This window comes from Mixophyes fleayi, chromosome 2 (assembly GCF_038048845.1).
Source record: "Mixophyes fleayi isolate aMixFle1 chromosome 2, aMixFle1.hap1, whole genome shotgun sequence".
In the NCBI taxonomy this organism is placed as follows: Eukaryota; Metazoa; Chordata; class Amphibia; order Anura; family Limnodynastidae; genus Mixophyes; species Mixophyes fleayi.
In genome coordinates this window covers 198,866,947-198,939,035 of record NC_134403.1, presented here as the reverse complement: position 1 = coordinate 198,939,035, position 72,089 = coordinate 198,866,947, and the positions used below count along the sequence as shown (strand labels likewise).

General features: G+C 39.9%; 2 protein-coding genes across 11 annotated transcripts in view; both read right to left on the bottom strand.

Annotated features, from left to right (window-relative positions):
• The window catches only part of BCAS3 (BCAS3 microtubule associated cell migration factor), a 1,120,339-nt gene extending 1,093,670 nt beyond the window's left edge, over positions 1-26,669 (bottom strand). For 3 of the 10 annotated variants that reach the window (XM_075195325.1, XM_075195326.1, XM_075195327.1), the window contains exon 1: positions 25,489-25,642. In XM_075195325.1, the coding sequence (XP_075051426.1) occupies positions 25,489-25,506 (18 nt within the window). In that variant the 5' untranslated portion in view covers positions 25,507-25,642. Of the gene's footprint in view, positions 1-18,659; positions 18,699-25,488; positions 25,652-26,298; positions 26,625-26,644 lie in introns of those variants that run through there. The other 7 variants (XM_075195323.1, XR_012688055.1, XM_075195324.1 and 4 more) reach the window with 7 other exon arrangements.
• A 14,721-nt stretch (positions 26,670-41,390) lies between these two features.
• Positions 41,391-61,715, bottom strand: PPM1D (protein phosphatase, Mg2+/Mn2+ dependent 1D). The gene is made up of 6 exons (XM_075195315.1): positions 61,110-61,715; positions 54,912-55,137; positions 54,260-54,384; positions 46,401-46,588; positions 45,791-46,030; positions 41,391-44,077 (listed from the first exon to the last, which is right to left on the bottom strand). The coding sequence occupies exons 1-6, from the start codon at positions 61,684-61,686 to the stop codon at positions 43,544-43,546; spliced, it is 1,890 nt and encodes a 629-aa protein (XP_075051416.1). The 5' UTR covers positions 61,687-61,715; the 3' UTR covers positions 41,391-43,543.
• Between the last annotated feature and the right edge of the window lie 10,374 nt (positions 61,716-72,089).

Here is a 72,089-nt window from a genome sequence, read left to right as displayed (position 1 = left end):
GCGTTATTCCCTTTTTTTTTTACTTACCTTTCTATTAGCTTTTCTTTTCTTCTCCTCTCTTCTGTCTTCTGTCTTCTTGCTTCCTCTCCGCGCTGCTCCTCACTGAATGACAGGCGTGACTTGATGACGTCACGCCTGTCATTCAGTATCAACAGTGCAGAGAGGAAGGAGGAGGAGGGACGCCAGCGCCGCGGTGAGGTGAGTAGTGTATCTCTTTTTTTTTTTTTACTACCCGGCTCCCCCCACCAACGAAGGGAGCCCCGAAACCCCCCTCCCCGCTGACGCCGTGGCGGGCCGGATAAATGGCCTCAGCGGGCCGCATGTGGCCCGCAGACCGTAGTTTGAGGACCCCTGCTTTACAGCTAGAAGCACCTAATTACCAAATGAGTGACGTGCAGACACCACGTGGTACTGGTACAGGCATCAGAAATTAACATGCACAAAGGAGTTCAGCTTGAGGAAGTATCGGAAACTTATACACACTACATGATCGTTAGGTGGATTGGTCAAAAATATTAAACAGTACGACCAACCAAATGAGCCGACAATCGACACTTTGGAATGACTTTCGACCATCGTGTCACTATACACATTAACCTGACTTCCGACCGAACAGTCGTATGTCGGCTGATATGCCCGATTATTGGCAGAAAACGCTCCAGTATGTACCTAGCCTAACTCTCCATAAAATAGATTCATAGGTTACTATCATAAAAGGTACAACAGACCCCAATTATAGTGAGGAATAAGAACAGCTAAAGGTGCAAATTTGTACCTGGACAAAGGATTTTGCAACACAAGCGCTGCAACATTGCAGGGAAACGTAGCAAATACAGCTTTACCTTAACATTGCAATTTAGAGTTGAGATAGGATGTGGCCCCTAACCCCAACCTAACTCATCTGGCCAACAGTGTTTTTTAACAGTAGGTAACAATAATTTGTTATCTATTGTTATCAATGAAGCATAATTTATGATAGTGGACTGGCCTCATTTAGACAAATAAAACCAATAGTTATTTTTCTATAATCAACTGACCAAATAGCACATAAGTAGATAGTTTGTATTCATCCCAACTAAATTTTCACATTCAATCTAAGGCAAAATGTGTTTGTGAGAAATACCCACTTAGTATATAAAGTATTACATCTTTCCTATCCGTTTCTCTCTCTCTCTCTGCTTCTATTAGCTGGCGATATATCACCTAATCCAGTTCCCCCCCTACATACTCCATATACACATATCAGAAAATTCCTGAAATCCAACAAACCTCAAACACATCATCTGTCTGCCATTTCTTTCAAAGTCCCTTAAATGTGTCCTATGAAAGGCACGCTCGTAACAATACTCATCGTCTTCCGCTCAAACCTGAAACTTCTGGAAATACCAGAACCATTGCTTACACAATCAGACACTGCACTACCTGCAGCTCTTCCACATGGTGGTCTCCATTTCATTAAAACCTCCAGACCTGGAAGCAGACAAGTAGGTGGGGTTGGAAATTCACAGTTCTACCAAATGTGCAGTTACTTACACCCACATCTTTTGAAGTACATGCTATTTGGATTTTTAACCCATTCTCTATGCATGTTGCTGTGATCCATCGCCCCCTTGGACCATACCAACAAGTTCTTGAACATTTTTCTGCATGGCTGCCTCATTTCTTATCTTCCAACGGTGGACGTGACCACAAAGCACACGCGGATGGAACAAGGTAAGTGAGAGGGATGGGGTATGTTAATGTAATGTGTGTGTGTGTGTGTGTGCGAGAGAGTGGGGGGGGGTGTTAATATAGTGTGTGTTTGGGGGGGGGGGGAGTATGTTAATATAATGTGTGTGGGGGGAATATTTTAATATAATGTGGGAGGGAAGGGTGGTCTTAATATATTGTGTGAGGTAGGACATTTAATGGTGGAGTGCAGGTGGGGGCGATTATTATTTAATGGGTGCCATTTTATTTGTGGGGTGATGGTGGGGCAATTTAATTTATTGGTGTGGCTTTTAATTTAATGGTGGGACCTATCAAATGAAAATGGGGTGGTTGGACCTTTAATTTAATGCTGGGTGGTTTAGGGCTATTAATTGAATATGGGGCTGAATTTATGGAGAAGGGCTATTTATTAAATGTGAATATGAATTATTTAATGCCAGGGATGGTTGTGGGAAATGGTTATATTTTTTAAACGTAAATGCTATTTAAATTTATTGCTAGGGCTGTTTGGAGGCAGAGAACTATGGTTATATATTAAATGGGAATACTATTAATTAAATGCTGGTGCTGGTTGGAGGCCTAATTATAAACCGTGGGTGCTACTGGGGCTGGATGGAGTTTTCTAAATTTCATGTACTCATTTTTTTTTTTCAAATAGGGCCCCCAACATTCCAGTATCAAGGCAAGCAGCAACTAAAGAAACCAGCAGCCACAGGTGGTGAAAGTTGCAAGAACAAGTAGTCTGCCAACTGTCCTAAAACTGATGGAGCAGTCCTGAATTTGGGTGACCGTCTCGCTTAGTCAGGATTTGGTCCGACTATAAGCACAGTTAGGAGGTATGTCTCGCTTCAAATTGTACTGCTTGTAAAGGCGGAGCTGCAACTAACATTAGTGCACACAGAATTGCCTGTTTATTGTATTTGTCTAAAATTATAACCATGTTACATCATGTCTAAAGTGCCTCACGCCCCCCTTAGCCTTAATCCAGCTCTGTGGAGTTGGCAGGTAAAAAATTACTGCTTTACAACGGTAATGGAATGGAAAGCAATGTTAGGTTAACAATGAACAATGTATTTTACCTTCATGGTTCATATCCCAAAATTTTAATTTGAAGGATTACTGCCCTTTAAAAGGACTCCCACATTCTGCTTTACATTCAGAAGCTTCTGAATAACGGTTAACACTTCTAGCTACCTAGCTGCTACCTAGCACCTAGTGAATGAACCACACAATTCAATTTACTCAGAACACTCTAAAAATTAACTATAGTAAATTCTCTAGAAATCACATGATCATCTATGTACAATTTTCTTGAAGCCAAACTTCTGCCCAAAATTCTAATGTACACCAGTCTGTCAAGCAGACATGGCCCTTTGACACTAAACCTGCCTAAAATATCCTGTTCAAGTTTTGTAACCTAGTGTGTGATTCACTCACATTATATTGCAGGTACACTTTACCCCTTCAAGTTAGTATTTATTTGACCCTTGAATACCAGACATATTTTCACATTATGTCTTTTTTGCCAGTAATAACTTTTTTATGAACTTTTTATTATTTTAAAGTTTATTTGTTAAACCACAAATGCAAATTGTATCTTTTCAAAATAGCCAAAGGCCAAAGGCCTTTCATTTATTGACGTATGGGTGTGTATATCTAGCAGAACCATGTACAGAGCATAGCCGGCTCTGTACTATTGCGCGCCCACGGAATTGAAAACGAGGCAAAACGTCATTGTTACATCTTCGGATCTTGCAAGTTTTGGATTCTATAAGTACTGCCCTCCACGGCGATCCAGCGCCATTTCACAGAGGGACACAGAAGGGGTTGCACAGTTCTAAGCAGTCTGTAGAGCAGTTGGCAAAGTCATAGGTAGAATAGAAAGAGGAGAGGTAGCAGTGTTCTTCAGAGACTCCAGTGACATTCAGGAGAGCTCCAATGCCAATTGTCATTGCTGAAATACAAATACTAGGGCTGGCAGGTACGGTGTTATCAAAATGGATTCACAGCAGTACACAGAAGAACAGGAGCACCAAGCAGCGACTGCAACCAGTCATGATGATAGTAATCCCTCTACGTCATCTGGTAAAGCCTATGTAAAAGTGCATAGTGTTTCTAAGTCAGGGAAACCAAAATGTAAAAAAACACCTTTTACCGTGGTCAAGAAAAAAAGACCTGTAAGCAAAGTTAAAGGCAGAAAATTGCCAACATGCCATTCTATACACGCAGTGGCAAGGAAAGAATGAGTGCTAGTTCTGCAACTGTCACTGAGGAATCTTCTTGTAAGGTCAGTCGTGACCAAGCAAGACCTTGTCATTTGGACCCCAAAAGTGGTGTCCAAATACTTTTATGTGTAAAAGCTGAGCTGGAAGAAAACAGTAAGGCATTAGAGGAAAATGTATCTTCAGATTCAGAAATGACACAAATCCCTGAGTAGAGTCCATCCACAAGTGCCATGTGTAATCATGACCATTCTGATAGTGTACCCATAAATAGGGCCCCTTTCAGCATTTCTGCAGATGTGTGCATGAACAGCCCAAGTGTAGCCGGTGATACACAAATTGAGGATGCCACTTTGGAATTGCAACAGGATGAGGGGTATATTTGTGTAGCCGGCGAGAGCGCTAATGAGGATGATGTTGTTTGTGTAAGTCCTGCACCTGTGGAAGCAGTTCTTGCACGTGATAAGGCGGCAGCCATTGTCATGCCTGGCGTAAGACCAAACAATCCACCTCTTATGTGTGGAATTATTTTTACCCAAATCCTGACAACAGTTGTCTAGCCATTTGTAGTGTTTGTAAAGCCACAATCAGTAGAGGTAGGGACCTCAATCATCTAGGAATCTCATCCATGTTACGCCATTTGAAGCGAGTTCATGGCAAGCTGTTGGGAAAATTGGAAACTTATACTAAAAAAATAACAAGCAGTCCATCATCTGCTAGGACCCTTCTCTCAAGTACATCCTGACGCCTGCAATCTACACCCACAACACCGTCCTCATCAATATTTTCAGTAGCGATGAGAGTTAATCCTGCATCCAAGTTGCTAAGGCCAGATGACTCCTCCACTATCCTGGATTCCTCAGAAGAATTTTTGAGTGTTAGTCCCACTGCTGCTGCTGGGGGTGAATCTTCATCCCAGAAGCAGACCAAGAAGAAACTACTAGTAGTTTACAACAACTGACTGTTAAACAATCCTTTGCAAGAGGAAGCAAGTATGAAAGCGGTCACCCAGTCGCAAAGCGGATCACAGACGCCATGACAACTGTGCTAATATTAGATCTGCGTCCAATATCCACTATAAATGCAGCTGGTTTTAGACAATTACTTGAGGTCTTTTGCCCCGTTACCAATTTCCATCACCATTTCACTAGAAAAGCTATTCTTCACCTCTACCAGAAGGTTCGTAAAAATGTAATTATTAGGCTACAAAATGCCATTCTACCTACTGTACACTTATCCACAGATATGTGGACAAGCGGTAGTGGGCAAACTAAAGATTATATGACAGCCCATTGGGTTGGTGATTCGCCTTCACCAGCAGGAACAGCAGCAGCATGTACCCAAGTATGTCAAATTTGTCAGAGACAGGCTACTCTGTGTATCAAACAAAACAATTTTCACCGCACCAAGCTCAACCCCTTGTATATCACAGAGATCTATTTGTCTCCTCAGATGGGGAGGTGCTCCTACACATTACCAATATATATCTTAAGAAAAGGGAAAAGGGAAAGGGGAAAGGGTAGGAAAATGTGTATATAGGGCACTCTTTTGGTACTCTATGTACTATATAAATCTGTTAAGAGTAATATCTTTATTAGAGTAAACACATAATTCGTAAGCGAAATAATTAAAAAACCTATAGTGATTGAGAATATTGACCAAATAAACTTGGTAGAACACTGTTAAAAAGTAGTAAAAAAGACTACTATGCTGTCTCACTATGTTTTGTCACTAATGTTGAGGAATGAGCTGCACCAATATCATATAAAGTGTTGATTCAGTATACAAAAAATTATTATGTTGGGTTATCCTTATTGTGTATCCAATCCTTCTATCATTTCATAGGTTTATTATAGGACACATCGTTTCCCTTTCATAACTGGATACAGAACTCCTCTCTTACTCACAGTCCCTTATTATTGCTCCTTGGGGTAGAACTAGGTACTGCACTGGTTATTATAGTGTGGATATTAATTAACTAATAGTGCAGAGGTACATATTCTAACCCCTCTACTGCTAGATAGTAATAATGTAATATTATGTTCCAGTCTATAAATTGAGCAATATAGAGGACTGGGATTAGGTATCACTGAATATCTAGATACCTGTCTAGCCTCCTATTCCGTTCATCTACCTCCAAATCTGCTAATAGGAGAGGTGCTCTATGATATATGAGCTCAGATTAGCGGGGTTACGCTAGGTACCATACTACTGTGCTAGAGAGCACACGCTATTTAGAAGAGTACATCAAACTAGCTGATCCCTGACTAGTTAGACCTTGAGCTCATATATCATAGAGCACCTCTCCTATTAGCAGATTTGGAGGTAGATGAACGGAATAGGAGGCTAGACAGGTATCTAGATATTCAGTGATACCTAATCCCAGTCCTCTATATTGCTCAATTTATAGACTGGAACATAATATTACATTATTACTATCTAGCAGTAGAGGGGTTAGAATATGTACCTCTGCACTATTAGTTAATTAATATCCACACTATAATAACCAGTGCAGTACCTAGTTCTACCCCAAGGAGCAATAATAAGGGACTGTGAGTAAGAGAGGAGTTCTGTATCCAGTTATGAAAGGGAAACGATGTGTCCTATAATAAACCTATGAAATGATAGAAGGATTGGATACACAATAAGGATAACCCAACATAATAATTTTTTGTATACTGAATCAACACTTTATATGATATTGGTGCAGCTCATTCCTCAACATTAGTGACAAAACATAGTGAGACAGCATAGTAGTCTTTTTTACTACTTTTTAACAGTGTTCTACCAAGTTTATTTGGTCAATATTCTCAATCACTATAGGTTTTTTAATTATTTCGCTTACGAATTATGTGTTTACTCTAATAAAGATATTACTCTTAACAGATTTATATAGTACATAGAGTACCAAAAGAGTGCCCTATATACACATTTTCCTACCCTTTCCCCTTTCCCTTTTCCCTTTTCTTAAGATATACTCTGTGTATCACCAGCTTCACTAAGCTAATAATCTGTAACAAAAACTAAGGGATGTCATTGCAACATGGCTTATCCCGCTTGGACTTTGCTCAGGATATGTAATTTCTGATAACACCACTAAAATTGTGAGAGCATTACAGCTGGGTGAATTCCCTCACATTCCCTGTTTTGCTCACACAATAAACTTGGTGGTGCAGAGCTTTTTTTAAAAAAATGACAGGGACGTGCAGGAGATGCTGTCTGTGGCCGGTAAAATATCTGGACAATTCCAGCATTCGGCAACAGCGTGTAGGAGCTGCAAGAGCAATTTAATTTGCCCTGCCACCAATTGAAGCAAGAGGTGGTGACAATGTGGAATTCCGCCCTGTATATGATTCTGTGGATGGAGGCACAGTGAAAAGCCATCCACGCTTACTCCACAATCCATGACACTGGGAAAGGAGGGGGATGTATTTTACACAAGTGCAGTGGAGAATACTTTCCGTGTTGTGCAAGGTGCTGAAAACATTTGAAGCAGTCATCTGTGAAGTGAGTTCAGACACTGCTAGCTTGAGTCAAATGATTCCCTTAATTAGACTTTTGGAAAAATAGCTTGAATGAGTAGATGAAACAAAGCAATTCTGCTAAGTATGTCGGACTTGTAGATCAAGTACTTTATTAGTTTCGCCAGGATCCAAGAGTTATCAAACTCTTGAAATTGGATCACTACATTTTGGTGACTGTGCTTGATCCCCAGTATAAGAGCTATTTCTGCTCTTTTGTTTCCAACTGACCCAGATCTGAAGAGATGCAAGGAGCTCCTGGTGAGCAAGATGACAGCTCAAGTGTTACGTTACAGGACTGCATCTCCTCCTTCAGTTTCTCACTCAACTTCTGCTAGGAAAAAAACTTTGCTTTCCCAAGAGACCCAGCACCAAATTTTAACATCTGGGGGTAAATGTATGAACCTCCGGATTCTTCATCTCCGGCGAGTTCAGCATCTTCAGCGCTTAAATTTAAAGCGGCGCTGCCTTGTAAAGGGAAACTTCCCTTTCATACATTTACCCCCTGGTCTGGTCTAAAAGAATTGACCAAAAAAGGTGACACCTCTGCCGTAACTTCACCTGATCCTACTCTCAGCATCCAAAGGATGGTGGAGGATTAGAAATAGAAATAGATACATCAGACAGTCCCTTTACAAACTGGGAGGAAAAAAAAAAGGATTTTTGAAAACCCATGTACCAACTCGCACTGCCTAAGCCGCCCACCCTCCAGTGTGCACTCGGAAAGAGTTTTCAGCACAGCTGGGAACCTTGTCAGCGATCGGCGTAGGAGGCTACTTCTTCAAAATGTGGAAAAGATGATGTTCATAAAAATTAACTTCAAGTTCCACAAAGAAGGCCTTTCCCTTCAATTACATCAAAATACAGCGACTTCTGTAATGGTGGATTCCAGAGGTGATGAATTAATAATGTGTTAGGATGATGTATACACTGATGAGGGTGAGGATGAGGCTGACGACAACAACATCTTTCCACAGTAGAGTTCATTAACAGCACTGTTACCTTAGGGTCATTATTAACTTGTTTTGAGGGGGCCCAAACAAACCAAGCACTTCAGCCACAAAAGTGCCACTGCTTGTGGTTGAAGTGCTTGGTTTGTTAAAGTGTGCATGTCCTTTTTAAGATCAAACATAAGGTTGGGTGGGAGGGCCCAAGGACGATTCCATCTAGCAAAACTTTTCTTTTCTGCCACTGCTGTGTGCCAATGTGTCCTAGATGTGCTAGGAACTGCCGTGTTTGAGTCATTGCTTTGTTGCTTAGCATCAAGCCAGGTCGCTGCAGTATTTCTTTGAAAGTGAATAATATTGTGACCTGTGAGGTGGTCAAAATTGACTGCAAATGACTTGAAATTGAGGTTAATAATAATGTAGGATCAAAAAAAAAATTATGTGAGTTTAGCATATTTTAGCAATTTTTCTACAAAATCCAGATCCAAAACCAAAACCACTTCACGGGGGTCAGGGAGCATCTCTAATACATACATACATACATACATACATACATACATACATACATGTTTTTTTATTTCACAAAAAAAACACTTTTCAATAATTCTTTAATTACAATAATTATTTCTTAGTTCCTTTCACATCGATTAAAACACAAATTATACCAAAATTAGTCTGCAACTTCCAACATTTATAGGGAGTCCATATGTGTCTTTTAATACAGGTTTTGCATATTTTAATGTGCTAAAATGCAGTTTATTCTTAAATATGTTTGCATTTTGTTTTCAGGTTTTAACTTAGTTATCATTTTTGTCTTTAACATGGGAGACACTTTTTTTAACATTTTTTTACTACACTAGCATGTGCAACAATATAAGTTAGAAAGGAATGTTCAGTGGTCATTGCAAGATGGACTCGTAGGATGTAGAATTGCATGCAACAAACAGCAAGTAGTCAAAACCATCATTTGATGATACCACTCCTTTTAAAAAGTACAGTCTACATTTGGACAAGTTCCCGCTATCATACTGGGAGCTTTAATTTATCAATGAACTCACAGTATCATCGGCTCTGGGCAACCCTGGGCTTTGGGTAATAAGGGGAGGGATGAGGGTCTGGATAAGGAACCCCATTTTCTGCCTAATATGAGAGAAGGGGGAGGTAAAATAGTGGGTATGTATCCAAAAGTGCTCTAGTTGTTATAAGGTCCTTTCACTTTTGTGCAATCAGGTTTTTTTTTTGTTTTTTTTTAACAAAGTGTGTAGAGCACTATGCAAGTGTAAAAGAGATTAAAAAAAAAAAGAAGACAAAAACTGTTTTACTGTCCAGTCAAGCACATACTTGCCTACCTTTGCCAAGTTTTATCTGGGAGAGAGGCGTGTCTAGAGGGCGGGAGGGGGCGGGGCATGGTAAATAATATCAATTTTGGCCCCGCCCCTGCAACAAACGACATATTTGACGTGGACAAAATGACGCGATTCACCGCGAATCCCACAATTGCGGGAGATTTGCCAGCTCTCCCGGGAGTCCGTGAGACCAACCTGAATTTCGGGAGTCTCCCGGACATTCCGGGAGAGTTGGCAAGTATGGTCAAGAGAACATAGAAAAATGGTAATGCAGTGACTATGACAGTCAGGTATCATATTGCTCTAAGCTCACACCTAGGCAGCTTCTTTCCTGTGTCAGCATCCTGAATGCTTGCCTGGAAGCCAATAAAGAGCGATATGCATACCGATTGTCACTGTATTCATATAGTGTTACACTGTTTTTATTCTCTTCTCAGTCAAAGGAGCATAAAAAATTATAGGCATAAACATTAGCTTGAAAGTGAGACAACAGGTATATTTTTGATAACTTTAGTGACAACACTGTCTACCATACAGCGAAACTAGAAAAATAGACAGTGAATCAATTTGAACAGCCTGTATGCTTATGAATCTTAATAACATTCAAGTTACAGAGGTGAACAACTGGGTGCCAGGAACAGGATAACGATGGAGTAAGCAAAATATTTACATTTTGGCGCAGCAGAGGCAGGTTAAAGCTTCATCAGAGAGGGCAAAATACTGAAAACCGGTTAAGCCAGTGGTTCCCAAACTGTGCGCCTAGGCTCCCTGGAGTGCCTCAGCTATCTCACAGGGGTGCCTCGGCCAGGGCTAGTGGTAAGCAAGGCGGTACTTATTTTGGTAATTATTTTGGCTTAGGGGTGCCATGAACTGAAAAAGTTTGAGATCCACTGGGTTAAGCCACAGAGATTTAGTTTTGTCTTTAAAGTGCAAGTACCTTTTACACATGCATCAGATTCTACTACAAATCATTATCTCCTTTTCAAAATGTCTCTGGTTGCCAAACACATACACAGGTGCTCAAAGCTTTAAGCATGTCTTGTGATGGCAGAGGGGGAAGAAGGAGGACATCGCAGTGCAGAGAGAGCTTAGAGGGGATTTCCAAAACCTCTCTGCTTACTACATAATGTGCCACGTGACTGTGGTTGCCATGTTAATCCAGAATCATAAATCATTAACAGCAGTCTGAAGAAAAAAAAAAACCAAGGGAAATAGTAAATACCAATATCCTTCTTATGGCCTGTCACATTTATTTATGTTAAATATTTGACTTTTTTCATGGGATTCCAACTTTATATGCCTCAAAAGCTCGTGCATCCGATACTCAAGGCTGTTTACTGCCAGGCTGCAGAATCGCTCTGTCATTCCTTAACAATGGTTACCTCTATTTTACCAAACCCAATATAAAATATTTCTCCTAACATACAAAGCCATTAACAAGATAGAGCTTCACTTGCATCTGCCTAAGATCTGTGTTTCTCATCCACACTCATTACCTACTTCCATTCTAGGTTACCTGACTTTTCTTAGGCTGCAACAACACACAGAACATGGAATTTCCTCTCAAACAGCAAGACTTCCCCCCTAGCCTCCAAAATTTAAAGTGTAACCTGAAATCTCACCTATTCAGGCTACCTTATCTCATTTCCAGCCCACATTCTTAAAGTCCCCAGGCTAGTCCACAAGATTAATACTCCTCTACACAGTTAACTCACACTTAGGGGTATATTTACTAAACTGCTGGTTTGAAAAAGTGGAGCTGTTTCCTATAGCAACTAGAATCTAGTTATCATTTATTTAGTACATTCTACAAAATAACAGCTAGAATCTGATTGTTTGCTATAGGCAACTGTAGCCAATCATGGTCAATTTTGGCAAATTGAGTATGTCCTGTGTTTTGAGTGAGTAAATAGGGACAAGTCAGTTCAATGTTTTGTTGTTGATGTTTTACTTTTCGAAAAAAGTAGTAAGAATTTACTTTTAAAAAAAGTACAAAGTAACATAACATACCCTGGCCAAAAACTTCATAATGTGGTGAAGGTTTTGGTCACAAAAAAAACTTACATAGGTATTAGTATAACATCACATTTTGTAGCATTCACTGACCTAAATCTGTTAAAAATATAAACAATGGCAAGTTAAGTGATGAATCATTATCATTCGGCCTAGCCCAATATTTAATTTATGTTGAATCCTAATTCACAGTCAATTTATATATTCAATATAAATCACAGCTGGATAACATTTTACACAACTATGAAACCAATTTTTGATTTCCAGCCTTGGCAATTATAGTTGTGATAGATTTAGCAATGCAAAAAGTAAATATGGTATGGCATTATAAAACAATGCAGCAGAGCCAGAAAAGTCAGCTGTCTCATTAGCAGTTATGAATAATAATACATTGTGGCTAAAAATTATATTAAAAGAACAAAAACAATCTGTGGCTTCCCCACTGACATCTCCAAGGAAACCAATTATAACATTGGTATATCCATGGCCGGATTAAGAAGAGGGGGGGGGGCGCACAGGGGGCACGTGCCCTGGCCCCCCCCTCTCTCCGAGGGCCCCCCGCATGACCTCACCTGCTAACAGCAACCGCGGTTCTGCTGTCACAGAATGGGTGCATGCGTCACTGGGGACCCCGCAGGTCGCCGCATCTGACAGCTGTCAGTTGGAGCTGCTGCTGCCCCTTTGCATGAAGAGAGTAGGTGAGTCGCCATAGTGGAACAAAAAAAATAATTCATATATAAATAAATATACCCTTCATTATGAAGGTTCTTCTTAAATATGCATACACATATGATTTATTTACTTTATGTATATACATATTTACATTATTGAAACATAACTGATAAAATAAATAATCATATGTATGAAGACCCTCCTGCTGAACCACACGCGAACAACTTTTTATGCAGCTTTATTGTCAGGATGGTTAAAATGTATTTGATACCGTATGAGTTTCACAGCAATTATGGAGACCCTAAACGCTAGCTAGACATAGACCAGCTCTCGCAAGACCAGCCAGCTTCCCCGGCGTTGGTCTCAGTGAACAAATGAGACAATCAAGCTTTTATACATCATACTCCTCCCCCAGCCTTAGCTTGATGGGCAGGTGACACACCCACCTTCTATTTAAGAGGAAACGCCCATCACTGGCTCTGTTTGCACTAACAGACACATCCTGTCTGTTTGCTGAGAGGAAGGAGCTTTCAAATCATGTAAGTTAACCAAACTTTAAACTATACATAAGTCTTTACCTGGTTTAACCTCAATCTAGGTGCATAACTGCGCCAATGTCTTACTCTGCTTGTATGCTTTCTCTGCATCTTGTCAGATAAATGCCTCCCTTTGTTACAATATATATATATATATATATATATATATATATATATATATATACACATATTTATGTAATCTAATTAAGGCTTTAATATAAGTGGCAGGCTTTGATAATCACTTTCATAATGATTAATAAAATAGAGGGTCCTGCATGATAGATATATATATTATACAAGTTAACCCGTGCATGATACTCATGCATTCTAGTCAAATCAAGCTACTTAAGATGTTAAAAAGGTTCTTGTCATGCATTTGGGCCATAGCCCAGGCCTCCTCAGGGGAAGAGCATTACTTCCCGACGCAAGCGCCCTTTTTTAACGTGGTTTTGTCCACATGTCACCACCTCATCATTTTTCTCCATCACCTCATCTTTCATCTTCATCGCCACATCCTTCATCTCCATCGTCTTACTGTTCTAAAAAGGCTCATCAGGTTTCTTCACTGTGTTAAGTATACTACGCATGTGTGTTCATGAGGTAAAATTACCTCACGAAAATGAGTTTGACCCCTCAACTCGTAAATTTAGCCTTTACTACCCCTCCCATGGGGGGAAGGGGGGATGATGGAAGTTAACTGACTTGACTATTCTAATTTTTTTGTCAAATAATGTCAGTATACCAAATTTCAGGTCAATTGGATGAGCTCTTTCTGAGAAAATAGTTTTTTCCACACACACACACACACACACACACACTAACGCACGCCTCTACACATGTGTGTTCATGAGTTAAAATTACCTCACGAAAATGAGTTTGAGCCCTACCAAATTTCAGCCCTTTTTGAATTTTTTTTCCCCACACACACTAAGAATTTAGTAGGTCAGTGTATAACTCTGCCCAGCAGGTGGCGCTGCAACTTGATTTTTTTTTTTTTTTCACACACACACAGACAGACGCCACTAAGCATTTATATATTAGATATTACATAGCTGCACACATATATATGTTCAAAATTGGTGTTATGTTATCAATGTTTATTCTTTATGTTAGGTTTAATGGGCGTTATCATTGCTAGTTTTAGCATGCAGTATCATTACTAGTTTTAGCTTGCGGTATCATTACTAGTTTTAGCTTGCAGTATTACTAGTTTTAGTTGACGTTATCAATGGTATTTTTAATGTGCGATTTCAATGCTAGTTTTAATGTGTGGTCTCAATTTCCTGTTTGTTGTGTCAATACCCATTTTAATGTGGGCTTTTGATGATTGTTTTAATGTACAGTATTTTAGTTTGTGGAAGCAGTGATTTGTCTTATGCAGAAACCTAGGCGAGCCCTCTGGGAGAGCTGTAAGTGTCATACTGTGGGCTATAGCTGATCTAATGCAGGATGTGTCAATGCTTATAGCCTTATACCCAATGGCGTTATTTTACATGCGTTTTATAAAAAGGTGCATGTACAATTTACAAGTACCTGTACTAATATTTATATATAGCACCAGGAGAAAGGATGCTGGGTCCCAGGCACCGCTGAATTGGTAAAAAGAAAGCAGAAAAGACAGAAGAAATACAAGAAAGAAGGTGAAGTATGGCAAGTAAAGAAACGGAGGGGAATGGTGATAGGAAACAGCAATGGAGGGGCAAAAGAATGAAGGAGGGGCACAGAGTGTATGGATGATGACGCAAGGGAACAGAGTGTGTGGATGATGACGCAGGGGAACAGAGTGTGTGGATGATGACGCAGGGGAACAGAGTGTGTGGATGATGACGCAGGGGAACAGAGTGTGTGGATGATGACGCAGGGGAACAGAGTGTGTGGATGATGACGCAGGGGAACAGAGTGTGTGGATGATGACGCAGGGGAACAGAGTGTGTGGATGATGACGCAGGGGAACAGAGTGTGTGGATGATGACGCAGGGGAACAGAGTGTGTGGATGATGACGCAGGGGCACAGAGTGTGTGGATGATGACGCAGGGGCACAGAGTGTGTGGATGATGACGCAGGGGCACAGAGTGTGTGGAGATGACGCAGGGGCACAGAGTGTGTGGAGATGACGCAGGGGCACAGAGTGTGTGGAGATGACGCAGGGGCACAGAGTGTGTGGAGGTGACGCAGGGGCACAGAGTGTGTGGAGATGACGCAGGGGCACAGAGTGTGTGGAGATGACGCAGGGGCACAGAGTGTGTGGCGATGACGCAGGGGCACAGAGTGTGTGGAGATGACGCAGGGGCACAGAGTGTGTGGAGATGAAGGAGGGCACAGAGTGAGTTAGCTGTAAATTATTCTTTGACAGAAATATAATTGAAGAAAAAAAATATAAAAATATTCTTTTCTCTTGGATTTATGTGTATTATTTTTGCAAACAACTTGCTAAGTATTTCCGTCCTGACCTAAATACTTATTACGTTATTTTGACCAAACTACTTATAAAAAAACGGGACTGCTCGGTAATTATTTTGGAGGAGTGCCTTGAAAAAATTATGGAGACTCTAAGGGTGCCAAAAATTTACAAATTTTGGGAACCACTGCCTTAATTTTAGATCTTAGGGGCCCCCCTGTCTTAAGTGCCCCAGGCCCCCCAAAGCCTTAATCCAGCTCTGGGTATATCAGGAGGTCTTCCCTCCTTTAGTTGGTGTGACTGAAATGTAATGGCTTTAAAATGTCTTCCTAAAACGTTTACTGAATATATACCTTTTTCTAGCTTCTTCTGTGTTTGTTAACCATGTCTTTATAGCACCAGAGAGATATGTTCTTTTTTCATTGTCCTTGTTCCAACAAAATACTCCTTTTGGTTACAGTTGTCTCCAAACCAAAACTGTGTAGTTTAAGGCAATGACAATTAAAACTGCCTGAAGATATAAATACGTTGTTTAAAACTACACAGCAAAGCAAGAAAAAAAGAAAGGAAAAAATCAGGGGACCAAAAAGTGTGGGATCCCCCCCCGATTTTACTGGTACCAGCACTAGGCTTTGCCTGCTGGGGCTGGTGTCACTATGGCAGAGGAACACACTGCTTGGCGTCTATTTCCTAGAGAGATGGAGTCTGCACTGAAAGCACTAGGGCCAGTCTCACAATATACACCGCTTTGTAAAGAACATTGTCCATGCCCGCATACTTACATTACCCCCTTAACAGCACCGATAACAGCGTCATGGTTCCCAGTGACGTCATTAAGTCTGGCCGGCTTCTTCATTCATTGCTATTGATTGCAGACGGTGGGCACATCAGTTGTCCTGCAGCCTCGTCGGGAAGGAGCCCTTCGGTGTCAAGACGTCGGGGTAAGACTTGTTGGGGTAGTCAGCGTCGATATGCTGACTACCCCCGTACCACATGAGATATGCTATACTGACACTGTCATGGATAACCCCTCGAGGTACTCCCTAATTAGATATCTTATCATATATTCCAATAGTCATTCAATGTATCACCTCTATTTTGTCAGGAAACCGCTCCTGAACCCCTTTATCAGTCACAAACCGCCCTCTACGCACTTGTGACTTGGAAGCTTACTGTAAGGAAACACACAGGATTCCAGCCAAAATCTCACATTCACCTCTTCCTCTAAGTGTTAGGAGTCAGGGCGGCCACGGGCACCGTCGCAACTCTCTTCTTCTCCCCGACATTCCGGCCGTCTCCATGACGACAGGGGCGTTACATGCGGTTTCTCAACCCCGACCGTTGCCAAGGCAACGTCCAGACGCCGAGTGCTCCAAACGGAGAGCCCCGGCAGGCAGTGCAGCCCGGCGCCGACGCTGATTCTTCCCCAGCCTGGGGGCTGATTAATGTGGCACTTGTTTAATTAACCCTGGCCTGTTTGTGAATGCAGGGCTGAGCCCTGATTGGTTGGAGTCAGTATATTAGGCAGGGAGGGCTTAGCCTCCCTGCTGGTTATAGCGCTTTCTTGCCAAGTTTGCTGACCTGCTCCTGCCTTTGGATTTACTGTTGTGACCTTCTGCCTGTACTCTGGACCTTGCCTGTTTGCCTGTGACCATGGCCCTTAGGCAAGGTAACGAAGTCCAAGGTACAGGCCAGTGACCCTGACCCTTGGAGTGTTTACTGACCACTCTGCTTGCTTGTGACCCTTGACCCTGGATACCGTCTGACTATCCGCTACCTTCTATTCAGCCTCCCGGCCTGCCGCTACAGCCTGTGTTACCAACTCACACTATGCCTGGAGTAAAGTCCCGGGGGCATCGGAGTACCAGTGAGCATATAAAGCTCTAAGGGAAAGGCGGCTGCTATAGGTGAAGACCTCCGCCACCTTGTTCTGTGAGTTGGTGATCAGAACGTCAGCCAGTCCCTTCCCAACTCAGACGCACTCTTCACAACTCTCAGCAACTGCTACCAGCTATGAATAAGGTGCGAAGCAAGCCTATGACTTAATCACCCAATTGCACACACTCTGTGCTCTGGTAACTAAACAGTTAACCCTTCACACCCTGGTTTCTAAAGAGTTAAACCAGCTAATCTGTCTCTTCTAAACAGGCAATGGATTTGTTTTAGAGCAATAAGGACAGAACTATTAAATTGATAGATTTAATATACAAAAAGTACAATGCTTACAGAGAATAAAAACAGTTAGATAAAGATTTGACATACAAGTAAAAAATTGCAAACAGTTATAGAAACAAATGGGATGAAAGTACAGAGCATAACTTCATCATAATCTGTATGCCTGGGGGTAGGCAGAAAAGATGGACAGTCCTTCAATTAGATTGATCCCCAACAAACTGACAACTTGCCCCTTGCCAACACAGGCTTTTTAAGCAAAATGAAATGGGACGTTCTTCACAGGGACGTGTTAATACTAATAGGAGGGCAGGGATGTCCCCTGGGTGTCACTATAGTTTAATCACAAATATTCCCAAAATATTGACCTTTGGGCAATTCTTCACAGATATATCCCAAAGACATAACTCCCCCTGCAATAAACTGGTCATAATCTCCCTCACATTTAAATACCAAACATGATGGAATTATGACAATGTCACATACCTTTTCCAATGATATGTGATTATAGCTGTTCCCGAATACTGCAAGTATCTGTCATTCACAACCCTGATGTGATTTATGCTCCTTGGTATGGAGTGGCACCCAGATTTCCCAAAATATGAACTATGAAGACATTTTCCTTTGAAGCCCATATTTCTATATACCTGTATAGGCTTTCAAATGTGGCCTTTGTCTTCAAGATTCTCACCCTAGGCATATGGCTCTCTCATTTACATTTAGTGGTTATTTGTGTTTACACTACCTATTGAAAGGAAGTCAATTAAGAAGTGGGATACATGATCAAAACAATGGATGTTTGTGATCGGCATATCTTAAGCAGGTCTCTTCAACCTAATTACCTCCTACTGGGGAAATTGTTTCTTTTTTAAAAACATTTGGTGAAACGTTTATCTGAGTTGAAAATCAGGATCACTTCTATGTATCAGTGCAATATTTTATTTGGGCCCTGACATTTAATATTCTATTTCATCATATCAGATTTATGCTCTCATCCTGAAAGACACCCTCAAGGAAAGTTTGTGCATTTTTTTAGTAAGTTAACAAGATATATATTATTCATCCCCTTCAGCATTTTTCACATTTTTGTTTCTTACATCATGAATTCAAAATAAACTTACTGAGGAATTCTTATCACTGACTGATCCACACAAGATACTCTGTCAAATAAAAAAACAGCAACTCTAGTTAGATTTAAAAAAACAAAAAAACAGACAATAATAAATTACATAAATATTCAGCACCTTCTTTTAGTTATTGGTAGAAGTGCCAATAATGCGATACTGGTCCGATATCGCATTAGTGTGTATGCTTTAATGATGAATGATTATCATTCCAAAGCATATCATATCGTTTTAGACTAAAAATGTTATTCAACAATGTTATTCTAATTCTGCAGTGTGTACGTTTTCATGACCGGCAGTGTCCATAGATATCTATGGAGTGTGCAGAGTCACAATCTTTTCAGCTAATGGTTATGATAGATGAAGAGCACAGATCTGAAGGTAAATTGTGTAAAATATGTTTAGTGTGTACTAGAGCTGGGCGGGTCCGGTTCCCAGAGAACCGAACCCACCCGAACTTTGGCTATCCGAGTACCGAGCCGAGGAGCTCGGTACTCTCCCGCCCGCTCCGAATCGAAATCGAGGCCGAACATCATCGTGACGTCGTCGGATCTCGTGGCTCGGTTCTCACGATACTTGAAGATTATAAATACACGCCTCCATAGCAATCCATCGCCATTTGACAGAGGGAGAGAGCAGGGTGTAGTCACAGGCTGATTAGAGCAGGGACAGAGAATACAATATTATTCTTGCAATTGCTCTAACAAAAATCGCTAGAGAAGAGAGGAGGATAGAGGTTTATAATTTTGTTTTAATATTTACCACTCCTCAGTGCTTTTGGGGTGTCCCCCATAATTGTGCATAAATATTTCTGGCTGTCAAAAGTCATATCTGTCAGCAGTATCTACCAAATAATTTTTACCACTACAAGTGCTTTGCGCTCAGAATGGATTCAAAGCAGTCCACATATGATCAGAATGAGCAACCAGGTTCTGTCACCAGTCCTGATGTTAGTGTTCCCAGTACGTCATCTGGCCAAGGCGATGTCAAACAACAGAGTGTTTTCAAATTAGTGCAAAAAACAAAAACCCCCAAAAAATTTACTGTGTTGAAGCGAAAACGAAGTGTTACTGAGCAAAAGTTAATTGCTGATAAAAAAAAAAATTGCCAACATGCCATTCTACACACGCAGTGGCAAAGAGAGAATGAGGCCTTCACCTTTGGCTATTCGTGGCAGATGCCAAAAAGTTACCCAGCCTACAATTGGTGCACAACTACTGTTACGCGTCAAAGCCGAGCTGCAAGATAACAGTGAGGCATTACAGGAGAATATTTGCTCTGATTCACAAATGACAACAATCCCTGTGGAGAGTCCATCCAACAGTGGGATGTCTAATCGTGAGCATTCTGCTGATGTGTGCCTTAATAGCCCGAGTTTAGCCGGTGATACCCAAATTGAGGATGCCACTATGGAATTAGAAGAGGATGAGGGGGAGATTTGTGTAGGTGACGAGGGCGCTTATGAGGATGTTGATGAGGATGAGGTTGTTTGTGTAAGTCCTGCACCAGTGGCAGCAGTTCTGGCACGTGACAATAAAAAGACCATTGTCATGCCTGGCCATATAACAAAAAAATCCACATCTTATGTGTGGAATTATTTCTACCCAAATCCAGACAACAATTGTATAGCCATTTGTAGTGTATGTCAAGCCACAGTCAGTCGAGGGAGGGACCTTAACCATCTTAGAACCTCGTATATGTTACGCCATTTAACGAAAGTTCATGGCAAAGTGTTGGGAAAAGCTGAAAGTTCTTCCCAAAAAAATACAAGCACTCCATCATCAGCTAAGACCCTCCGCTCACCGACGGCTACAAAATACACCCACCACACCATCCTCATCAATATCCTCAGTAGCGCTCGGAGTTAGCCCGGCATCCCACTTAAGGCTGGATGAATCCTGCACTATTATTGATTCCTCTGAATAAAGCGTTAGTCCAACTGCTGCTGCTGTTGCTGCTGCTGGGGGTGAATCGTCATCCCATAGGCAGGTCAAGAAAATGAGCAGTCCTACACTTCAGCAATTAACTGTGAAACAATCATTTGCGAGGGGAAGTAAAGATGACAGCAGTCACCCAGTCGCCAAGCGAATCACAGACGCCATGGCTGCAATGTTATTGTTAGATCTGCGTCCAATCTCCACAATAAACGCAGCTGGTTTTTCACAGTTAATTGAGGTTTTGTGTCCGCATTACAGAATTCCATCGCAACACCATTTTTCCCGTAAAGCAATTCCACAACTATACCAAAAAGTGTGTAAAAATGTAGAGATTGCGCTGAAAAATGCCATTCTACCCACTGTCCACTTAACCACAGATATGTGGACAAGTGGAAGTGGCCAAACCAAAGACTATATGACTGTGACAGCCCACTGGGTTGGTCATTCACCTTCACCAGCAGGAACAGCAGCAGCATGTACACCACTACGTAACATTTGTCACAGGCAGGCCACTCTTTGTATCACCGGCTTCACTAACAGGCATACGGCTGGCAATTTGTTACGCAAACTAAGAGATGTGATTGATGCATGGCTTATACCACTCGGACTCTCCCCAGGGTATGCCATTTCTGATAACGACAACAATATAGTGCGAGCATTACAGCTGGGTGATTTCCAACATATTCCATGTTTTGCTCACAACATCAACTTGGTGGTGCAGAGCTTCCTACGAAATAACCGCGAGGTGCAGGAGATGCTTTCGGTGGCCCGTAAGATTTCAGGCCATTTCAGGCATTCAGCCACAGCATGTAGGAGATTACAGCAGCTCCAAGAGCAGTTTAACTTGCCCTGCCACCAACTTAAGCAAGAGGTGGTAACTAGGTGGAATTCCAACCTGTACATGCTTCAGAGGATGGAGGAACAGCGCAGAGCCATCGAAGCATATTGCACAAGCCATGACATTGGGAAAGGAGGGGGGATGTATTTAACTCTTGCACAGTGGGGAATCCTTTCAGTCCTGTGCAAGGTGCTGAAACCATTGGAAGTTGTGACGTGTGAGGTGAGTGCAGACTCTGCTAGTTTGAGCCAAGTCATTCCTTTAATTAGCAGCTTGAGAAAATGAAGGAGGAGCTGAAAGCAAGCAATTCAGCAAAGTATGTTGGCCTTGTCGATCAAGTACTTAATTCGCTTCACAATGATCCTCGAGTTATTAAGATCTTGAACTCGGATCAGTACGTTTTTGCCACTGTGCTTGATCCAAGGTTTAAACCCTACATTGAGTCTTTACTTGTAAATGAGCGAGATGTGAACTTTTGCAAGGAGCTATTGCTCAGCAAGTTGGCTGCTGAACTGGGCCTCGGCTTGACAACATGTCCTCCTTCACGTTCTCAAGCTGCTGCTGCTCGTAAAAAAATAAAATTCCCAAAAAGAAGCAGGGAAGACGCAGGTGGCAGACCAGAACAGTTTAACATCTGGGCTGGTTTGATGGATTTTTCTAAAAAATGTGTCACTTTGCCCATAACTCCATCCAATACGAGTATAAACATGCAAAGGATGATGGAGGATTACTTTCAAGAGGTAGTTGATATGGAAATCTCAGACAGTCCATTTTCTTACTGGGAAGAAAAGCAGGCCATTTGGAAACCCATGTACAAACTTGCTTTGCAATACCTAAGCTGCCCACCCTCCAGTGTGTACTCTGAACGAGTATTCAGCACAGCAGGGAACTTAGTCAGTGATCGCCGTAGAAGGTTACTTCCCAAAAATGTGGAGAAAATGATGTTTATAAAAATGAACTACATCTTCCACGAGGGAGGCCTTCACCATCCAAGACATCCAAGCACTGACTGTTCTCTAATGGCGGATTCAAGCGGCGATGAATTGATAGTCTGTGATGATGTACACACTGATGAGGGTGAGGATGAAGCTGAAGATGATGACGATAACATCTTTTTAAAACTTTCTATGTAAGTGTAGAGTGCAATCTACCCCCAAAGACGAAAGGGACTTGTGGCATTTCAATATCACATTCCGTCTTGAAAGGCTGCTGTTTGGGAAATTTCTCCTTAAGGGTAGGGCGTCATACACAGAGTGACCCCAAACTGCCTTTGTCCATTTCTCTTAATATTGTACAGTCTATAACGGCTGAATTTTTTTGTATTTTATACAAGTGGAGGGGAGCCTAGAGAGACAGAAACCAAACTGGCTTTCTCCATTTAAATTAATATTGTACAGTCTATAACGGCTGAATTTTTTTGTATTTTATACAAGTGGAGGGGAGCCTAGAGAGAGAGAAAACAAACTGGCTTTCTACATATCAATTAATATTGTACAGTCTATAACGGCTGAATTTTTTTGTTTTGTAAACAAGTGGAGGGGGGCCTATAGAGACAGAAAGCAAACTGCCTTTTTCCATTTCTTTACATATTTAACTATAAGTGTAGGGTGTAATATACATCCAAAGATGATGGCTGCATTGCCAATATGCATAGATGGAGAGGAAGACAATCTGTTTTGTGTGTATAATAAATGAAGGCCTACCAACGAAGAATTAAACTGTTTTTTGGATGATTTATTACCTCTACAATTAGATTACTTATCTCTAAAACAGTTGGAGCACTAAATTGGGTTAGTTTAGACCCAAAAACATTGATTTTCCAACAAAATAGCAAAACAAAACCAAACAAAACCAAAACCAAAACACGCTATGGCGGTTTTGCAGAACCAAAACCAAAACACGGGGGTCAGTGACCATCTCTAGTGTGTACAGATGAATCGACACGCTGATCGGGATCTTATTTTTTTAATCATTAGTAAAATCGTTGAGGATATTGCATCGGGAGAATTTTTGTATAGTGTGAACCCAGCCTAAATCTTTTCCAAATTTCCACATCTAGACACTGCAATTTTTTGCCCATTTTTTGCAATATTACACTATAGGACTAAGGTCTGGGCTTTCACTGGGCCAGTAGGACGTTGATTTTACTGTATTTTAGTCACTCTAATGTTGCTTTTGATGTATGCTTTGGGTTATTTTGCCAAGGCTCAGGTCTCAGACTGCAGCAGGTTTTCCTCCAAGCTTAGTCTATATCAAGTTTTCCAGTCTTTGCAGAGAAGCATCCTGAGTGTAATGCCCCTAACACCATGCATCATGGCAGGGGCAGTGTTCATGGGATGATGCACAGCATGGCACTTAGAATTCAGGGAAACAAATTCAATCTTGCTATCATCAGACATATACCATGCACTTGGAATGTGTGCGTTTCCCACATGCTTCTGGCAAACTCTAGGCAAAATTCCATGTAAGCTTTCTTTAACAATAGTTTGTGGAACAAACCTGCCCAGAAAGAGCATGTCTGTGAAATGCTCAGACTATTATTGTTTCATTGATAGTTTCTCCCACCTCTGCCATATAGAAGACTGTAACTCTTTCAATGTTGCCATAGGCCAACCTAACAAATGCCCTTCTTGCACAGAAGCTCAGTTTTGGAGCAGGGATTGTTCTAGACAAAATCACAGTTGAGCCATATTCTCTTAATTTATTTATTATGGACTTGACAGTTATCCAGAGGATATTAAAAATCAATTTACCTCATTCGCTTATTGGTGCTTTTTAATAACCTTTTCTTAGATTTGCTTCTCTTAGCTTTGTGTCGAAGCCAAGTTGAAAATGCACATTTTGGTGTATCTTTACAAAAGAAAAATTTATGTAATAAATTGTCATCTGTCTATTTGCAATTAATTAAGAAAGGCTTTCGTTTTTTATTATATTTGACATTACAGAGTACTTTGTGTTGATCATTGGTAAGAATTCATTATTAACTTAATTTAATTTTATGTTGTAAGAAAATAAAATGTGAAAAATAACAAGTGGGTGAATTGTTTTTATATCCACTGTAATCTTTGTGATAACTACTTGACTTACAGAGCTTTTAACTTTCTAGACAAAAATATTATTTATTTTGTATTATTTTTTACATAATCTTTTTATTGAGAGGTGCAGGAAAACAATACATCAAGTTATAAAATATCAGACACAATCAATTCCCCCCGAAGTACTGCCGCGTAAAAAGTATTATCGTAATTACGGTAATATTAACCCGGCTTTCTGCTCCCAGCTCAGGGAGCTGCGAGCAAAAAGCCGGCGTTAAAACTACTGTAATAACGGTATTTACGCACACTATTATAGTAAAAACGGTAATAGTGCGCAGACCGCATTAACTTTTCAAGTAACACGGCCAATTGAATTCCCTCCAAAATGTTAACAATAATCGACCTTTCAAAAGGACAAAATATGATTTATCTAAAAGGAGTTATAAAAAATATATTTAAACAAAAAATGCATAGCCAAAAGCTTCCAAACATTCTGGGAGATGTTTTTGTTATCAGCAATTTACTATGTGTAACACTGATCATTATTAATGTGTGATCATAGCAAGTTCAATTTTGTGCAAAGTCTGTTAACAAGTTTCAAAATTGTAAGGGGCTGCAATTCAAAGCTGAACTCAGTCCAACTCCGTGAAAGCAGGTGACTGTAGGCTAAGCCAAATACTCAAGCTGACATTTATAAAGTGTTTGGTTGCCCTAAACATAATGGCAGCCAACCAAGTGAATGCCGTTAAAACCTTAACTTGTTTTAAATTTAAATACACCACAGGATGTTAAAAATAAATATCTATTTTTTTAATTCCTGTTTGTAAATCACAACAGTTAAATAAAACAAACATCCTCAAGTTTAATTATGGTTGCTATCAGAGGTTACAGCGAAGTAAAATAAACTACAACAACTACTAAATTTAGCAGTTACTAAAAATTAAGAGTGATTATGAACAGTATGCTAATACTCAGTGGCATAGAAATGTATGCATTTACTAGTGTGTTCAACCCACTGTTTCCAAAGATGCCATGTCAACCAGTGTCCGTATTTCTGTTCAGGAGTATTCAGTTTGTGTGGTGTTGCCGTTTTCATAATGCTGTCTCCTCTATATTTTGCCTCCAGTCAATTGAGGTCCAAAGAATTGTCCTCCATTGATCTCACTGACTGCAAGTACAAGGGCTCATTACCCACTGCATGTCAAACATGTTCATGTTTGGCATGTGGTGGCATCGGCATTTGAACTTGAGGGTACCTGGCCTAAGATAGCACACCTCACTCTCCTATAGGTGATAGTCATTCAAGTGCTACCACATCCTCTATGATCAACTGTCCTACTTCTACTTTACATATCCTCAGTGTAAAGGCCTGCAGCAGCATTATTCCTCAGTATAAGTTCATTAACAGCAAATTGTGATAACATTGTAAGTATCAGTCCTGCATGGTACAATCAATGTATAGTGACTTTGTTGGGCCTTTCACAAACATTCATTGATATTCCATTCAGGGGAACATGCTTGCAGCATGCAGTAACTCTCTACTGGTGAGTGTGTGTTACAGTAATCTGGGCAATAATGAAATAAAACTTATAAGCTCCATATTGACGATTGTAATATTGTACCTATGTGCACAGGACCACAACAACAAAGCCACTGGTCACACAACTCCAGAGTGTCTGGTAGAGGTGGCTGACGTGGGGACTCTCATGTCTTGCTCTCAGCTACATGTGTATTACACTAAAGTCATATAACAGCATGACTCTCTTCGCTGCTGTCTTTATCTCGTCCCCTATGTGCTCTGGCTAAAACTCCCCTGCCACACTTACCCTCTTGTCAGCTGGCACCAAAAGCTGCACCCACCGTTCTTGTGTCAGTCAATTCAGCTACAGCAGCAGATACACACATACAGCAACAAGGAAAGCGGAACAGTAGCGAGTGACCAATCACAACACAGCTTGCCCTCTAGCGCCGGTGTCAATCACAAGCCGGAGTCCAATGATTACCCGAATGGGGCGTGTCCGCTGGGGTGATGACGTAGAGTAACTTGACAGTGGTTCACACGCTGGTTTTGCGGGGCCACGGATACAGGGGCTAGGGTGCAAGTAGGGAATGAAAGAGCCGCGGTTCATCGCGGTGACCTGCGCTTTACTTCTAGCAGGCTGCGGACATTACCTTACATCGCTTTCATCTGTCTTTGTTTACATCTGTTTATCTCGCGAGAAGATATCCTGGTAGGGTGCACGTGTTTCAAACACATAACAGTCATGTCATGTGTGTCCTGTCTCAGCTTCTGTCTGTTTATTATAACAGTGATGGACAACAGGTAATACTCCACATTTACCTGCAGCCCTTAGTCCCTCCCTGCTTTATTGTCAGATTTGTTTGTTATTGCTTGTAACACTTGTTTAAAATGCCTGCTGATATATTATTATAGATAGGTGTTTCTTTGTTTAAATGCAGTATTTAAACTTATTACTGAAATTAAGGCTTATTTTGCAGCCCTTTAGAGGGCTGCTCAAGATTGCCTATTCTTGGTTGATGATAGACTTTAGCTGAAGAGCTGCTGGTTGTCTTTTAATAAACATTTAAAAAATATTTTAGTATACTTACGTCTTTACCGTACTTGCCCCCTCCCTCTTTACCATACAGCCCCCCTCTCTCCCAGAGTGTAGTAAATGCCCTCCTCAGCACAGTAAATGTCTCCTTCCTCATCCCGTGTGCGTAGTAAATGCCTTCCTCCTCCTCTTGGTGCAATAAATGTCCCCTCTCTTTCCCTCAGCGCAGTAAATGCTTCACCCCTCCCCTCTTGCAGTACATGCTCTATTTCCCCCACTCATATCACAGAAAATGCCCCAATTAACTTTGTTGTTGACATGATGTGGAGGCTCCCAGTCACTGATTGTCTGGGGGCGCACCACACAGTGATGACGTCAGCCAATCAGTGCCTGGGAGCTGCCACATTGTTGAGGGATGGGAGTCAAACAGTTAGACTAGGTGGCCTGGACAGTCTAGGGGACCCAGACAGACAGGGTTATGTCCAGACACCCTACACCTACAGGGTGTAAACACGATTTGTAGAGGGGTGTTTCCACACCATGCCGCCAGTGGGCGTAACAAGCATGCATGGGGGCTTGGCTATAATTTTAGACAGTGCTTGTCTGCTCTCCAACTTTTCCTATCCCCATAATATACATGGACAATGCTGCGTGCATTACTGTTATGTACACGCAGCTCTCCCTTTTCAAGCAGAGCCGTGTGAAGCAGGGGCAGGGTCCAGCCACCTCAATTATACAGTGCCCAGGCTTGGGGGTTTCCAGGCACTAGGAAACCCCCCTCGGATTGCCTATGACCTATACTGTCTGTACCCTTTTGATGGCTCTGGGTAGGTCACATATGGGCATTGGGTATGATTAATCAAGTAAGCCAATTTTAGAACCTCTAAAATAAAAACAATGGATAATTTACAATGGAGGGATACTATTGTTATAGACGTACCATGGATCCCAGCTGCCGGATAGATAACAAGCTGATCCAAACTTGAATAAAGTGCAAAAAAAAAAGGGGGGAGGGGTATCCAAGCGCTCAAAAACAGTAAGTTAAAACATAAACTGTATATAACCAAGCTGGAAAAATAAATAACATTTTACTTCAAATTTCTCTCACTGAAAAAAAAACAAAAAATCTGGTTACAAGCCAAGATACATATACAGTGTTGAACATAAGTGTAATTCAGGGCACAGATGTTTGGTCTCTCAAAAATGTCTAGTATAGTATTGTCCCAAATCATTAAAAGAGTCCAACCATAGGGTAACTCTCCTATTCCACCAAAATAGGTCTGAGCTGGTGCTTTCCGGAATGTAGGGCACAAGAGTTCCAAACATAGAAAATAACAAAGGTTTAGGGATGTGGGCGAATAGCGCCCAGAGTACTTGCGGTATATTGGAGGTAGAATGAAGAATCTCCCTGCTTCAACAGGGGTAGCCGATCCTTAAGTGTCTGCAGTCAGCCAAGGAACTTGCTGTGCGTTCTGTTTCCTGTATGCAAATGTCCCGACCGGTTTCGTCACTGTTGTGACTTTATCAAGGAATGTATCATTAGTGTCTAATTACTTCCTTTTTATTACGGCAGTATGTGAATTCAGTGGCTTTGATTGGTTGCAGTCTCCATGTTGAAATTCTTATGTATATATGTGCTGGAGAGACCTCTGTAACCTCCAATCATAAAAGGTACAAAAACACTTAAGACAATTGGCCAAAATAAAATAAAATTATACATAACTATCTAACATGATGATAAGTTAATATGGCTTATATTCAAGGTATAAAGCTGATATATACATAAGGCTGATATTGACAGGCCAAAACTGATTGTGAAAATCCCTCAATAATATGTATGTACAATAAGCCAACAAATATTAGATTATCTACAGATGTCCTGTAATTCGTATAACAATGCAGATTATAATCAGACCGTGTCTAACTTTCTAAAAGGGGGGATATCGCAATATCTATATATGTCCCATAATTCATGTAACTAAAGATTTTATATATACTGATTCTAAGGAGATGATAAAAAGGGTTTCTCTCCTTATATATGAACGTATTAATGGCCTCCTATGGATAGGAGCACATCAGATAGGCAGGGTGGGTGGTGAAGAAATCCCACGTCTCTGGTCATCTACAGTACCAATGGCCAGATTAAGGGGGGGCACAGGGGGCAGGTGCCCCGGCCCCCATCTCTCTGAGGGCCGCCCGCATGACCCCCTCTGCTGACAGCCCCCCGCCACCCGCATGACCCCCTCTGCTGACACAGAGTGGGCACATGCGTCAGTGGGAACCCCGCCGGCCGTCGCATCTGACAGCTGTCAGTTGCTGCGGTTGCTGTCAGACAGTAACTGACAGCAGGCTGACAGATGCGGTGGCCGGCTGGGTCCCCATTGATGCATACGCCCACTGTGTGTCAGCAGCACCGCGGCTGCTGTAATATCTTATCTACAATGGCTGAAATGGACTCCTCCTCTGCATGAAGAGAGTAGGTGAGTCACCTACTCGATTATATATATATATATATATATATATATATATATATATATATATATATAATCAAAAAAACAGGGGCGCTTCCATAGTGTATTATCCAAGTAAAATGTTTTATTCCAAACATTAAAGTAGCACGTACCAGATGATAAAGGTATTCAGGCATAAATAGTACAACAGCTCAATTCTGATATTCACATACGAACGGCACTATTTGAAGCAGCTCAAAATCAGAGAGTCTCCACGATCACCTCTACGCGTTTCATCCCTTAGGACTTCGTCAGGAGGCGTGGATCTTTGTATCACAATTCACCTATTTCTAGGGAGTGACTGATTTATTCACAGGTGGAGCACTCTCCACTAATTTGATATAATTTCTTAGTAAGTGCACAAATTAACAATCATTTCAAGATCTATTATATAACAGGCTAATATACTAATTCGTACATACGCAATTTAAAACAATATAATATAACTATTAAAAATAGCCATAGTAATAAAAAATAGCCATAATAATAAAAATAATAAAAGGATTTCTTGAAAGGAATTTCTTACACCTTGGGGATTAAATGAAGGATGTGAAATAACACCATTTCTATGAATTTTCATCTGTTTAAATTGTCCTCTAAAATTTCTGAAAGTAATGTGTCTTTTTTGTGGCCCGCCTGTTGTTTTTTGTCTTCTGTTTTTTGAGAGGACCAGCAAGTGAATGCAGGGAGTGAGAACCAAGGGAAACAGATTGTCCTCTATCATTTGGTCTATGCTCGTGGATTCCTATTATCCAGACCTGAGGTGGATCCAGAGTACGGTCAGCCTGATCATTATATCTGCCTAATTTCATCACATATTTGGTACGGGGTTTTCTTATCGTTGGAGTCACCTCTACATTGTATATCATTGATAATACACTATGTGTGGCGCCCCCTGTCTTTTTGTAATATATATATATATATATATATATATATATATATATATATGTGTGTGTATTAGTGGATTCAGAGGGGCACAGAGTGAGTTAGCTGTAAATTATTCTTTGACAGAAATTTAATAGAAAACAAAAATATAAAAATATTATTTTCCCTTGGATTTATGTGTATTATTTTTGCAAACAACTTACTAAGTATCCTGTCCTGACCTAAATACTTGTTACGTTATTTTCACACAACTACTTATAAAACAGGACTGCTCTGTAATTATTTTGGAGGGATGCCTTGAAAAAATTATGGAGACTCTAAGGGTGCCGCAAACTGCAAAAGTTTGGGAACCACTGCCTTAATTTTAGATCTTTGGGGCCCCCCTGTCTTAAGTGCCCCGGGCCCCCCAAAGACTTAATCCAGCTCTGACAGTACCAGATATTCCCCTGTCCTTTTGGGACAGAGTACTAAACTAGCCCACCCCATTTGGCTTCCAAGATCGGAAGGGTTTGGGCTAGTGGTGAGGTGGTGGTTTGACCGTAGGTACCAGAGGTGGGTCCTCATCCCGCCACCCTGTTCCTAAATACAGCCCAAGATCTCGAAATCAATGTTCAGTCCATTAGGGGCCAATGTTTGCATTTCAAAAATGTTCCATTTCTTCCTTGTTAATTTTTTTATTGAAATTGCCTCCTCTCCAGTCTCTCTCACTATTTTAATAGCCATAAAGGATGATTGTGTTTTAAATTTGTAGTGCTGTGAAACACTGTGTGTTTCTAAACCTTTTTTGATGTTCCTTATATGTTCATTCAGACGTACAGATAATGGTCTAATTGTTCTACCTATGTATTGTAAATGATAGGGACATTCAAGGAGGTAAATAACATCCTTGGTGTCACATGTCATAAAATCCTTTATGATGTATAGAGTCCCTGTTTTGTTTGATTGGTACTGTTGAATGGGTTTAGTGTTTTTCTGGCTGTGGTTCCTGCAGGTAACGCATCTTCCGCAGGGAAAAAAACCCTGTAGATTGATGTTTGGAGGTAAGTGGGGATTGTATCTGTTTGGTAGGAAGGAATTAGTCACTAATGATACATCCCTTGATAAAGTCACAACAGTGACTAAACCGGTCAGGACATTTGAATACAGGAAACAGGAAGTAGCACGCGTTTCACAGTGGAACGCACGCCCACTTTTTTTTTTATCTTAAAAGTTTTTATTGAGTTTTAGTAAAGAAAACACATAAGCATAGCAGTAATTAACAAATACAGTGCATAGTGTACAGTTGAATGCTCTCTCAATACTGCTAACAAACAAACAATAAAAAAAAAGATATATATAAAAAAAACACACTTAACATAGGAATATATGTAAGACGTAGACAACCAGGGGAAGGAAGGGGAAGACAAACAAGGGGGGCATTGTCAGCGAGAAACCAGTCAATAAACAAGAGTACCAGTAAAATCATTTTATGAACAACAAACTTTAACGCCCTGCAAGAATGTTCAGCTTAATATAATAGAAGATAGGAGTTAGACCCAGAACTATATTTTGTAAAATACTCATACCATGTGAACCATTTAATCAGTGGTGAAGAGGCCGCTGCTTCATAATCAAAACCAATAGTTTCCATCTCATAACTGTGTTGAATTTTGTTAATAATTTTAGAAAGGGGCGGGGTCATAGGGGATTTCCAATTCTGAGATATTGCAGCTCTAGCTGCGATGAGTATATGCCCAGTGACATAGTGGTTGTGACTGGAGTTGAGGAGGGTAGAGGTGTAACAGTGCAATAGCTGAGGATAAAGGTAAGTTAACCTTGGTAACCTGAGTAATTAACTGAAATTTTTCAGTCCACAATGGTTGAAGTTTAGGACATTCCCAGAACATATGCAAAAGTGTTCCAATCTCCCCACAATTTCTCCAACAATATTTGGTCTCTGAGGGGCAGATTTTCTGGAGCTTTTCTGGAGTGAGATACACCCTATGGACCATTTTAATCAACATTTCTGAATGGTTGATACATTTTGACATCCTGTATATATTCCGATAAATTTTCTCCCACATCTCCGTTGATATAGTAATGACTAGGTTCTTTTCCCAGACAGCCTGGATCGGGAGATCTCGATTGTCAACAGGGGATAACGAAAGCCTATACCAAGTGGAAATACCTCCTGCATGAGAGGTAGGGGAAAAATATAGCACAATACTGGGTGGAGCTGGTCTCAGAACCGATGGGTATGCAGGCCAGGATTGCATCCAGTGTCTGATTTGGAGATACTTATAAAAATCGCGTGGTGGAATATTATACCTGTCCTGAACCTGGGAGAAAGAGGAGATTAATCCTCCATCCATAAGATCCTGTATCTGCCTAGCTCCCTGGGCATTCCAAAAATCGAGACGAAGATCTGAGATCAATTGTACTAGTGCAATTATGGGGAGACTAGAGGAGGGAAGGTGATAATCTGGTAAAGACGGCAACATTTTGTCCCAGGTAGAGAGAGAATCTCTAAAACTTCTAAGTGTTGGGGCGGGCTGCGATCTGCTGGGTTTATCCAACCACAATAGGTCTGGTAATGGAAATGAGGAGAGACTAAACTGCTCAATGTCCACCCAGGGCTTTCTTAACGGGAGAGGGGCATGCCAATCTCTAAGTTGATCCAAAATAGCCGCATGTTGGTATGTTTCTAATTTTGGAGTAGCCAGTCCACCTTTTATTTTAGATCTAAACATTTTATCTCTTGAAAGTTTAGGTTGTCTATTGTTCCAAATGAATTTAAACGCTGTAGTATAAAACTTTTTGATCAGAAACATGGGCACTAAATAGGGGATGCATCGAAACAGATACAGGATCTTTGGAAGGAGCATCATCTTTAGAGCTGCAACCCTTCCCATCCAAGAAATCTCAAAGTTTGTCCAGGCTTTTGTGAGCTTATCGAATTGGCCTATCAGTGGTTAATAATTATGCTGGATGATCAGGTTAGGGTCTGAGGGTATACGTATACCTAGATATGTCATATAGGAGGAACACCATTGGAATTGATATAGAGACTTAAGGAGTTCCACAGTGTCATGTGTGAGGGCCACCCCTAGAGCTTCGGATTTGGTAGAATCAAGCTTGTAATATGATACCTCTGAGTATTTTTGCAATATGCGAAATATCTCAGGCAGGGAAGACTCAGGATTAGAGACATACAAGAGAAAGTCATCAGCAAATAAACACATTTTATGCTCATAAGACCCAATAGTAGTCCCTTCCACCTTTGGATCCAATCTAATTTTAGCAGCCTGGGGTTCCATAGCTAGAGCAAAAATCAAGGGGGATAATGGGCAATCTTGCCTAGTGCCATTGCTAATCTGGAAGGCAGAGGAGCTAAACCCGTTGCTGCAAACCCTAGCCAAAGGATTAGTGTATAGAGTGGCTATAGCTTGGAGAAAAGAGCCCCTGAAACCAAATTTAGTGAGGACAGCCGTTATATAGTCCCAATGAATTATGTCAAATGCCTTTTTAGCATCTAAGGACAGCAACAGGAGGGGCCTAGAGCTAATTGAATGAGTCTCAATAATATTCAAAACTCCCCTTATGTTAGCACGCCCGCTTTTGATCACACAGCAAGTTCCTTGGCTGACTGCAGACACTTAAGGATCGGCTACCCCAGTTGAAGCAGCACATGCGGAGATTCTTCATTCTACCTCCAATAGCACAGCGGCTTAGTGGTTAGCACTTCTGCCTCACAGCACTGGGGCCATGAGTTCGATTCCCAATTCTCTGGGTGCTCCGGTTTCCTCCCACAATCCCAAAAACATACTGGTAGGTTAATTGGCTGCTATCTAAATTGACCCTAGTATCTCTCTCTCTCTCTCTGTCTGTATCTGTGTGTATGTTAAGGAATTTAGACTGTAAGCTCCAATGGGGCAGGGACTGATGTGAATGAGTTCTATGCACAGCGCTGCGGAATTATTGGCGCTATGTAAATAACTGATGATGAAGTACTCTGGGAGTTATTCGCCCACATCCCTAATCCTTTGTTGTTCTATGTTTGGAACTCTTTTGCCCTATATTCCGGAAAGCACCAGTTCAGACCTATGTTGGTGGAATAGGATAGTTACCCTATGGTTGGACTCTTTTAATGATATGGGACAATACTATACTAGACATTTTTGGGAAACATCTGTGCCTCGATAATTGATGCTGAGATTACACTTGACTTGTAACCACATTTTTTGTTTGTTTCAGTGAGAGAAATTTTAAGTAAAATTTTGTTTATTTTTACAGCTTGGTTATATACAGTTCATGTTTTAACTCACTCTCTTTGAGCGCTTGGATACCCCTCCCCCCCCCCCCCCCCCTCCCACACACACACACTTTTTTTTTCCATAACAGTGCAGGTTTTCCAGGTCACAAGTGAAATAATACAACCTGTGGATCTTTCAAAATGTGTCAGTCATTAATGAATACACCGATGCTCCAGCAAAAAGTTATGGAAGCAAGCAGTTAGTGGTCGCTGAGGACTATGTTTGGGAAACACTGCCATAGAGGCTGCATACAAAACTCTATTGATTACTGAATTTTGGAAGGTTTTGAAGCTTTCTTACAGTCACTAGCAATCTGAAGTTTAGCTGCATTGTAAATATGTTGAATCAGTTTATCTGAAGACTTATCTATGGACCTGACAGGTTGGTAGATCAGTGTGGGTTTTGGGCAATTTATTACTAATATATACACAAGGATTAATCAGGCGCTGTGAATCATATATAATGACATGTGATGATAGATCGCAGCTCCCTAAGACAGGTATCCAGAACTGTCAATATAAACATATATGTCAAAAAAAGAGAAGAAAATAGGGGCGCTGTATCCAACAATAATATTTAATATTCCATAAAAATACAATAAATCTAGAACAAGTATAATACAAGTATATACTCAATAAATGTGACTGCAGCACTAGCGCAGTAATAGATCTCTTTAAAACAGTTGTATATCACTAAATAGCATTCTCATTAATACACTCCCTTGCCTCGGAGGTTGCAAACAGGTATCAATTACATGCATTCAGAGATGATAATATCACATGTAGATCTCGTACTGGTATATAGCATGTAAATAGCCGCTGCAGTGAATTAGGACACTGGGAATCCTTTACCATAAATGGACAACAGGCAGTCTTTTCATATAAGCATTGGTAAACTCTCCTAGTTTTGCCGAACACTCAGCGGCCAAATGAGCATGTAGACAGACGCTGCAGTAGTTTAAAACAAGTGGAAGTCCTTTGCCATAAATGGACAGTAGGCGGTGTTTCAATTCAAGATTAGTACGCTCTCCTAATATTGCGTATAATCAGCGGCCAAGTGAGGTTGAAATTAGCATGCAGTCCGGCTGCAGCAGTAGTGACAAATGATCTGTGTCGAAATAATGCCCACTCTTCACGGCCCGTATGGACAACAGCATGGAGGCAATGGAACATAGAATCCACTTACTTGGAATGCAGCTAAATACCCCGGGGTATGGAAGGAGAATGCTGAACTTAGCTGTATTGGTAGAGTCAATATAGATATACTGACGCATTTCTCCGTGTCAGTCACGGTTTCATCAGAGGAGTATTACTAATGAATTTTCCACATGCCATTTTAAGCCGGTCCGTGCATCACATGACACTAACCGGCCAATTAAAAAATAGTGATTCCAATCGTTAGTTTGTTTCTAAATCGTGTATAGCTGGAGCTAAATAGATACATACAGAGTAGTTACTTAAATTAAACTGAAAGGCAATCAGAAATAGTCCAAGTTTAAAAAACATCTAATATAAGCAAATGGATATTAAATAAATAATGGTAATCAATGTATGAATACTACATAGACAACTATATACACTTAAACATAAAAAGTAAAAATGAATGAAAATCTTGAGCCACATGATCTCATCATGATCCCAACTTTAAAAAATTATTATGGGACAGTATAAAAAATGTAAAATTATAATATTATTGAAACCATATGAGACACCCTTAACCTGATTACATCAGGTGGTCTCCCATCCAAGTGTCGGCCCTACCTAGTCCTGCTTAGCTTCCAATTCGAGCTTAATGAGAATGCTATTTAGTGATATACATCTGTTTTAAAGAGATCTATTACTGCGCTAGTGCTGCAGTCACATTTATTGAATATATACTTGTATTATACTTGTTCTAGATTTATTGTATTTTTATGGAATATTAAATATTATTGTTGGATGCAGCGCCTCAATTTATTCATGCATTCTAGTCAAATCAAGCTACTTAAGGTGTTAAAAAGGTTCTTGTCACGCATTTGGGCCATAGCCCAGGCCTCCTCAGGGGAAGAGCGTTATTTCCTGACGCAAGCGCCCTTTTTTAACGTGGTTTTGTCCACATGTCACCACCTCATCATTTTTCTCCATCACCTCATCCTTCATCTTTATCGCCACATCTATCCAGATGTCTATTCAGACACAGGGATCTCTCTCAGCGGTCCTGAATATCACACTCCTCTCGCTCTGTCACCCCCGGCAACCACCGACCACTCCCAACTGTCATCCCCCGGCAACCACCAACCACTCTCAACTGTCACTTCTCCTTCAAGAAATATATATATATTTTTTTAAAATCTTTATAAACACTTTTAACAAATTAAATTAACAAATTAAAAACATGTTAGTATACCAAATTTCAGCCCTTTCTGAGGTTTTTTTTCCACACACACACTAAGAATTTAGTAGGTCAGTGTATAACTCTGCCCAGCAGGTGGCGCTGCAGCTTGGTTTTATTTTTTCCACACACAGACAGACTAACACACGCCACTAGGCTTTTATATATATTATATATATATATATATATATATATATATATATGGCTCCTGGCAGCAAGGATACCATTCTTCCCCGATATTAAGGGTGTTATGCTTGGCTCAGGAGAATATAAGCTCAGTTTATTTGCGGATGATATCCATTTTCTGCCTCCCACACTGGGTCTCCCTAAATGTAACTTCAACGTTTCTTGGCAACAATTATTTAAAATAAAGTATTTGGGGGTCTATATAACTTCTAGATATAATACTTTGTATTTAGAAAATTTTCCCCGAATCGTAAAACTAATCAGGTGGAATCTGCTCAGGTGGCAAAAATGTATTTATCTCCTGGTTAGGCAGCATCGTCACTCTCAAGATGAATATCCTGCCTCGCCTACTTTATCTTTTCCAGACACTCCCAGTGAAGGTACCCAGATCTATTTTAATACAGTTACACCGCTGGTTTTCCCAATTTGTTTGGCAACATAAACCCCCGTGCACCAGGTTTACCAGGGACAGAGGGTTTCCAGATATTCGCCTCTCTTATATTGCTATCCATCTAAGCCAGGTTGCAGAATATTTTTCAAACGAACACTGTCTAAGATGGATAGACTTGGAGCCCTCCTGTTGCAGGGTGTCATTTATGACTTTGGCGTTAGGCATCCCAGCGGGTGACAGCTCTCATGCAATAAGATCTCACTCAATCACATCCTTGACATGTCAAATCTGGGACCACTGCAAGTTCCATTTCGAGACCACTTCTGCCCCCAACCCCATAACTCCTCTCCTGGACAATCCTGACTTCTTCCCTGTGCAATGTCTCTCAGGTGAAAAACTATGTCGAATCTCTTCCTAGGCCTGCTATAATGACAGCGCTAACGGAGTCTCTTTGCATTCAAAATCCTCTTCAAAAGGGAATTATTTCTATTCTATTCAACCTTATTACCACCTCTAAACAGACAACAGATTTATCTGGTGTCATGAACTTAAGTGGGAGACCAATTTAGATAGACCACCAGCTGAAGACACCTGGACAACAATTAGAGAAAGGATCTCCAAGACCTCTATTTCCTCCCTGGTGAAGGAAAACACTTATAAAATATATTACCTATGGTATTTGGTGCCTAATAAGCTGAAAAGAATATACGGAACCACCTCTGACCAGTGTTGAAAGAGCTCTGGGGAGAAGGGCTCCTTCCTTCATATCTGGTGGTCCTGCCCAAAAATAGCTCTGTTTTGGAATATGGTGGCTCTCTAATCAGTAATGTTACTCAGGTGCCGATCTCTAAATGTCCCTGATCCTTTCCATTTAGAGGTTCTCGACAAATATTCTGAGAAATTATCTGTACAGATCCTAAATGCGGCCAGATGCTTTGTGTCCAAGAACTGGAAAAACCATGTTGTTGGCACCAACTCCTAACCGAGGCCCCTCCCAATGACCCAAGGAGACCACCGCCTTGACTTGCAAGTAATCTGTGTACCACCTAGCCCCATTGTCCATCTTTTGTTTTTTGCTCAGGTACTGTCCACTTTGATTGTCCAGATGCCCCTACTGCCCCCTCTACTTGAGTGAATTTCCCACACTGATCAGGTGTATCTGGCGGAGTGTTTCAGCAATATAGTTTCCTCTGTACTTTCTCTCTGAAACCTAACTTAATCTTTTTTAATATAATGAGCTTAGCTTCCATAAGAAATGCCCCATTGTAAATGCAGCCATGAAAAATGCTCTTTTTTGACCTGGCATTCCTGACCCACCTCTCTACACCTTGCCCAACATTACAGGGGAAACTTTTTGCAATCCTTTTATGCCTCCACCAAATTTAAACACCCAGGTGTGGCCATTTTAATCCTTAACAATGTCCCATTCATAGTAAGGTCCATCATAATAATTGGCACCTTAGGGTAGACAACGATTACTCTTGTCTGCTGCTATGCCCCCAACACAGGACAGATTCCCATCTTGGTGTTTCTTTCAGTTGCCCCCAAGCCCTCTGATCCCACATGTTCTCCAAAATGTCCCCACATGCCCAGACCTCTCCACATGATCATCACATGCCGATCACACCTCCCCAACTTTTACAGCTAGTTCTACTAGCTACTGCTTTCCCTTCTGCCCGCAGGATGGGACGCACGCAGTGCAGAGCATACTGCATTCCCTTCTCCTCTTGTATGCTGCGTGACCTCCTTGTCTTGTGCTGAGGTAGTCATGTGATGTGAAAGTCATCTGCTAATTTATTTTTGTATAATATACTCATTTCACGATCATCTGCTCCCTGTTAGTCTTATGCTCTGCTTTAAAACCTAGCAGGGAATGAGTCAGATCAGGTGCAGATTGGGGGCAGCAGGTGAAGGCTCACCAGGTCGCCTCTGCCCTAAAGGGCTTTATTTCTGAGGAGTATTCTAACATTTATGCCATTGTCTGGTTTGCCTAATTACTGTTTAACCATTTCTACTCAAGCTTTGCTGGATGCATCAGGTAGTCACTTGTAGGACATTGTGCCTAACCTCAGACATGACCCGTCGACTGTTGGCTAATGTCATAAACTTATAGTACTGTTGTATTTTCTTGTTTGGTACCTTGGAATTGTTGCAGTACCGGATTCCATGATCTCTTGCATGTGCTTCCCATATTTTGCTCTGGCTACCGAGGGATGCACTAAGCTTTCAATAGTTGCTGAAATCATTACAGAAATTGCATCTGAAGTTAGATTGCATAGGTGTGTACCCACATTTAGACTTTGTCTAAATAACAGGTTCCTTTGATCCTATACCAATATCTAAGTGTTGCTACTTTCATTTTCTACACGGGGTCTGACCTAGTTTATACTTTCTCTGTCCTTGCTTACTTGTGATCCTGAATTTAGCCCGGTTTAGAATTTGCTACTTTTTCTGCCCAGACTCTGTAGCTAAAATTTTAACTCACTGTTGTTTAAGACTTTGGTGTCTGATCAGCAACCTCTTTATGAAATTTCTCTAAGGGCAGCCACCTGTCATTATCCTGCAGCTGCCCAAATACCCTTGTGGATGCCTATGTTTTATACTTGAGTACCCTTAAACCCTGCACTTTAAATCATTTAGAAATTTCAAAACCACAAAGAGAATATGTATAATATATACTATTGGGGCATTTTAAGAACTTGGTGGACTTTTGTTTTGCAAAAGGTTTGTGGTGTGAATAACTTCATTATCTTGTTACAATGGCACCTCTCAAGGAATTAAATATATTAGGCAGCAAGGCGCAAGGGAACAATCAGTTCTTGAAGTTGATGTGTTGGAAGCAGGAAAACTGGGTAAGACTAAGAATCTAAGCGACTTTGCCAAGTGCCAATTTGTGATGGCTAGACGACTGGGTAATAACATCTCCAAAACAGCAGGTCTTGAGGAACCCGACAGTCCAAGGTGTTGACGTGGCCTCCAAATTCCCCAGATCTCAATCCAGGAGCATCTGTGGTGTGTGCTGGAAAAACAAGTTCGAGCCATGGAGGCTCCACTTTGAAGCTTACAAAGCTTAAAGAATCTGCTAACATCTTGATGCTAGATACCATAGGACACCTTCAGAGGTCTTGTGGAGTCCATACCTTAATAGGTCAAAGCTGTTTTGGTGGTACAAGGGAGACCTACACAATATTAGGTAATGTTGTGGCTGATCGGTGTATATATTTTTGAAGAGGGTGACATAAAATGTATAGCCCATCAGCCTTAAAACACCCACTAACACAACAGAACATTAGAAAGCTTAACCAAATATATAGGAAGCATTCATCTTTATATAAAGCAACACAATAGAAGTCATAATAATGCCTAGGTTTATGTGCTCTCGGATTTGACTAGGCAGAAGTTTAAACTGGTGGATGAATCGTGTTTTCTTAAAGCACTGCACATAACATACATTTTAAATAATGTTCTTGATATATAATGTTTTGCTAGAGCTATATATGTTGATATACAGATTTTGTTTGCTGTAAATGTATCACAGCAAAATGTTACCTTTATTAGACTACAAATTTTAATTAATCTCTTTGTGACATGGCATTCTCCTTTCACACATCAATATAGGAGAATAGAGACTGTCAATCTAGTTATACATATAAGTTTGAATACATTTGACATCCTTCCTAATCCCCGATTCATTTTTAATTGAAGCAATACTGCAAAGGAAACAATGAAAATGTTTGAGCAATTTTATTAATGTGGACATACTATACAAATCAAGTCATAAGTAATATCTGTTCCCACATCCTGTGTAACAGGTAAAAGTAACATAATAACTTCAGTTTGGAAGGACATAAGCACAAGTCGTTTTGATAGTGGACCAAAAAAAAAAGTGATTAGGTATAAAATGAGCCTTTTTTTTTTTTTTTTTAAAGGTAATTTCAGAACCATAAAAATATGAAAATAATTTAAAAATACTACAAAATGACATTTCAATTATGCTATTTAAACCAGTCTACATACCAACCAGTGGCAGAACAAAATTGGATCAGATAACCTATATTGCTACATGAAGTAACTGTCTGTTTTAGAAAAGGTAAGCGATTTATAGTGAATCATGACGTAAAAATTCTATTGATTTCTTGTATACTGAAATAGTTTTGTATTTATTTATGAAAATAGAGGATTTATCTGGTGTAAAATGTCCCTGGTAGAAAAGTTAAATGGTCAAATTGCAACAACAAAAAGGTCATGATATCTTGGTGTAGGTGGGAATATGGTTTCATGATCTATATTCTCGTACAACTAAATTGGCGTGCACACTAACATTTGTCCAGCCAGACTAATTTATGAATAACTCAATCTGTGGCCAATTTGTAATGAGCCCTAACGTCCTGGTCAGGTGGTGATTATCCCATAATGCCTGTGGGAGTTGACAGACCAGGTTTTCCACTGTAATAAGTTTCACTTGGCAGCTACTAATAGGTATACGATATTAAAGACATGCAGATTTAATTTCACCTTTGTTCTATATCCTTAAGGTTTTGTCAGCATAACACGTTCAAGTTCTTTTTCTTCTGTCCATAATTTGTGGGTGGTGGACAAAACATCTCTATATATGAATGTATTCAGATTTAAAGAAACAAGCCAAAGAGAACATGAGTCAGTATTGGAGGCTAGGATAAGAATGTAATATTTATAATTTTCCTTCAGGCTGCTATTAATGTTTTATGGCTATGTGCTACTGTGGCAACCACAGCCACATGATGTAGTGAGCAGAGGTACTTTTGGCACACCCCTCTAAGCTCCATCTTCCCCACCCCACACTCTGCCATTAGATAGTGAGCTTGTGTATCTTTGTAGCAGATGGACAAGGCTTAGAAACCTCTTTATTTATTTTATCCCATGCTAAACGAATAAGCTTTTGAAAACAAAATAGAATTAGTTGTAGGAAGATAGACAAGGGGGAGAAAATAATTAAATTAAAAAAAAGTGATCAACATCAATATAGGATGGCTGCTTTAAATTTAGCAACTGTCCAATATTGGCTACAAATGTTGTCTTTGTCACTGAAGTTTCAGGAAAAAGTACATCTATTACCAGCTGCAACACTAGATGTAATGGATATACCTATATGTTACCAGTCAGCCATTACCATCTAACAACTTAAAAAAAAAAAGGAACAACAGATCCAATAATGCAGAGCAAGTCCAGTAGCATAAGTAAACTCAAAATAGATCATGACATCTTGAATCCATGGAGTTTGATTGTTGAAATATAAAATATAATCAAGCTTCTACTCCACGAAAGGTCACACAGTTTTTTTTTGTTTAAAAATGGACTTAAGTTCAAGTAAATAACTAACCCATACTAAGGGTTTACTTATTATTTGCCTCATGAAATTTGAAACTCGGTCATCATAATTAAATGTCGCAAAAGCAACACTGCTTCAGTTCTGTAATATGCACGTGTAATGATAAATAAAATTACATTTTATACAATGAAGTGTGTTGCAACAATTCACCATTCATGTATGTACATCCTTTCATAACCTGATCAAAACCAAATCAGGCCTAGTGAACTTAAAATGTTTCATTTAAATAGAAAAGTGTTAAAAAAAGAAATAACACCTGAATCTTACAGCTTATCGTTAAGGTTTGGTATCCATATAAGCCTGCAGCTGGAAGTAGACTGCTTGCTAAATTATTGTGCATAATGTGCTGTTTGTATCAGGAATATTCTTGAATGTGAAGTGCTAGTTAAAGAAAATAAGCAGACAAAGTTTACATTTCCATTAAAAGTAATTCCCAACCATTAGGTTGCCAGAACACAAGTTAAAGAGTCATACATTGACACAATATATATAGGACAGACTAGGAGAGCAGCATTCAGCAAACACATATGCTTTTTCTAGGCTGATGTAATAAAGGATGGCCAAGTTTCTTCTGGCCTCTAAGACTGCGTCTCATGATCACTCTGTCTGCATTCCTTCTCTTCGGCGTGGTGGAAGGGGCCTCTGGCTGCACCACCCCATTTCTAGTGAAGGTCCGTCTTAGCTTTTTCACAGCAGGTGCACTGTTCGACTCCTCTAGTGTCCGCTTTAGCGATGCCAGTTTTTCCATTTCAGTTTTTAGATGATTACTACCTGATACTTTAGAACTCTTTGTGCCAACATTTGAAGAGGTCCCAGGAAAAAGACATATTGGAGAGATGCTTGAGGAGCCAGAGGCCCACTGGGAATGACTACTGTTCTCTTCAGCCGTGTCCAAATCCCCTTGAGAGAGACTAGTGTTTTTAAGTGCTTTTGATTTACCCGATTCACAGCCCCATTTGCTACATCTATCAGAAAAGGCATTTCGGCGAATAAGGGTTGGAAGAGGGTCAGAAAGAGTAAGTCTCCACCATGGATCATCTTCAAGAAGCTAAAAATAAAACAAATAAGCATTAGAGAAATTTTTTTTTTTTTAGCAGAACGCAATGTAATAAAATACCCTATTAAAACAAGCTAATCAAAGATTTTTCATTGGTGACATCTTTTTATGAATTGTGCGTGTCTGCCTATTTTCAAAATAGAGAAGATGCTACCAGTTACATTAGAGGGAAGGCAGTTGTAATATGTAGCTCTGGCAAAATACAAGAGCACTTAATATTAATGCAATTTCATGAAATAGCAACTCTTTGTGACAACATAAGGAGATATTAAAATAGGCACACTTAATACTAAGGGTAAGAGGACAAGGGAACTAGAAGATTGTTTATTGATCAGCTCATGTACATTCAAGCACAACAACTGTATCATCACCATTTGTGGCATGAACAGAGTGGTATGTACACAATTTATATTTGGTATAGAAAGACAAATTTACAGGACATCTTTTCAAGTACTTAAATATATTTATACAATCTTGTTACCTTTAATATACCAAATTTATATAAGGCACAGCCTTTACATATTTAGACAAAAGAAAAGGAGGTTAATAAAACCCATTTTTGAGCTTCTAAAAATACACTAAAATAGATCTGAAAGGTCAAGTTTGCTTGTATGTAAAAAATAAAAAAAAAAAAAATTGTTTTTGTATGAAGAAAAAGGTTGAATTAAACCTAATACCACCATTGTCACAGTTAAGTTAAAAACAAATTGTACACCATTCAATATCAAAAAGCCAGGTGGCAGACCACACAACTACCTAAAATAGTACACAAATACATGCGTATTTTTTATCCTCCAACGTCACACACAAAAAAAAAAAATTTCAAAAATTCTTGCAAGTTCTTAAAATGTTTTTTTTCAAATAACGCACTCAATTTAGAAGAAACTAAGAAAATTACTGCTGGATGAGTGTTTTCCACAAATCTTGTGTGTTTTTTTTTTTAAAGAATGCATCTGTGTCAAAGCTCTTCAGATACGCTTATGTTTTAGGCTTGTGTTTTTTATTTCATGTCTTTACATATGTGAAATCCCCTCCAAGGTATTTAAACCATTTTCATGTTTGTCCATTACAAGCAGAATGATGCAGCCAACAAGTATACAAGAATATAAATATACTGATCACTAATTTAATACCCACAAAAGGGGTGTAGCTTTCCATTGGAACCAATCCCTGATGTTGGAAGTTCAATATGTTTTTCATTCTAATATACAAAGTAGTGCATTACTTCAATTACAAGACTCTTAAACCCCCTCCTTCTTAACTTTCCCTTCACAAAACAACTCATAGGACTGAAATTCAAAGACAGAATATAGAAGGATCTACAAAGTTGAAACATTTTTTGAAATTTATGCCGGATTACTTACCCACTCACTCGCCACTCTTAAAAAGATAGAGACCTAACCCCCTTCTAGAACATTAGCAAGTAAACTGAAATCTAAACACAGAATGGCTGGTGAATAGGACACAAGTAGAGTAAACTTGTAGTAAAAAAAAAAAAATAGAACTGGACATGGTGACATACCCGTTTTCATGCATTTTACAAACGTAAAATTTTTAAAAAAAGCAGCTAATAAAACGTAATTGATGCCAGTGGTCATGAGGCTTTAAAAAGTCAGTTAAAACAGATTTCAAGTAAAATTGTTAAAAAAAAATAAAAAAGTCCTACAAGGCAAGAGCACCAAGATCATCTTGCATGTCCTTTACCTTGATTGGTGGTGTGGAGCATGGCGATGCCGACATGAGGTACATGTCTTGGCTGTTGTAGCACGGACTATCAGACAAGTTAATAAAAAGCTCCTCATTAGCACAACACCTCTGCTTTTCTGACTGAGGGGAGATGCAGATAACAATGGCACTAGTGTTGTCAGCTCGAAGCATACGCTGTCGCCATTGTGTCAGGGAACGACTCACAAGGGCTTTTGCACAAGACTGGCCACATTCTTCCTGAAATCGAAAGAGAAAACAGATTTGTGAAGTAGAGACAGAGAAACAAAATAAAATCACTGGATACAAAACTCAAACAATGATCATGAAATCAAGCTCAGGAAACCTGCTACCTAATCGCAGCAGAGGAATCCATTTTGCACGAATAAAAATTAATGGAGCATGTAGACAATCACTTAAAGCGTCATTATTATTAGTCACACGGTGATGTCAACTGGTTCTTAGCAAATTGATAGGCAGCATAGTCGTTCAATCCACAAAATGGTTTCTTCCACAATGTATGTGGTAGGTGCGCTTGAAAACAAAGCTTTTAACGCATGCTTATTATTTTTCAAACACATTCAATTCATATCCATAATCAGCTACTCACAGACACAGAAGCCTTCTCCTGTTCCTGACACAATAAGACAGCATCATGTGCAGATACCATGTTCCAAAGACCATCACTGCCAAGGATTATAAACTTGTGCTTCTGTGGATCAATTGTGTGTACGCTCGTATCAGGCTCTGGAGACACCACAAACTCTCCACTGTAGAAGTCATAACTCCACAGGTCACCTGCAAATTAATATTATATTGTGTTCTATTTAAAGCAGAACGCTCATTTGAGTACACACAAAAGTATTAAAAAAGGTATTCGGTCCAAGGGCTAGATTTACTAAGCTGCAGGTTTGAAAAAGTGGGGATGTTGCCTATAGCAACCAATCAGATTCTAGATTTCATTTATTTAGTACCTTCTACAAAATGACAGCTAGAATCTGATTGGTTGCCTATAGGCAACATCCCCACTTTTTCAAACCTGCAGCTTAGTAAATCTAGCCCTATTAGTCTGGCAACAGCATTTTGACTTTGCACAATGGAAAGAAGAAACACTTATTAGTAATCTACTAGTTTTTACCACTTAAGGTGAAAAATGGTAAATGGCACAAAAGTATTAAAGTGATTGCTAATTAATTACATTTGAGTAAATAAAAAAACCCAAGTAACAGGAAAATAAACCAGTGTTCTAGGTTAGAACTTAGAATTGCACCTTCCCTAAGAAGTTCAGACTGAAGTCAGCATTTAATTACATAAAGAGCTTATTTGTAGGATTTACGTATTGCTTTTTATGGTCTATCCATGGCAAGGCTCTAGTTTAAAGAGCAATCATATACCTCAGTCAATAACAGACAAACAAAGATATTTACCAGAAGGATTTGTTCACTACAACAGTCCATATGCAACGTCTTTTGGTTTACACATTGGTCTTTGTTCTAATAATGAACCAATAAGGAATAGTATAGCCAAAATGGCTTCTAATATAAAGTATTTGCGGTCCTACCCAAGAATGCCTGTTCTTCCACATAGTCCTATTCCCTTTGTGGCACATGTAACATTAGATTTAATAGCATGCAATACACTGTCACTGTCCACCTCTATGCTGCATGTCAATTTAATCTATTTGGAGAATGATTGTTATTTTTTTTATTTTTTTAAATGCTGCATTGAACAGCAACACGAGAGCTATACCGACTATATTATAGTTGGCTTGATAATGCAGTCTTGGCTGTGGCACTCTCAACATTAATACCACCTTCTTAATATCATGTAGGCCCCCCTTGTACCGTCAAATCAGCTGACATGTCGAGGCATGGACTCTCCACAAGACCTCTGAAGGCGCCCTGTGGTAACTGGCATCAAGAGGTTAGCAGCAGATCCTTCAAGTTCAGCAAGTTGAGGGGTGTGGCCGATAAATCCTTGGACTTGTTTTTTCAGTACATCCTGCAAATGCTTGGACAGATTGAGGTCTGGGGAATTTGGAAGCAAGTAACCCTCATAAAATCTTTGTAAAATTTGTTTTGGAATGGTTTGAGGGACATGACAGTGTCCAGCATTATCCAGCTGAAAAAGGCCATTGCCATCAGGGAATACAGTTGCCATGAAGGGGTGTACTTGGTCTGCAACATTATTTAGGTAGGTGGTACATGTTAGTAACATCCACATGAATGCCAAGCCCCAAGGTTCCCAGCAGTACATTGCCTAGAGCATCACACTACCTCCACTGGCTTGCCTTCTTTCCCATAGTGCATCATGATGCCATCACTTGCACCCAGCTGTCCACACGATGTAAGAAAACGTGATTGAAATCAGGCAACCTCCTTTCATTGCTCCATGATCCATTCTGGCACTCATGTGCCCACTGTAGGCGCTTTTGGCAGTGGACATTGGTACTCCGATTGGTCTGCAACTACACATTCCCATACGCTGCAAACCGTGATGCACTGTGTTCCAACACCTTTCTATTATAGCCAACATCAACTTATTCAGCAATTTGTGCTACTGTAGTTTTTCTGTGGGACTAGCCCTTTCTCTCCACGCGCATCAATGATCTTTGGTCATCCATGACCCTATCGCTGGTCACTGACTGTCCTGACAACCACTTTTGGTAGTTACTAACTAATGCATACCGGGAATACCCAACAAGACCTGCCGTTTTGTAGATGCTCTGACCCAGTCGTATAGTTATCACAATTTGACCCTTGTCAAAGTCGCTCAGATCCTTACGCTTGCCCATTTTCCTGCTTCCAGCACATCAACTTCAAGAATTGAGCATTCACTTGCTGCAGTTTATATCCCACTTCTTGACAGGTACCATTGTAACAAGATAATATTAAAACCACTGACAAGCTAAGGTTGTGGCTGATCACTGTATACTTTTACATCAAGTAGGAATGGCTCTAATATGAAAGCATTAAACAAAATGTATGTCAAGTGACTGGGTCTCTGCTTTTTTCATGCAGGCTTCTATCACACATTCTCTAAGCAAATTACTAAAAATTGTAGACTAGCAACTTGCTTTGCATAATTAAAAATAAAAGTCTTTTTTTTTTATACAACTCTCCTCTTCAGGCATTATCTGGAAAAAAAAACTAACAAATTTAAATTAAACGTATTTTGCAAGCATGGGCCTTCATAATTGCTCTGCAATTTATATTGGTTCTAAAAAAATAAAAGCTTTATTTCCACTTCTTGGCCTCAATAAACGTTCCACATTAGGTCTGATGACAGCTAAGGGTCAATTAATATAAGCCTCAAAAGCAAGCCTTCCATATTTACTTCAATTATTTCTCATCTAAGCATACAGAAGAGCTGGTAATTCAAAGAGGTACTTGTATGAACATGTGCTTTTAATAAACATTCAGAGGAAACCACTTATTTCAAATATGTTGTCCTCCTCTATCCACTTACAAATACAATATATTTCAAAGACAAAATATGCTCTTTATAAAGTAGGCCACATCAGGATGAAACCTTTAAAACAGGGCTGGAGTATCTGAAATTTGAGCTGGTCATCTAAGTAATTGTATGCACAGATTTTTAGGCAATTTCTCAAACTAAACCCAATTTCTTCATACAAGCAACAAGTTGCATGCATGCAGAGGTCTAAAGCAGGACAGAAAATGTTCCGTTTTAACCACCAATGCTCTATAGAAGGGGTCAGCAACCCTTGACGTTGCACACGGGCCACTTTTATCTGGGACGCCGAGCTCCACAACAGTCTCACAAAGGCAGCCGGAGATGGCCGAAACAGCAGGTTGTGAAGAAGACATGTGCGCTGACTTTAAAGGCAAGTATTATGCACACTAAGGAGTGGTTAGTACAACTATGGGGATATATCTGTGTAGCATGCTTTGAATTTGGAGACAACTATGTGGTGTATTAATTGGAGGAAATACTATGTGGCTTAATATGAATTGGGGCAACAATATGTGGCTTAATATGAATTGGGAGCATTATTGTGACATAACATGAATGTTTATTTGTTGGTTCCTTTACTATTAATATCATATTAACGTGAAAAAATATAAAGATAGAGATATAATCTATCGTATGAAATAAGTATTGAACACATCAACATTTTTCTCAGTAAATATATATTTAATGTAGCTATTGTAATTAAAGTTACACCAAATGTCAGCAACAACCCATGCAATCCACACAGGCAAAGATATCAAACAATAGATGTCCATAATTTAAAGTTTTGTGTAATAATGTGAAATGACACAGGGAAAAAGTATTGAACACATGAAGTAAGGGAGGTGTAAAAAGGCATGGAGAGCCAAGACACCAGTTGAAATCTATCATCAGCCACAACTGATGGCCTAAAAAAAAGGGTGTCTTATTATGAAGGTATCACAGAAGAAACATCGCATGATAGGTAAAAGCAGAGAGCTTTCTCAAGACCTTCGCTACCTTAATAGTGCAAAACATACTGATGGCATTGGTTACAGAAGGATCTGTAAACTGCTGAATGTTCCAGTGAGCACTGTTGGGGCCATAATCTGGAAGTGGAAAGAACATCATTTCGCCATAACCCAGCCACGACCAGGTGCACCTCGCAACATTTCTGACAGAGGAGTGAAAAAAATTATCAGAAGAGTTGTCGAAGAACCAAGGACCACTTGTGGAGAGCTTCAGAAAGACTTGGAATTAGCAGGTACAATTGTTTCAAAGAAAACAGTAAGTAATGCATCCAACCACCATGGCCTGTATGCACGCTCACCACGCAAGAGTCATTGGCTGAAGAAAAGACACACGTTGAAGCTTGTTTAAAGTTTGCTGCACAACAATTGGACAAGCCTGTGAAATACAGGGAGAATATAGTGTGGTCAGATGAGAGCAAAATTAAACTCTTTGGATGCCATAATATACACCACATCTGGAGGAGAAATGGCACTGCACATCACCCCAAAAACACCATACCAACAGTGAAGTTTGGAGGTGGGAACATCATGGTGTGGGGCTGTTTTTCTGCACACGGTACTGGCATACTGCATATAACTGAAGGAAGAATGAATGGAAAAATGTATCGAGACATGCTTGATAAAAAAATCTGCTGCCATCTACTAGGATGCTGAAGATGAAACAAGGGTGGACATTTCAGCAAGACAATGATCCCAAACACACAGCCAAGGACATTCTCAATTGGTTTCAGAGAAAGAAAATAAAGCTTCTAGAATGGCCCAGCAAATCTTTACCTGACTTGAATCCAATTGAAAATCTATGGAAGGAACTAAAGATCAGAGTTTATAGAATCAGCCCACGGCACCTTAAAAATTAAGACTATTTGCGTTGAATGGGGTAAAAAAAAAAAAAAAAAAAAAAAAAAAAAAAAAATCACACCTGAGCAATGGATGCGACTAGTTTCTCCATACAGGAGACGTCTTGAAGTTGTCATTAACAACAAAGGCTTTTGTACAAGCATAAAATAAATTTCAGGAAGCGTGTTCAAAACTTTTTCCCTACTCATTCCACATTATTACACAAAACTTAAATTATAGACATCTATGGTTTCATTTCTTTGCATGTGTGGATTGCGAGGGTTGTTGCTGACATTTGGTGTAAATTTCATTACAATGGCCACATTAAATATTTATATTTTACTGAGAAAAATGTTGATATGTTCAATACTTATTACGTGTGTGTGTGTGTGTGTGTGTGTGTGTGTGTGTGTGTGTGTGTGTGTGTGTGTGTGTGTTAAATAAATATCTATCTCTCTAATACACACACTGGTCGAAGTGAAAATTTAGTAGTGGTGGTAAGGAAAATGTAAGTGAATGGAATTTTATAGTCTTACAAGCAAAGCAGTAGGAGAATTGGTAGTATAATTTACTTCTCAAAAAGACTGAAGTTTCTAAGCTCAATAAAAAGACAAGGGGGTATATTTACTAAACTGCAGGTTTTAAAAAGTGGAGATGTTGGCTAAAGCAACCAATTCTATTCTAGCTGTCGTTTTGTAGAATCTACAAAACAAATTATAAACTAGAATCTGATTAGCTGCTATAGGCAGTATATCCACTGTTGCAAACCCACAGTTTAGTAAATATACCCAAAGGTGCAAATGTTTGGATGTGTCCACATGTGGCAGCAACTAAGCAAATTTCTAACATACCAGCAAATCAATGAGGAACAACACTGTTGGCACCATCCTCAACCATCCAGCTACATTGTTTGGATGTACCCCAAAATGAACATACTTAAACAAAGAAATAAAAGGCAGAGATGATGCAATTGTTTATGTGCATATGAGCCCATTTGACATCCCTTTCCTTATTTTGAAGAGTGTTCAATTTTACTTAAGCACCATGTTTGCACAGTGAAATGTCTAAGATTTCATAAGCTTAAGGTCTAGGACAGAGAAATAAAAGTAGTCAGAAAACGTTTCACTCAGGAGTAACAGAGCATCCTCTGGAGCTGACTAGTAGGAGGGAGACACCTTAGGACAAATATTTCCTAAGGAGATATAAATTTGGACAATAAAACTAGTGATTATAGTAATCATTATCTATTTTAAAAAGGCAATTACCCAAATGGTAGAAGAACAAAAAACAGCAACAGCTCAGCTGGACTTGGCAGCACCTAATAGACTAGACATTATCTGAGGTACATGTGTGAGTGTGTGGGGGGGGGGGGGGGGGGGGGGAGGGGCTGGCACTTAGGGAATAGTACTATGACTACATTAACATTTGACTAGGGCTTTTTTTTTTTTTTTTTGACAATAAAAACCCCTCAATGGCCTTCAGAACAGCAAATATTAAGTCATATCTGCATGTGCACCAGGGAAGTTTTTAAATATTTTAAGTAAATGGGCAGCACAGTGGCTTAGTGGTTAGCACTTCTGCCTTACAGCACTGGGGTCATGAGTTCAATACATGGCCTTATCTGTGAGGAGTTTGTATGTTCTCCCCATGCTCTTGTTTCCTTCCACACTCCAAAAACATACTAGTAGGTTAATTGGCTGCTAACAAATTGACGTTGTGTGTGTATTTAGACTGTAAGCCCCAATGGGGCAGGGACTGCTGAGTGTAAGTCCTCTGTACAGCGCTGCGGAATTAATGGCCCTATATAAATAAGTGATGAAGTTCATATTGTTGCAAATATTGCAACTAACTTACCATATAAATTATTCAAACAAGAAGGGCCTGAAATGGTCATTAAACATAAAAGCAATGTAGCCAAATAAATAGGAAAATCAGGTAAACAAAGTTTAAACCTGAAAAATTATTGTTAAACACATCAAGTTTAATCCAAAAATTTAATTCAAAAGTACACAAGCAACAAAATATAAATTCACAAAGAAAAACTAGGGGAAAAAAAAATAAAAGAAAGTGCTTCTTAAAAAGAGAAAAGGATGCCAGGTTACGTAGCATAAGTCTATGCACACCACTAAATGTTGTCTAACACAGGAGGAGGTGTAGTTACTGCTACACAAGATTCAGAGAAATACAACACTTGGCCCAGATGGCATCCATCAACATGTGCTAAAGCAACCAAGTTCATTAATTGATATTTCTTCTGTCTATGGACTCCCTCATAACTGGGCCAGTTCCACAAAACTGGTACCAATCTGGTCTAGGTGCAAAGATATGTAAATGGTTAGAGAATATGGTGAAGAATACAAGACACAAGGCTTTAAACAGATCATATTTAGACTGGGATGCCAGAAAGATGTTTTCCTCTGTCTTTTTCATGGTTTTCTTTAATGACCACATATATATGGACTAGAAAGTAAGGTGTCCATATTTTTGGAGGACACCAAGCTATTTAGGATAAATACAGAGATTGGTGTCTTTCACTTGCTAAATAACGCTTTTAATCTGGTTATAGCACAGTAAACCATGATTTACTACATGCACACAGCTTTCTGTTTGGGGATACTGCCAGCTCAACAAATAGAACAGGGCAACCTGCTTGTTGTATGTTAAGGCATATCAGAATGGAGGATCAGCAATATACTAGTGTGTAAATTATTTGGCCTTTGGTCAACAAGATTAGGAAGCAATTCCAACTGTAACACAACTGATGAAGTCAAGCAACCATTTGTGTCTGGAACATAACATGTGAATCTCTCCTGCAATGTGTGCAACTATAGCAGATAAAATATAAACATAAGACAAATGGTTTACTAATGATCAAGACAAAGCAAGTATACTAACTATCCAGGACACCATAACTGACGAGTTGAAATAATGGTGTAATGTAATATATATTATGAGGACCTATGAAAGGGTACGTAGAAATATTGTGTGATTGTACATTAAAGGCTATATTTACCATTTCCTTTGTTCCCATTGTGTTTTTGGCCAGAAAACTTGTATCTGTAACCTGTGCTGCCTATTTTTCCCCCATGTAACCAGCTTAAAGTAAAGATTACTATTTGAGAGCAGGTTAAATAGATTAAATACTTACCAAGTGCACGTGCCACTGCCAGAAAGGGAATCTGATCAATCACTGTGCTTCTCCTCACAGGACCATTGTGTGTCAAACGAGGTCTTTTCCACACCACTCTATTTACACCAGATTTATTAACAACACTACATAAACACAATAAAAAAAACAAAAACAATTAATGACAGACTGAGTACAAAATACCACAAATATTAGGCATCAGCAATTTATTCCTAAGGAAAAGCAGCACTACAATTTGGAAACACATGCCAAACGATTTTTTTTTTTTTTTTTTGCAAAGTTAAGGCCAACTGCTTCTCTATTAATATACCGCACATTTACCGATTGTGATGTTCATTGATGTAAAACAACAACTGCCTACTTAGGTTTACCTAGGGCTGGAAATATCCCAAGAGCCAGGTAACCAATGGACCTAAAAACTTTGATGGTGTCATTTTTATTCATGTCAATGGATGCACACGTGTCCATGCTTCTGAAAAAGATTGTGTTGGCTCCTAAATTCTACATAATTTTGTGCACCTTTTATTTACAAGAGAAAAAACAAACAAACATGGTAATTCAAAGTTGTACACAAATTATTCGCTCTACAATTTACATCCTGAAGTAGCGATCTTATAATTGGAATATAGTATGTGAAATAAGAGTATGTTACCTGCCACCAAGTCCTTCAATCCTCTCCCTTTCCCTGGGCAACTCTGGTTTGTGGTCTTGAGTCACCTCCACGGCCTTCACAGTTTCCTTGGGACTATTCTGCAACCCAAATACAACACCAGAGTCTCCCACGTGGGCCACATACAGCTTATTCCCCCGAACAACAACAACACTAGCTGTGGTTCCTGAAGTGCTAGGGAGACCAGTCATAGTTTTTGGCCATTCGGCTAGAGAGAGAAGGGTAAATGGTTATTCGTTTCCCCAAAAATAAGGAAACCTGCATCCATCTTAAATATCCATAATTGGAAACAAAAACAATCTACATGCGCGTCAAACACTTCTCAGTGAGAGTTGTGGTCACTAATAGAAAATTAGTTATTTGGGATAATTCAGATAGGGTAAATGTGAGGAGGGGATAATGAGAATTCTAGTTTTTCACTAAATTTAAAACATTAAACCAAATATGACAGTAAACACCAGGAGCAAAGATATAATCACGGTTACTTTGTGCACCTACATACTGAACTCTGAGCTACAATCTGATTGGTTGCTACAGGCAACATCTCCACTTTTTCAAACACGCAGCTTGATAAATTTAACCATATGAATGCTGTATGTAACTTTCAAGGGCTTGTGTGACTAATGTAAAGCTTACACTACCCTCTACTCACAGGGTGTACTAGAATTTTTCTGTGTAATGAAATGACTCCCTTTAACATTTTAAGGGGTATTTCTAACTAAAAGAGAATGTATAACATAAGCAAATCAAAGTACGGTAATTTAAACAAGGATATTTTTTCAGCATTGAAAAACTTTTTTTAAATGCTTGTAAAAAGTAACATTGCTTTAAATCATTTTATGGGGTTGTTTAAATGGATGATAAACTGTGTTTGAAAAACAAAAACAAAATCTTATCACAAAGATGAAGACAACAACAAAAAACAAAACAAAAAAACCCTCATGTAAACAAGCCCATCAGGGTATATAAATGTAAACACAGTATTCTAGTATTAGAATGTTTTTACATTAACAGTTTACAGATTACTGTTCACTTAAAGATTCCTGTCCTGTATATACCACCAAAACTGAACTACCGTACTTCCCCATGTATAAGACACACCTTTTTCCCAAAAATTTTGGGTCCAAAACCTGGGTGCGTCTTATACAGGGGTAGCGATACAGGGTTAGCGTTATATGGGCAGCGGAGGGGGGTGTGATCCAGTAGGAGGGGGACAGGCAGCGTGTCAGTGCGATCCAGCAGGCGGGAGACAGGCAGCGGAGATGCAGAAGGCAGAGTGTCAGCACGATCCTGCAGGCGGGGACAGTCAGCAGGGATGCAGAAGGCAGAGTGTCAGCACGATCCAGCAGGCGGGGACAGGCAGCGGGGATGCAGAAGGCAGAGTGTCAGCGCGATCCAGCAGGCGGGGACAGGCAGCGGGGATGCAGAAGGCAGAGTGTCAGCGCGATCCAGCAGGCGGGGACAGGCAGCGGGGATGCAGAAGGCAGAGTGTCAGCACGATCCTGCAGGCGGGGACAGTCAGCAGGGATGCAGAAGGCAGAGTGTCAGCGCGATCCAGCAGGCAGCGTGTCAGCGGGGATGCAGAAGGCAGAGTGTCAGCGCGATCCAGCAGGCGGGGACAGGCAGCGTGTCAACGGGGATGCAGAAGGCAGAGTGTCAGCGGGGATCCAGCAGGCAAGGACAGGCAGAGAGTGTCAGCGGGGATCCAGGAGGAGGGAGACAGAGGCACAGTAGCAGCGATTGCAGGGAGAGTGTGCTGCCCGGCTGCTCTGATCACTATCAGAGCAGCCGGCCATTACACTCTCTCTGCCTTTTTTGACAGCTACCGTAATATTTTTTTTCAAAATTTCGGGGCCAAAAGTAAGGTGCGTCTTATACATGGGAGCGCCTTATACATGGGGAAATATGGTATTTTCTCAAGAGGTAGAAGAGATGAACTTCATAACATTAATCAGTAGCACGTTAAAGTTATCGGTCCCAAAACTTGTACTATGACCTACAGAGCATCATAAAAATGACAGCTAAGCAGGAATCATGACAGCTGTGTTATGATGCAAGGCACACCTAGTATAGTTGTGACTTCAGAAAACCTGTTATACACCCGGCTCATACGGACATGTCCTGGCAAGAATCCTTACTGTCAGACAATTGCTAAATCAGACGTCCAGAAAGTAGATGTAGAATGCTCTAACACACCAAAAAGGAAACAGCCTATTTCAAGGACTGAAATAACTGGATTTTTTAATCTCCAGTGAAGTCAGCAGTTAACAGCAATGAAACAGTTCATAATAATTTACTTTACACTGTACAAGCATAAATGCAAAGTAGTTGCAGTTTACAAAAGAAATGAGCAAAACTGGATCTTTTAGGCCTCAAACCCAGAGGTGTTTTTTGCAATTAAACACACTAGTAAAAAAGCATGTATAATACTAACTGGCTCACGGGTCATAAGCTCACTTTAGGTTTCTCTAAAGTGTTTACCTGTGGTAAACAGCAAAAGTAGAAGATGCGTTCCCAAGATACAAACACTAGTAAAACTGGGAGTTAATATTGTGGCACTGCAAACAATGTTTTTACCGTCAGACCAATTAACATGCATGTTTTACCAGTGTTCAAAATACTAGTAAAAACGCATATTTAAAAGATAGTAAAAACAATAAATCAGTAGGTATGACCCCTTATGAGGCCAGACAATATTGTACATGCATTGTTCTCAATAGAAATCACTCGAGCAACACTCCCTGGCACATTTTAAATACAAAGGGAGAATGTGGTACGAAAGGAGCAGTAGCATTAGTTTAAGCTACATCTACCTGCAAGCATTGCATACATCCATTAACTTAACTAACCTGTACAATCATGGAAAAAATGGGAGATGAGCTGAGCATCCTACAGACCACAATAATGGTCACGGTAATTAATCATTGCCAATACAGACAAACCTTTTCAAGCTCCCAGTTATATTGGATATTACTCCTATTAGTTCACTCAACACCTACAAGTCTGATTATAGATTATCTACTGTAGGCAGTTTGTAGCTTAATTTCAGTTTAACAGAAGAAAAAAAGGTTCATCTGTCAGTTTGCCATTATGTATCCGCTGCTTTCTCCCAAGTACACTGCCCTTAATTTTCTGTCTTCTGCCTCATTTGTCTGCCAAATGTCTTTGTATGCCTTTTCTATCCCTATTTGCTTCATGTCTGTCAATTTGTTGGTCACCACAATGCCTATTTGATACAAATTTTAATCTCTTGACTATGTTTTCCCATTATTTTTATTTTCCATTTCGTCCTCTAAATATCAGAATTTATAGCAGCTTGCTCAAATATCACTCAACTCTTCCAGAGTACGCCTCCCTTCTGTAAATCTGTCGTTTTATATTTTCAACACCCATGAATTGCGTTCTCTGATCTTCTTGAACACCTGTTTCTCTGCTTTAGGGGGGTATTCAATTGTTAGCGAGAACCGCTAAAATACCGCGCTCGAAAAATATTACCGTTAATACGGTAATATTGCGTGTAAATACAGTAATTTACTCGCTGGATTTCAGCTCGCAGCTCAGGTAGCTGCGAGCTGAAATCCAGCGAGATATTACCGTATTAACGGCAATAATTTTCAAGCGCTGGATTTTAGCAGTTCTGGCTAACAATTGAATACCCCCCCCTTAGTGTCTTTTATGCCATTTCCAACATACTTTTATTCTTTTACTGTTCATTACTTGATACCCAACTTTCCTAGATTTTCCCTCCAGTTGATGCTCCATAGCATCATTTTACTCATTCTGCACTATTTTTTGCTTTCTGCTACTTCTCCGCACGCACACCTATTAAAGCAGCAGTCCCATTAAAGAATTAAAAAAATATATAAAATATATATATATATATATATATATATATATATATATATATATATATATACATACACACACACATATATATATATACATATACATACACACATATCTATCACCGTGGTAGACTATAAGATGTTTGAATTTACCATTTTCTCATGTTTGTTTTTCTGGCTGCTACTGATGATTTATGTTTCTGAATTACCATGGCAACCACCATCACATGACAAGATGTAGTGAGCAGAGGTGCTTTGTAACACCTCTCTGAGCTGTGCAAGCACTGCAACATCCTCCTTCTCCCCATTTGCTATCTCATGACATCTTGAGAACTTCTGTCTGTGTATCAGACTGAATATGTCTGGCAGCTATTTTTGCTTGCTAGACACCACTTTCAAAAATTTGTTGTAGGATTGTTGGATGCATGCTTAAAAAGAAAAAAAAAAAAAAAAAAAGTGTTCTCCCACTTCCTGCCAATCTAGACAGCTCAACAAATCTTACATGTACTTTCCTTGATCCCTCAGTTCAATCCAGTTATCCAATTTATCCTTCTTTGCTTACTTTTAAAAATATGAAGCTTGTGCTCCTTCTTGGGCTTCTGGACAGGTTGCTACCGTTGAATAATTATAATTACCGCAATATTGCTAGAATGTTCTACTTTTTACGTAGTCAATCTAGCCGGTTTGAAGTATGCAAGCGTAACTATTTATCTATAAAGGTATCTCAGTACTTTCAGGTTTGTGTACTTTTTTTAATATCTACCGTTGTGTTCCTTCCCCACTATGTACCCCTCCCTCCCCTCATGTACCTTAATATCCTCTTGCCCTTATTTTTTCTGTACCCTTCTTGGAACTTGCTAAATAAAAATTTTCAGTTTAAAAACAAAATGTGAACCTTATGCAGGACTAGCCAAACTGCAGTTCCCATAAGGAACATACCTATATATCATAATCACTGCCATCTAATTTATTATTGGACCACACACACACAATATCAGGCAAGTTGACTAGTATTGTCCTGTGGGGGCATATTGAAGCCCTCTTCTACTCTATTTCTTAGGTATTAAAACTATTAGCCAAATTAGTGTTGGTACAGCTACCTATTATACTGCTGCTGAGCGAAAATTTGCAAGCCACTTAAGTGAAAAGCTTGGGTTGTAATAGCAGTTTTCCCACATAGGATAATTTAACTGTTAACATATGGCCTTCCATACACAATGTTATACTTACATGAAATACTGTAAACAAATAAACCTAAATGTAAACAAATTATGCATAATTCTGAATATTGTAATATGAAATCAAAACGTAAATATAGTGGTCTGCCTATGGTTACTTAGCTGAACAGTTAAAATAGGTTTGCCATTTGTACCCACCAGGGAAACCAACCCACCTGCCCTAAAATTAGATAATCACCAACTATGTGTACTACAGTGTACTCAATTGTTTAATATGTTTTTATAAGTCTATGTGGCTCTATGGAGAATACCACCACTTAAAATATACTGGACTAAACAGCAACCATTTACAGTAGCTTGGGGATTAATATGCCCACTTAAGATAGCAGCCACAGTGGGGGAGACCAACAATAACAGCTGCAGCAAGACATTAAAAACTGCTTCTGGCATACAATAATTTAAATTCTCCTTTACAAATCTTTCTACATGTGGTGCTTTAAATGAACTAAACATAAGCCTAGACAAATCACAGTAGCCAGTTATTCAGAGCAACCTAAAACGTATTTCTTGCATCTAACATTGGAGTACAATTCTTCTCTGGCTCCTCAAAATGAGAAACTGGCTACTAGATTTAACTGCCTGGTTTTGAGTTATACATCATTTATCCACCTCATGATAATAAACCTTCCTCCTTGTGCTAGTCTATGCAACTCCAGAACTACAAACATAGAATGGCCATATAACAGTTTCAGACTATTAGTAGCAAAATGAGCTGTCAATCTTATTTCAAATAAAAAGCTTGAGTGGATTATGCAGTGTTTCAGATGATATCTTGGCAGACCAGCAGTGTAATCACCCAACTGCTATTACCAAATTTAAACCGGTTTGTTATTTTTAATGGCGAGTAGCTTTCCTCTAGTAATTCCCGCCCACCTGAACTGTATGTCTGTTTTCGTAGCACAATGAGAACGGTTCAGCTGACAGCAAACACCATATCCAGCCACAACCAAGTCATTGTTTCTCGCACTGCCGTCCTGACTAACCGGTCCTGGAACTAGCAGTGTGGGTGAATATGGTCATAGCCTCCTAGGAGGACGCGATCTCAGCCATAGGAGTGACAGTGCCACATAACGCTGGCACCCCTCTCAGATACTTACGGAGCTTCTTCCACATCGCATGGTGACAAGCTACGAAGCCCTTCCGTATGGCGGTGCACACTTCCTCTGGGTCCCGGGACATGAATCCCTTCTGTTTCCTAATGAAGCCCCACAGGTGATCCCGGGCGAAATGAGCGGCCTCCCGCCCACCGTGCCCGTCAAACACGGCAAAGAAACCCACAGATTGCCCGCTCTTCACCCCCGCACCGCCCGGGGTCTCTCGGTGGTGGTGGGCGGAAGCACCGGCTGTGGAGCCCGCTTCTTCCTCATCTTCCTCCCATGGTAGATCGCCCTCCCCGGGCTCCGGCTCCACCAAGATCTGGGTGACATCCTCCATGTACTTCCTGCCGCCTTGATCCGAAGAGACGCTGACCCGCAGGGTAAAGGGACTCTCCATTGCCCCCCTCCTTTGTTGCCGTGTGTCCCGAGGATGCACACAGCTACCCCGACAGTCACTATAACAACAGCGGCTAATAGGAATCAGTGCGCCGGGAGGAGGTGACGCGTCTCTCCGTGAGCTACCTCCGCCGCCCGCGCTCTTATTGTTTATGTTAAACACTGCTCCGACCTGTCTCATCAGAGCCTCTGTGACGACACAGGCCAGTGTAACAGTCAGCTGTGCCGCACGCAGTCTTTTACCCGCCCCAGCGCCGGGAGCATGCGCGGTGGCACAGTTTATGGAGGAAAGCCATTACTAGTGCCATGACACAGGCGGGGTGAGGCCTGGAGTTTGCAAGGGGGAGAGAGCTGTGGAGCTTCTCGAACTCTCTGAGAGCCTTTTCAGCTGACGTCCATATTTGAAAGTAAAACAATCTTTGGGTGTCATTGAGTGAAATAGGGCAAATATGCGTAGACACCACACGCACGCAAATTTGTCTCCTTAAATCATCAAATTTAATTCGAATTTTAATTTGTGGTGGTTTCTCCTTTATGCAAGACATAAAGCTTGTTGTCATATGTAGAAAATGAGTTTGTCGGCCACTAGTCTTAGATAATTTGTATAATATGTGATTTATACTTGGAAAGTACCTTTAGATGGGCAGAGGCGCAAAATTCATTAGAAGAAAACAATTAGGCTTTTTGATGAATTATTTTAGAATCCTCCCGTTTACTGTACACCGTACAATTTCAGCATGGTGCTTTTGCTAAAACTTTCAGGGATCTTTACAAAGGTGCGATGAGCCATGTAACCAGAGAAAACAGTAGTTTTCTCCTTTAAATGGCCATCGCATCCAGTTACACATTTTATGAAGGGGTTAATGCAGGAGTAATCAGAGATACTTGTAAGATTGAATCAAGAATTTACTTTGTAGGTTCTCCATTTTCTAGCTAAATGGGGATATAAACTTAATTCTAGGTGTGCCCAGATGCATCACAATCGCATATCATTTTGCTGATCATATCAAAGATCAAAAATATATTTCTGGAAAGGAGATTGTGCTTATCCTTCAAGCATCTATTAATTGCAGAAAGCAGGTGGGTGTGTTATCTCAGCAGACTGATATGTACATTTCTAAAAAAACGCTTTTTATACTTAGGAGTGTTAGTGATATTTCTTCGGTGATAAGATAAGAAATATGATAATGGCTGGAGACACAATAAATACATGCACAGGTGGGGTGTAGTATATGCTTTGAGGTTATCAAAACAAATCATCTATATATAAAGTTTTAGTCACGTAGACATTTTAGCACTGCGCACTACACAAGCGTGAATCACAAAGTCCTACATCAGAAAATATTACAAAAATAGATATACATGTCCTGCGATACTGGACATAACTGTTACACATCATAGTTGCAGTTCTTGCATGTCCTTGAAACTTGTTAATAAAACTAAAGCCTATTCTGACATGCAAACTGCAGGCCTGAACAATATTTTTCTGAACAAACCAAGTTAACTCTTTCAATTCCCCTCTTTTTGTTCAAAGAAATCACCCCTAACCTACCTCATCACAAATGATTGGTCCCCATAAGAATTTGTATATTACAATTTAGAAGCCGTAATGATTTTTAAATCATGGGATCCAAAGATCCATTAGTACTGCCATAAGGTTATCAATCGCATATATTATTATTATTATTATTATCATCATAGATTTCTAAGGCGCCGTAAAGTAGGGAAAACAGTACATACATAAAACAGGAACATACAAGGTAGACAAAATAAATGCAGACATGAAAACAAAGGGTATGAAGGACCTTGCTCATTAGAGAGCTTACATTCTAAGTGGAAGAGGGCACAGCTGAAACAAGAGGAGTAAATGTGTTTCAGAGTGAAGATTAGGATAGTTGTGAGGGTGCATTAGTGTGAATAATGTTATTGAGGATAAGGTCACCTCTAAAAAAGAGATGGGTTTTAAAAGAGAATCTAAAGATTTGAAGGTTGTTTGAAAGTCTGATTGAGCGTGGTAGGGAATTCCATAAGTGGGGAGCAGCACGGGAGAAATATTGTAGGCGGGAGTGAGAGGTGGTTACCAGAGACGAGACAAAGGACAGGTCAGAGGTGGATCTATGAGGGCGGAAGGGAGAGTATTTTTATACGAGATTTGAGATGTATGAAGGGGTAGTGTTGTTGAGGGCTTTGTAGGTAAGGGTGATTAATTTAAATTTGATTCTAGAGGACACGGAGCCAGTGTTGGGATTTGCAAAGTGTTGCAGCAGATGTGGAGCGGTGAGAGAGGAAGATCAGTCTTGCAGCAGCATTTAGGATGGATTGAAGTGTGGATATATGGGTGTCAGGAATGCCAGATAGCAGGAGGTTGCAATAGTCAAGAAAGGAGATGAGAGAATGCATAAGAGTTTTGGTAGCATGTTGAGTAAGTAAAGGTTGTATTCTGGCAATGTTTTTAAGGTGGAGTTGACAGGACTGGGAGAGAGTCTGGATGTGAGGAATAAAGCAGAGGGCGTAGTCAAATGTGACACCAAGGTAGCGGGCTTGGGAGACTGAGTAAATTGTGGTGTTATTGACAGTGAGGGAAATTTGAGGGCAGGTGGTGAAAATAATGAGGGAAGATAATAAGCTCTGTTTTGGACATGTTGAGCTTTAGGTAGGGTTGGGATATCCATGTGGATATAGCAGAAAGACAGTTGGTTGCACAAGATAGTACAGAAGGAGAGAGGTAAGGGGAATAGATATAGATTTGGGTTTCATCAGCGTAGAGGTGGTATTGGAGGCCGAATGAGCGAATTAGTGTCCCAAGAAAAGAGGTGTACGATGAAAAAAGTAAAGGTCCACGAATAGATCCTTGTGGGACCCCAACAGTTAGTGGAAGTGGAGGGGAGGATGTTCCAGAGGTAGAAACACTAAAGGAGCGGTTCAATAGTTAGCAAGTGAACAAGGAAATAACTGTGTCACGAAGGCCAATGGAGTGAAGGATGTGTACTAGAAGAGGGTGATCAACAGTATCAAAAGCAGCAGAGAGGTTCAGAAGAATGAATATGGAGAAATAACCATTACATTTTGCAGTAAGTAGATCATTGATCACTTTTGTGACTGCAGTTTCAGTGGAATGTTGGGGGCGGTAGCCTGATGCAGAGAGACGTGAATGGAATGAGAGGAGAGAAAGTGAGACGGCGTTTGTATACAAATCGCTCAAGTAGTTTGAAGGCAAAGGGGAGGAGAGAAATAGGGCTGTAGTTGGAAAGAGAGGCTGGATTGAGAGATGGTTTCTTTAAAATAGGTGAGATGAGTTCATGTTTAAAGGAGGATGGAAATGTGCCAGGGGAGAGAGACAGGTTGAAGAGGTGAGTTAGAGGTGGGCATGCAGCGGTGGAGAAGAAGCATAGTATTTTGGGAGGAAATAGGGTCGAGTGAATAGGTTGTAGGGTGAGATGATAAGATGAGTGCAGAGACTTCATCTTCAGTTACTGGAGCGAATGAATTAAGGGTGGATAGGGGAGTGTAGGTAAAGGTGGGTAGAGTGAGTGGAATTTGGTATGAGAAAATATCTTGTCGAATTGTGTCAATTTTATCTTTGCAATAGGTGGCAAAATCATGGGCAGTGAGGTTGGAAGGAAGAAGAGGTGCAGGTGAGAAAAGAAGTGAGTTGAAGGTGGCAAAAAGGCGACGTGGGTTAGAAGACTGGGTGGATATTGGAGATTTGAAGAATGTTTGTTTGCAATTGAAAGGTCAGTGCTGTAAGATGAAAGGATGAATTTTTAGCGGAGGAAATCGGGATAGGAATGAGATTTCCTCCAGTGGCGTTCTGCAGTGCGGGAGCACTTTTGCAGGTAGCGGGTCTGTTTGTTGTATCATGGTTGCGGTTTGGATCATTGGAGACTATATGTAGTAGCTGGAGCTGCATTGTCTAGGGCTGAAGTGAGTGTTTTGTTATAGAATGAGCAGCCTAATTAGGACAGGACAATGCAGTCATTGGAGAAAATAGTTGTTTTAGTGAAAATGTGAAGTGAATTGGGTTAAGAGTACTTAGTATTTGTTGTGTACGTGTGTATTTGGGTGCAGGGAAAAGGGCATGAGGTATGGGTAGGCTGAAGGAAAGGAGGTTGTGGTCGGAGATTTGGAAGACTAAATTGGAGAAACTATAGATGGAAGTAAGTGAAAGAAGTTTAGTGGCAGAAGAGACAGTGGGATTATCGATGGGAATGTTGGAATTACCTAGTATGAGTGTAGGCAGGGCAAAGGATAGAAAATAAGTGAGCCAGGCAGCAGAGTTGTCAAGGAATTGGGAAACTGGACCAGGGCGGCGCTAAATGACAGCAACACGAAGGTGGAGAGGATAACATAGACGGATAGTGTGGTCTTCAAAGGAAGAGAATGAGAGGGAGGGTATATACCTATCTCGTGTCCCTTCCTCACTTTTTAATCTGACCCTCACATCTAATATCTGCACCTTTATTCAAAAATACCTACACACTCCTGTTTAAGCAAATTTGACTAATCAGTAATATGTTAATATAAATATGGATATATATGAGCTACAATTAATCGTTAAACATCTTAAATTAATATAATCAGTTCATTATAAGCATTTCTTGTTTCTATTACTAATCTAGCTAGTGTCACATGATCCTCTTTAAACTGGGGAGGTAGAAGGAGACTGACAACAAAGGTAAAAGGTAGATGCAATTGTGATTAGGATAAAACTGCCAATACTCTATATATCAGACATTAGGAGGCTCTAAACTTGAACCACTTATGCCATTCATTGGTTTTAGCATAGCTAATTGCAAATGTGGAAAGGAAATGTTCATTTGGAAAGTCTCCTAAAGCACAAATTGTTCTTGTAGGTGACTGTTGCAATACAGACAGGTATGCAGTCCTCCTGATTGCAGATGATGACAATTTTGACAATGTTCAGTGGTATAGTCAGTAAAAGATGAAATTTCTCTCATAAGTCCTATAACTGTCAGCTGAAGCTTTGGCAGATTTGCTTCTGTTGAGCGAGCATTACTTTGCAGCTTGTTAGCAAAATTGCCAATTTTAAGTAGAATAAAACAAACAAGTATTATTACCAGTACATGAGTCAATGATTGCAAAATACCTGAAAACAATACCTCCTCCAATACCCTTAAACTAATTAGCAGGGTTTAACCATGACAACCAGTATTTTTCCTCTAAATCATACTCTGAATTATCATGCTTTTTTCCTAAATTTGTCTTTTAATCTGGGGATTTCAGCAATATGGGCAGCAATTGGATCACTGAAATTATCTGGAATGTATGAACAGCATGGGCAGCCTACTATTTAGCACATGCCCTCTTGGACTGCTGTAAGATAATCAAGTACTAGCTGATGTTGCCTAAGTACCTTAACATGAAAGCACAAAGTGTCATTCTGAATTTCCAGAATGTTTAGGATCTGGTCTGACATTATCAAATAGTTTGATCATCTCTTTTATGTTTGGTACATTTTTAACAGATCCCCTAAAACTGATCAATGAATATCCCTTCTTGGTAAATCAGGGTTAATAAACTATATCATAGACTTTGTCTTTTTACAACAAACCAAAGAGCATGCATTTATCCTAAAAATGACCAGAGGCTTTCCATCCTTTGTTATCACTGGTGACACAGGAGTAGCTAGAAAAATCATTATTTGTGATGAAATAAGTGAGTGAGTGCATAACCAACAGTTAGAAAATTTTCCTGCCTCTGCAAGTATATAGTGAATTTTAACATGTCTATTGTCCCATTCTAGACCCAGACACAAATGCAAGGTTAACATTAGCAACAGGAAATACAACATTACTCCCCTTATTAATTTTCTTGCAATATGACGCGTGGATTCAGGTGTCTCGCGCAGCCACCTCGACAAAAAAAAGTGGCCTGGTCATGAGAATTTAATATGACTCCTAAGATCGAGGATCCACTCCCTTTCTCACGTGTTTCCCCATACACACCCAGTCATCGGTTTGGAGGTTATGCGTCTTATCAGATAGGTAGGGATCTGGAATAGAAGCACATACCCTGTAGTATATTTGAGTTAGTTCCTGTTGCAATCGTATCACATATTGAGTCAAATCTGCAAGTTCATACTGCAATTTCTGAGGAAAGTAACATCCTGTACTTGCAGGGGTTCCAAAAAAGGATTTTATAAGTAGTTAAATCATGTTTTTTACTAGGACTATTTCTTATTGCGAACAGAGCTAATGAAAGACATTCTAATCAATTTTTCTGAGTTTTAACTCTTAACTTTTGCAATTTTAGCTTGATAGTACCATTTACTCTTTCTACCTTACCACTACTTTGTGGGTGATAGGGGATGTGGAGAGCCAGAGAGATGCCTAGATCTGCTAATATGTGTCCTGACAGTTCTCCAGTGAAATGTGTTCCCCTCTTATTTTCTATTACCACTGGGACACATATCTTCAAACTACTTCTGACATCAGTTTCTTTTCTACGGTTCTAGTATTTGCTATCCTACAGGCCCAGTTTTCGGCCAAGTGAAGAAGAGGTCCACGCACAACAAGACACACTCACACCCTGCAACCTTAGGTAGTTGTATAAAAACAATTTATAATCTTTTGAAATGGATAATGAGCTTTGGGCATGGTTTTAGCAGGCACTGGGACAGTTTTGCCAGGATTATGCAAAGTACATATGGTGCAGCTTGTAGTATAAGCCTGTGCTGCCTGGGTGAAGTCTGGTGCTATTGTCGGGGTACCGAGGCTCGATGCCCCTATTATAGATCTCTGATATCGTTATTTGGATCTGGAGTGGAGGAGAAAACTTGAGAGTGCACACTAGTCATTATCTTTGTAAGCTGTATTAAATAATCAGTTAGATCTGCATGATTATGTTGCGATTGCTGAGGAAAATAACACCCTGTCTTCGGGGCCCCCAAACAATATTTCATAAGGGGACAACTTATGCTTTTTTCCTGATGTTGATCTAACTGCATATAGAGCTAAAGGTAGACCATCGACCCAGGTTTTTCCTGTTTCTGCAATCATTTTCTGAACTGTAATGTGCCATTCAGTCTTTCCACTTTTCCACGTGCCTGAGCCCTATAGGGGGTATGAAAGGCTTGCTGTATCCCTATGTCCTTTATTATATATTGCATTACTTCCCCGTAAAGTGCGATCCTCGATCTGAATTTATTGTTTCAGGTATTCCATACCTGCAACTTACTTCACTTATGAGTTTCTTTGCAGTGTTTTTAGCTGTTGCCTTAGCTACTGCCCAGGCCTCTGGCCAATATGAGAATAGATCTGTACACACAAGAACATACTCATATGTTCTGTTCTTATCCTATGTAGCTGTATATAGTTAATCTGCAATCTCTGAAATGGGTACAATGGCTTTGGTGTGTTCTTGTGTAGTGTTTTCACTACCTGACCTGGATTGAATTTTCCGCATATCATACAGGCTGTTGCCTATGCCGTAGCAGCTGCATTGAATCCTGGTGCTATCCAAAGTCCTAATTCAATATTGGTCATAGCTTCTTTAGAATTGTGGACCAGCCCGTGTGCCAATTAAGTCATCATGGGGTATAGGCTTCTAGGTAGATAATACTTATTAACTGTGCTCCAGAGCCATCCCTGACATGTGACACCTTCCTTTTCCCAAGCTTTTTTCTCTATTAAGGGGAGTTGTTCCTGGAACTTCTGCAGTATTTCAAGGGTTACAGGCTCTACAGGGTTTCACCCTGCATCATGTGACAGACCTGCACCCTGGGCATAAGGGCTGCCTGTTTAGCAGCAACATCTGCTTTGCCTTTTCCCCTAGCCTCCCTAGTCTTTTCTTTAGTGTGTGCTTGGACTTTTAATATGGCTACCTTTCTGGGTAGCTGCAAAGCTCTAGATAGAGCCCTTATTTGTTCTGCATGCTTGATGGGTTTTCCTGCTGACCCCAAAAAGTCCTTGCTCTTCCATATTGGCCCATGGTCATGGGCCACCCCATATGCATACCTAGTGTAAGGGTAAAATTCTATGATTATTGATTTAATATCTATTATGTGTCATTAGAAAATAATATGCTATAACCTTAAAAAAGAAATTAGCAGATATTGTACTCAGAATGAGAAGAGAAACAGATTGAAGCCTTTAAAAATGTTACAACAAGATGTTTTCAGAGAACATGAACAACCCAAGGATGCACAGCTGAACGTTTTATGTAAAGTAACAACAAGACTGGTGGCAGAATGCCTGAGAAGATAAAAGCATAAATAAGAAAGATTTGTTTAAACTTACTGTAGAAGGATTTCCTCTGTTGATTATGGGGTTTTAATCTCCTTAGTAATCTGGCAAATGTATGGATGACCATTTAATACCGTTATGTATGACTATTACCGTCAACCAACTCCTCGCAAAGGTACTTGTGATTTAACCCAACAAATATAATTCTTATTTTTCTCTTATATCCAAAGGATCAATATTCATATAATAGTTTATGCTCATATATTCAAGAATAACCACAGACAAGATATAACTTCATTTAAAGTGTGTTGTATTATTAACATTCTAATTGTTACTTATGTATATGTTATAAGACAGCAAACAGAGTAACAATATTTTACACAAAGTATAGATTTTGGTGCCATATATAATTACATTTATTGCTGTAATATAAATATATAAGTCATTGTGTGTGTGTTTTGACTAACTATTGTCTAAAGGTGTGTGTGTAGAGGAGGAAGCACACAGCCACACTCCATTCATCTCACATATCTCATTAAACTCAGAGATTCAGCATTACAAACTATCCTTTAAAGCAACAATCTAACAAAACGTTACATTTAACAATTTGACCACTTCCTGAACAATCCAATCACTTACTATACATTTTACAATAAACTGCATAAGGCAAACTATTTCCATACAAACTCCATTACAACATTAAACCCATACAGAACCACTCGGGACTATGTATAACACAAATGCTTCCATTTAAACCAACAATCTATCCCAAAACACAACAGGAACTCATAGAATTGTACAGCACTACAGGAGTCAAATACAGTGTCAGCCAACTTAATACATGTGCTTGCAATGGCCTAATTTACTGCCAATGCAGTCTTTCATAGCAAAAGGGCCCAGCTCTTCAACAGGGCCCAGTTCTTATTAGACTACACAATCATATACAAATCAGACTAACATCATATCTTTACCTATGTTATATCTACACAGCATTATAACATTATTGCAAGGCATGCAGTTAACATTATCCATACCAAACCGAGGTCTAACTTTTAAAACCAACACAATCTCGAAATAACTCTTGCACTAAACTCAGCCTATTCCGATCACATGTACCAACTGTACCTTCTAATAAACTTCCATATTACTAAAGCCAAATGATCATTCATTCTCATGTACTCTACCACACATTCGTCCAGATTCGACCATCTTCCATTCAACAACACATTACAACATTTATAACATTTATGTATTCAGACTCACTCCCCTTTCATACGTTCCATTCAATAACTCCATTATTAGTCGGGGCCTGTGTAGGCCATGAGGTAACTCACTTCCCTGCATGTCCATGTGCTAATTCAATTGTGGCTAAATTCTGATATAAGTGAAACATAAATAATAGATTATTTATGTACTCTTCATCACTTACAAGTGATGAAGAGTAGCTTGTTGTTTTAATGTTGTTTTCATAATCTACTGTCTTATAATTGGTTGTTAAGCATCTATATCCTTAAAGTTTTATGTATAAATAAAGACACTGAAGCAGTCTCAGATTGGAACAGAATCAGAGCAGCTCAGCATTATATCATACAGGTGTTGAGTCTTTTTCTGTTCACCAGTCGACTGAAAATCAATGAAGATCTGACTGATATTGAAAGTGATTTGTAGAAGTATCGGTGAACCCCGATAACCCAACACTGGAGTCTGTGTATATGTTAGCTGTTTGGTTTTCTGCCATTATACATGCCTTAGTGAGTGCCTGCAACTCCGCCTTCTGTGCTGAGCAAGAGGGCGGAAGTGGTTGTTGTATCAAGATCTCTTCCAGGGTGATCACAGCATACCCTGTTCATGGTGACCCTTCATAAATAAATCTGGAACCGTCAACAAATAAGTTCCAATCTGCATTAGGTATAGGGACATCTATAGGACATCCTAGGATATATCCTGGATCCTTTTACCTCACTAAGAGCATCATAGAGGGGTTGCATTAGGAGGAATATTACTGCAATCCATGCCCTATAGTACCCTACTAAACCTAGGAATGCCCTTAATTCCTTGGTATTCTGTGGTGGCTTTACCTGCTGGATTGCAGTTATCCTGTCGTGTGTGAGGTGTCTGGTACCTTGTGAGATGCAATGTCCTAAAAATATTACCTTACTCAGTGCTGCTTGTATTTTTGTGTGTGATACCATGCAATGTTGCTGTCCTAAGAAGTTAATGATATAGTCTCTTCCTGACACCCCTCAATCGTTTGGCAACACAGTAGTAAATCATCTACATATTGGAGCAGTTGTGTGGCTGGATATTTTTGTCTCCATCTCTGTAAAATGAAGTGCATTGCTTCTGAAAATGCTGAGGGTGAAGTGGCTCCCCCCTGTGG

Excerpts from the sequence above, each read along its gene's own strand:
- PPM1D (XM_075195315.1), bottom strand. The coding sequence starts at position 61,686 with ATGAGACAGGTCGGAGCAGTGTTTAACATAAACAATAAGAGCGCGGGC. Across the intron at positions 55,138-61,109 it reads TGCGATGTGGAAGAAGCTCC|CCGAATGGCCAAAAACTATG; the intron begins GTAAGTATCTGA and ends TTCTCTCTCTAG. Across the intron at positions 46,589-54,259 it reads GGCAGTGGCACGTGCACTTG|GTGACCTGTGGAGTTATGAC; the intron begins GTAAGTATTTAA and ends ATTAATTTGCAG.